The sequence below is a fragment of the Tasmannia lanceolata genome, unplaced genomic scaffold, assembly GCF_043159265.1.
Source record: "Tasmannia lanceolata isolate RefF3 unplaced genomic scaffold, GAP_Taslan_0.1 ptg000023l, whole genome shotgun sequence".
In the NCBI taxonomy this organism is placed as follows: domain Eukaryota; kingdom Viridiplantae; phylum Streptophyta; class Magnoliopsida; order Canellales; family Winteraceae; genus Tasmannia; species Tasmannia lanceolata.
Genome location: NW_027518700.1, coordinates 33981288 through 34053376, shown reverse-complemented (window position 1 = coordinate 34053376; position 72089 = coordinate 33981288). Strand labels below are relative to the sequence as shown.

Genomic DNA, 72089 nt, shown 5'->3' with positions numbered 1-72089 from the left:
AAAATGGTTTTACCTTACCTAAGAGGCTTGTTAGAGAATTTAAATAACCGCAAGTGCACGGATCGTATAAATATGGGTCGAACTCAAGGAAGAGAAATCTAGTTGTCAATCCTATTCTTTTACCGATTAGAATACTAGCTATGATATAATGTTGCCTGGAATGGACTCAAAATTTCCGTGGACTTAGACCTCGGAGCCAACACTATATATAAGCGTATATTCTATTCAATCTAAGAATCAAATTCAACTAAGATCTTGATTTGGAAATCTTAATTTAGGCAAAGTGTACCAAATTTTAATGATCTCTAATAACTACTTATCTAATTTAATTAGAAAACCAAATTTGTAAGGGCTTAAGTAAATTGAAAAATTGCAAAAGTAATTTGGAATAGTGTAAAAACCTTAATTCAATATAAAAGATTACTTAGGGTTAGAATCCACCATGGGTTTGAATAAAATTGATTAATTAAAACAATCCTTTGAATTAGGTTGAAAATCCAACTAAACATTCAATAAATAATAAGATGTAAAAGATGTCATTATTTATGAGTATTTAATCGAATTAACCCTCTAATTTATATTAATTATATAGAATTTAATCTTTGTTAATCAACAATCATTCATACGAAAGGGGAAAGCCAATGGCATGGATGATTGAGATTTATACAAAAATTAAATCCTACATAATTTGTTATATGAACCACTTGTTTTAATTACTTCTCTTTATCCTTCCCCATGGCTTCATCTAAACCCTAAGTATAGTGGGTTTAGCTACTCATGGAAAAGGGGAAAGAAACACAGAAAATGAAATAAAAAGAGAGAGAGCCATTGAGAGAAAGTGAGAGAAGGGAGAAGAAACGATAATAACTTCTTTAATTGATATTTGAACAAAAATACGTTGAATTAGAATAAAAATAAAGAACAAAGAGTAGAAACACTTAGACTCAAAATCCCTCTTAGCTATGCCGAATGTTCCTTGCTTTTGCTCCCTTTCTTGGTTGGTTTGGGTATTGAGAGATATATAGATGCTGATGAGAATACCCAAGAGAAGTCCAAAAACGTCTAATCTTGCCAACCACCCTCAATTCTTCTTCCAAATTGATATATGTAGCTTTCCAACGTGAACATAGTTGCTCGGTTTAGGATGTAAGTGGGTCCCACTTATGCATGTATAGCAATTAGGAAGTTGCTATTTCTTTCAAAAGGAAACGTGGGCTACTTCCTTATAATAAAAAAATCCTTCTTTATTCCTCACCCATGCAAATGTAGCAACTGCATGCCCAACGTCCAAAGAAAAATCTCATTTTCTTTGTTGCCCACAAATTAACCGAATATAGTATTCTTAAAAACAATCTTGGTGGGGGCCTTTGTAAATTGGCAACAATATTTGGTCCAAGTAAATTTCCTTTCTATTCCAACTAAATTTCACTCTAAAAACAGCAGCCATCCGTATTTATTCTAAGGAATTCAAAAAAACCATTAGCATTGTTAGATTCTTTCTAAATTTGCATTCTTATATGCTAGCCATTTTAGAAACACCTTAAAACTATTTGAGTGCCTTCTTAATATGGAGAGTCCACCCGTGGAGTGATTTCCCAAATTCAATAAATATCCCCACTTTAATCATATTACAAAATAGCAGGCCCACTTATTTTGGCCGAAAGCCCATTTAATGTTCTGCAAAAAAACAACTTGTGGGTCCACTTTATTGGGTTGATCAAAACCGTTCACTTGTTAGGCAATATTGTAAATGGGTTATCCCTCTAACTCAATTCCATAAACTGATCTGGGCCGTCCATTTTATAAGCTGCAAAATAGATGGGCCATATCCCCTTAAATAATTCTCGTGGGCTGATCCAAGCCATCCAATTGATTGCACAGGTGTGGCCAAACCTTTTCCATTGGTTAATCTAACCTGTCCATTTGTTAGGCCACATTTTTAATTAGCCACCTCCATCTCCACTAATTGTACACTTCCTGGATAAATTCAAGCTCCCATTTTTTTATTCTTGAAATGATCCAAACCATTTGTTTTAATGGGCTGATCTTATGGTCGGTTGGGCTATTTCTATAAAAAGTGTAACCATAGTCAACTTTTATAAGGAATGTAAATACAAACTCTAAGTGGGATCCACCATTGCCAAAACATGTACTTTCCCAACACAACCGAACCACCTTAGCAGGCCATTATTTTAATTCAATATCAGCCCATCACTTTTGATATCCACAGCCCATCCAAAAATCTATAGGAATTTTGCACCCAAAATCCACTTTATCAAAACCATCAAAATTGTGAACCTAGATGGAATTAGTTGTGGCCCAAACCATTTTTATGCGCTGATCTAAACCTTTCAAAAAGTGGGATGTACTTTAAACAATTTGTACCTGAAACAATCAATTCTATGAAGTGATCCAAACCGTCCAAGTGATGGCCACAACATAAATGGGTTGCCCTCAAAAACATCATTCTCAAGGGCTGATCTTAACCACTCATTTGAATGCCATGATATAAATCAATTGTACTCCTCCATAGGGTGATCCAAAATGTCCACTAGGTGGGCCACACTGTTAATTGATCGAACCTTCATCTTAGAATTCTATCTCTTGGAACTAAATTTCCATTCCTTGAAAAATTATGGAAAGTTCTTCACTTTTTGGTCATCTTAGCTCCATTCTACGTGGAATTCATGAATAACCCTGAAACACCAATGACACACAAAATACCTTAGTAGCACCGCTTTAATTATGAAAAATGCATGATTCCTACTACTACAATTCACACATAAATGTGTTCATCAAATTTCCCTATACTTGAACTTTGCTTGCCCTCAAGCAAACAAGAAGAAAAATAAAGAAAAATAGAAACAAAATAAAATCCTAACTCACTATCGTAGGAATCACGATTGCACTTAGCATGTACAACAAGCCTTTAAACCCCTAGGTTACCCTAGTGGACGAGTTGTGTCTCGTGAGTGTTTGCAGTGAATATACACAAAAAATTCTAAAAATAAACTTTTCTTTCCAAATCTCACTACAGATAAAGCCACAAATTTTCCAATCCTTTTTCTTTGATAAATTACTCAAACTAGAAGAACAAAAATACCCCCATACTTAAACTTTGCATCCTATCCCAAGTTGAAAAAATTAGAACAATATTTTAAGTAAGGAATCTTCTTTTGAATTTTTCCTACTCATCTCCCTTAAATTTGCTTCTAATGTAATCGTACTATAAAAGGAATTTGATTTTGAAACTTAATAGAAAAATTGCAATCTTATATGGTCCACCATCCTTTACACTTTTTCATTACTTTCTAAGAATAGAACTCAGTTTTTGTAATCCTCTACTGCTTTTGGTGTGAATGACATGCAGGGCATGCACCAAACACCCAGGCTACTAAGCAGTGTTCGACTAATCTTTGATTTGCATATATCATAGACATTGATGCATATGAGTTCAAGTTTTACGTGCAATGCTTTGATTTATTAAGCTTTCTAATTGACCCGTGTATGGAGTTTTCAGTCAGTTGCTCTCAAGCCAGTTGGCTTTAAGGAACTAGGCATAAAAACTCTTCAGACTTAATAGCTCAAGTAAAAAAGGCTACAAATCAAAACTATAATAAAAAAGAAAACTTTCTAAAAATAATTCTTTCTTTCTTTTGTTTCAACCTTTCTTTCCTTTTTAACCATACCATATAAAAAGCAAGTTTCTATTTCTATTTCTTATTCAAATCCTTTTAAAAGAAAGATTCCAAAAGAAAATAAAATTAAGAAAGGAAAGTATTCTTTCTAATTTTTAAATTCCAAAATTAAAATATCCACTAACTTTCTTTCTTAAAATAGGAAAACAACTTTCCTTTTAAGAATACCAAGTTCTTTCTAATTTGAGAAAAATACCAAAAACAAAAGGAAAAGAAAATTTCTAACTTTAACTATAGAAAAGATTAGAAAAGAAAGTTTTCAAAAGCTACCCCCCCATACTTGATTTATGCATTGTCCTCAAGGCATTAAAAATAGAAAGAAAAATATGAGGACTAAAAATAGAAAGGAGGGTACGTACCGTATTTGTTTAGGCATGATTCGAATAGGAAGGTTCATGGAGATCCATGACCTCTTCCATATCCGGCTTTGACAACTCAATAAATGGCTTTAATCTTTGACCATTAACTTTAAAAATCTCACAATTGCTTGGATTTATAACCTCGACCGCACCATGGGAGAAAACTTTATTAACCACATATGGTCCATCCCAACGGAATCTTAACTTACCTGGAAAGATATGCAATCTTGAATTATAGAGAAGCACTTTTTCGCCCTCTTGAAACGATTTTCTCAAAATATGTTTGTCATGAAAAGCTTTTGTCTTCTCTTTATAGATCTTTGCATTCTCGTATGCTTCATTACGCAACTCCTCCAATTCGAAAAGTTGTAATCGCCTTTGAACACCTGCAGAAGACAAATCAAAGTTTAGTTTCTTAATAGCCCAAAAAGCTTTATGTTCAAATTCAACCGGGAGGTGACAAGCTTTGCCATACACAAGGCGGTAAGGAGACTGACCAAGATCAGTCTTGAATGCCGTCCTATGAGCCCACAAGGCATCCACTAATCTAATGGACCAATCTTTGCGGTTTGGATTCACTGTCTTCTCCAAAATTTGCTTAATTTGCCTATTTGAAACCTCCACTTGGCCACTCGTTTGAGGATGATAAGAGGTGGCCAACTTATGAGTAACACCATATTTCTTCATAAGAGCTTCAAATGGTCTATTACAAAAGTGCTTACCCCTATCACTAATGATAGCACAAGGTGTACCGAAGCATGAAACAATATTTTCTTTAAGAAACTTGACCACCCCCTTGTGGTCATTGGATTTTCAAGCAATGGCTTCAATCCATTTAGACACGTAATCTACACCTAACAAAATATACAAGTTTTCAAAAGAGTTGGAAAACGGACCCATAAAATCAATACCCCACACATCGAAGATTTCTACCACTAAGATCGGGTTGAGGGGCATCATATTTCGCTTTGTAACTCTACCTAATGACTGACAAGATCTACATGCCTTACAAAAATCAAAAGCATCCCTAAAAAGACTTGGCCAATAAAAACCATATTGTAAAACTTTGTGCGCGGTTTTCTTTGCACTAAAGTGGCCACCACAGGCTTGATCATGGCAAAAAGATAGAATCGATTGGTGCTCATGATCGGGCACACATCGTTGGACAATCTGATCCGAACAAGTTTTGACCAAATAGGGGTCATCCCAAAAGAAATACTTTACCTGTGAGTGAAATCAGTATTTGTCTTGGTTGGACCAATTATCCGGTGTAGCACCTGTAACCAAGTAATTCACAATATCTGCATACCATGACTCACTAGAAATAGCAAACAATTGCTCATCAGGAAAGTTTTCATTAATTGGACCTTCGTCATTCTTTGCATTAGGAAGTCTAGACAAGTGATCGGCAACCAAGTTTTCCGTACCCTTTTTATCTCTAATCTTCAAATCAAACTCTTGAAGAAGTAAAACCCACCTATTGAGGCGAGCTTTAGCATCCTTCTTTCCAACAAGATACTTGATTGCCGAATGGTCGGTATAAATTATCACATGCGATCCAATCAAGTAGGACCGAAACTTCTCTAATGCAAACACAACCGCTAAGAATTCTTTTTCCGTAGTGGTGTAGTTGAGTTGTGCATCATTGAGAGTCCTACTTGCATAATAGATTACATGCGGTAATTTATTGAATCTTTGACCTAATACGGCTCCTATTGCAAAGTCAGAAGCATCACACATAATTTCAAACGGTTCGGTCCAATTGGGTGCTTGAATGATGGGAGCCGTAGTTAGCTCCTTTTTTCAAACACTCAAAAGAATCGAAGCATTCTTTGGAAAACTCAAATTTTTTATCTTTTGCTAACAAGTTGGTTAGAGGCCTAGCATTTTTAGAAAAATCTTTTATAAAACGCCGGTAAAAGCCCGCATGGCCCAAAAATGATCGAATATCCTTCACACTTTTGGGCGGTGGAAGATGGACAATGAGGTCCACCTTGACTTTATCAACCTTAATTCCCTCTTTAGAAATCACATGTCCTAGAACGATGCCCTCTTTTACCATAAAATCACACTTTTTTCCAATTGAGGACAAGGTTCTTTTCTCTACTCCTTTCTAAAACCAATTTTAAGTGATGTAAACATTCGGCATAGGTGGACCCATGAATAGAAAAGTCATCCATAAAAACCTCTAAGAAGGTCTCCACCATGTCAGAAAAGATACTCATCATGCATCTTTGGAAAGTTGCCAGTGCATTGCATAGCCCAAAAGGCATACGTCTATGAGCAAACGTTCCAAAGGGGCATGTGAATGTCGTTTTCTCTTGATCTTCATGAGCTATGGGAATTTGGTTGTAACCGGAATATCCATCAAGAAAGCAATAATACTCATGACCCGCTAACCTTTCTAACATTTGATCAATAAAAGGCAAAGGAAAGTGATCATTCCAAGTAGCGGCATTAAGCTTTCGGTAGTCAATACAAACCCGCCACCCCGTTTGAATGCGAGTTGGAATAAGCTCATTGGTGGCGGAGTGTATAACCGTGACTCCCGACTTCTTAGGCACTACTTGGACGGGACTCACCCATTGGCTATCCGAGATGGGATAAATGATTCCATTATCTAACCATTTTAAAATCTCTTTTTGGATGGCTTCCTTCATCACAGGATTAGCCCTTCTTTGATGTTCCCTTGAAGGTTTGGCACTCTCAACGAGATGGATGTGATGTTGCACAATTGAAGGGCTAATTCCTTTTATGTCGGCCATTGTCCAACCTATGGCTTCCTTGTCATCTTTTAGCAATTTAATGAGTTCCTCCTCTTGAGGGGAGGTTAGGTCCGCAGCAATTATTACAGGCAAAGTACAATTATCACCCAAAAATGCATAACGTAAATGAGAAGGCAAGGGCTTCAACTCCAACTGTGGCGCTTCTTCGATTGATGTCTTTGGGAGAGATGTTGCGAGTGGTCCAACGGGCTCCACATTTTGAATGGCAAAAGCTTTAGAAAAGAAGTCATCTCCTCCATCATCTCCTATTGCATCCAAGCATTCTTGGAATCCTGCATCAATATTAATTTCAAAGTTAGAAACAATATCATCAGGAAAAGAATGCAACATATTGATTTCTTCATGAAAATTTGGTTGCTTACCCAATCTAAAGACATTATAATTAACCGATGTGTTTCCAAAAGACAATTTCATTAATCCATTTCTACAATTAATTAGAGCGTTGCTAGTGGCAAGGAACGGCCTACCAAGGATGATAGGAATTTGATCCTTGATATTAGCAACAGGCTCGGTATCTAACACAACAAAATCTACGGGAAATAAAAAATCACCCACTTTAACTAACACTTCCTCAACCATCCCTTTGGGTGTTTTAATTGATCTATCCGCCAATTGAAGAGTGATGGTGGTTGGTTTGAGGTTTCCTAATCCTAGTTGCTTAAATACAGAAAAAGGCAAGAGTTTACACTTGCACCTAAATCCAAAAGAGCATGTTCAATATTTGTGTTACCAATAGTGCAAGAAATAGTAGGACATCCTGGATCCTTATACTTAGCCACCATTTGTTGAGACAAGATGGAACTTATATTTGCGGCCAAGAAAGCTTTTTTGGGCACATTAGTTGTGCGCTTTTGTGTGCACAAATCTTTCAACACTTTGGCATAAGTAGGAACCTGAGAAATCGCATCTAATAAAGGAATGTTAATTTGCACTTGTTTAAACACATTTAAAATTTTATCCATAGCATCCACCTTCTTATTATTAGCAAGTCTCCTTGGAAAAGGAGCTTTAGGCACATACTCCTTTTCAGGTGGAGAAACAGCCTGCTCTTCACATACCTGTTTGGGTTCCACAATCGAACCTGTTGAAGGAGAGTCTTTTCTTACCTCTTTGGATGTATCTTGTATATCTATAGAAGGTTCAGATCTGACCTCCTCCTTGTGGTACTCCTACCACTCCTTAAAGCATATACGGCATTACATTCGTTGGAGGGCTCTTACGGCGGCAAAATTGGTTGAATGGCATTCAACTGATTTGGCGGTACCTGTTGATTCACATTCATATTCACGTTCCTTGGATTAGGAACGGGTTGAGTTGGCATCTTCCCATTTTCCCTCTCATGCAACGCCATGGCAAGTTGGGAGATTTGCTTCTCCATATTGTGTTGGCTTGTCATGAAAGTGCTAGTGAGAAGTTCTATGCTTTTTTCTAAGGAAGCTATGCGTACCGATTCTCCTTGTTTTTGAAAATCCGGCGGTTGCTGATTTGAAACATTATTAATTATGGGGTTTTGAAAAGTAGGAGGGGAAGGGGATGGACGAACAAAAGTGGGAGGGAAGGTGGGCCTAGGTTGGTCGAATTGGCCTTGGCCTTAGAAATTGGACTGCCTACCTTGACTCCAGGAAAAGTTAGGATGATTTCTCTATCCCGGATTATAAGTGCTAGAATAAGGATTATTAGCATAAAGAGCACTCACATTCTCATTAGAATTACCAAATTTAGCAAGAGTTGGACACTCTTCCATGACATGGTCCGTGACTTGACACCAATTACACATGGGAACATTATGTGCAATTTGATTGACTTGTGAGGGTCCTTTGACAACTATTGCTTCTAGTTTTTTGATTAGGCTATCAAGATGGGCCTCTTTTGCCACGGCACCCTCTATTAGAAATCCCTTGCTTGAAGTGGCTCTCTCACCGTCTTGAGTGGATTCTCACTCTCTTGTTTTTTCTGCCAAATCAAGTAAGAAGTTCCATGCCGCGGCCTCATCGGTAAAAGATGTAAAACCGTTAGGACACATGGATTCAAGAAGTTGCTTTGTTTGGTAATCCATGCCCTCATAAACAATTTGGCATAAGTGCCACAAATCAATTCCATGGTGAGGACACTCTTGGAGTAGGTCTTTGAACCTCTCCATAAACTTAGAAAATGACTCTAATGGCTTTTGTTTGAATTGTAAAATATCATTCCTAAGCTTATTAGTTTTATGTAATGGAAAAAACTTTTTTAGGAAAGCGACAACGAACTCCTCCCAAGTGGTGATGGAGTTCGTTGGTAAGCCATAGAGCCACTTTTTGGCTCCATCCTTGAGTGAAAACGTAATAAACCGCAACTTTACCGCATCATCGGTAAGTTATTGCAACTTAATCAAAGCACATACATCTTTAAACTCACGCAAAAATAAATAAGCATCATCCGAAGGGAAGCCATGAAAATGAGGAAGTAAATAGATAAATTGCGATTTTAGCTCAAAATTATTGCCCTGCACAATTGGCAATCTAATGCAAGAAGGTTGCGCGGTTCGGGCCGGATAGAAGCGATCGCGCAAACTCTTGGGCGGCACTTGTTCTTCCGCCATGACTACTTGATTTGGATTTGGTGCGATGTCTTCCGCCGTCTCTAACCGGTTTGCTCTTTCTAGTCGATTTGCCGAGTTCCGCACCCAACCTGCACTCATAAACAAAAGAAAACCAAGTAAGAGAGATGGATAGGCAAGAAACCAAAATTATAACTAAACTAAAAATAACTACTAATCTAACACTTCGAATAATTAAGATTCTAATGCAACTCTCTTCCCCGGCAACGGCGCCAAAAACTTGTTAGAGAATTTAAATAACCGCAAGTGCACGGATCGTGTAAATACGGGTCGAACTCAAGGAAGAGAAATCTAGTTGTCAATCCTATTCTTTTACCGATTAGAATACTAGCTATGATATAATGTTGCCTGGAATTGACTCAGGATTTCCGTGGACTTAGACCTCGGAGCAACACTATATATAAGCGTATATTCTATTCAATCTAAGAATCAAATTCAACTAAGATCTTGATTTGGAAATTTTAATTTAGGCAAAGTGTACCAAATTTTAATGATTTCTAATAACTACTTATCTAATTTAATTAGAAAACCAAATTTCTAAGGGCTTACGTAAATTGAAAAATTGTAAAAGTAATTTGGAATAATGTAAAAACCTTAATTCAATATAAAAGATTACTTAGGGTTAGAATCCACCATGGGTTTGAATAAAATTGATTAATTAAAACAATCCTTTGAATTAGGTTGAAAATCCAACTAAACATTCAATAAATAATAAGATGTAAAAGATGTCATTATTTATGAGTATTTAATCGAATTAACCCTCTAATTTATATTAATTATATAGAATTTAATCTTTGTTAATCAACGATCATTCATACGAAAGGGGAAAGCCAATGGCATGGATGATTGAGATTTGTACAAAAATAAAATCCTACATAATTTGTTATATGAACCACTTGTTTTAATTACTTCTCTTTATCCTTCCCCATGGCTTCATCTAAAACCTAAGTATAGTGGGTTTAGCTACTCATGGAAAAGGGGAAACAAACACAGAAATGAAATAAAAAGAGAGAGAGCCATTGAGAGAAAGTGAGAGAAGGGAGAAGAAACGATAATAACTTCTTTAATTGATATTTGAACAAAAATACGTTGAATTAGAATAAAAATAAAGAACAAAGAGTAGAAACACTTAGACTCAAAATCCCTCTTAGCTATGCCGAATGTTCCTTGCTTTTGCTCCCTTTCTTGGTTGGTTTGGGTATTGAGAGATATATAGATGCTGATGAGAATACCCAAGAGAAGTCCAAAAACGTCTAATCTTGCCAACCACCCTCAATTCTTCTTCCAAATTGATATATGTAGCTTTCCAACGTGAACATAGTTGCTCGGTTTAGGATGTAAGTGGGTCCCACTTATGCATGTATAGCAATTAGGAAGTTGCTATTTCTTTCAAAAGGAAACGTGGGCTACTTCCTTATAATAAAAAAATCCTTCTTTATTCCTCACCCATGCAAATGTAGCAACTGCATGCCCAACGTCCAAAGAAAAATCCCATTTTCTTTGTTGCCCACAAATTGACCGAATATAGTATTCTTAAAAACAATCTTGGTGGGGACCTTTGTAAATTGGCAACAATATTTGGTCCAAACAAATTTCCTTTCTATTCCAACTAAATTTCACTCTAAAAACAGCAGCCATCCGTATTTATTCTAAGGAATTCAAAAAGACCATTAGCATTGTTAGATTCTTTCTAAATTTGCATTCTTATATGCTAGCCATTTTAGAAACACCTTAAAACTATTTGAGTGCCTTCTTAATATGGAGACTCCACCCGTGGACTGATTTCCCAAATTCAATAAATATCCCCACTTTAATCATATTACAAAATAGCAGGCCCACTTATTTTGGCCGAAAGCCCATTTAATGTTCTGCAAAAAAACAACTTGTGGGTCCACTTTATTGGGTTGATCAAAACCGTTCACTTGTTAGGCAATATTGAAAATGGGTTATCCCTCTAACTCAATTCCATAAACTGATCTGGGCCTTCCATTTTATAAGCTGCAAAATAGATGGGCCATATCCCCTTAAATAATTCTCGTGGGCTGATCCGAGCCATCCAATTGATTGCACAGGTGTGGCCAAACCTTTTCCATTGGTTAATCTAACCTGTCCATTTGTGAGGCCACATTTTTAATTAGCCACCTCCATCTCCACTAATTGTACACTTCCTGGATAAATTCAAGCTCCCATTTTTTTATTCTTGAAATGATCCAAACCATTTGTTTTAATGGGCTGATCTTATGGTCGGTTGGGCTATTTCTATAAAAAGTGTAACCATAGTCAACTTTTATAAGGAATGTAAATACAAACTCTAAGTGGGATCCACCATTGCCAAAACATGTACTTTCCCAACACAACCGAACCACCTTAGCAGGCCATTATTTTAATTCAATATCAACCCATCACTTTTGATATCCACAGCCCATCCAAAAATCTATAGGAATTTTGCACCCAAAATCCACTTTATCAAAACCATCAAAATTGTGAACCTAGATGGAATTAGTTGTGGCCCAAACCATTTTTATGCGCTGATCTAAACCTTTCAAAAAGTGGGATGTACTTTAAACAATTTGTACCTGAAACAATCAATTCTATGAAGTGATCCAAACCGTCCAAGTGATGGCCACAACATAAATGGGTTTCCCTCAAAAACATCATTCTCAAGGGCTGATCTTAACCACTCATTTGAATGCCATGATATAAATCAATTGTACTCCTCCATAGGGTGATCCACAATGTCCACTAGGTGGGCCACACTGTTAATTGATCGAACCTTCATCTTAGAATTCTATCTCTTGGAACTAAATTTCCATTTCTTGAAAAATTATGGAAAGTTCTTCACTTTTTGGTCATCTTAGCTCCATTCTACGTGGAATTCATAAATAACCCTGAAACACCAAAGACACACAAAATACCTTAGTAGCACCGCTTTAATTATGAAAAATGCATGATTCCTACTACTACAATTCACACATAAATGTATTCATCAAGGCTAATTGATTATGACCGAAAAATATTTTTTCAAAATTGCAAAGCTATGATTGCTATATCTTGTTCATTACCTAGTTGTATATCTGAGAACATTGCATCTTGTAAAAATGCTAAAGACATTTGAAATGAAATAGAAAAATCTCATGAAACAAATCCTTATCATTTAGCATCAATTGAAGAAGAGAATCCCCCTAAAAATAAAGTGTCATATGAAGAACTTAGAAAGGGATATGATGACCTCTACAACGAGTTAATGGATAGAGACAAAAAGCATTTATTTATTAGGAAAACCATTGACTCATTAAAAAAGAGAATACAAACCCTCCAAAATGAACTCAAAGAAACTTCAAGCAAAGAAAAGAAGTTGTTCGAAGAAAATAAAAAATTAGAGAATGCAAACATTGAGTTCATTGAAAAGTGTAAATTATTGAAAGAAGATGAAGAGAAATTAAGAGCTAATTCATCTCATAAAGTAGATCGCTCAGAAGATAAATATGAAGAGATGAAATTAGAAAAACAAAAGATTGAGTTGGAATACAAAACCCTATATGAAAAATATGCTAAACATGTTTGTGTACCTAAACATTCTTGTAGTTGTTCATCTTGTCCATCTACCTATTCTTATGATTGTTGTGATTATTGTGGCAGATTAGGTTATCATAAATCTAGATATAGGCTTAGATTTGTGAAATCTTGTAAGTTTGTGTGGATTAGAAAAGACCTATTAATTAAAACAAACTTGCATGGACCCCAGTTTGTTTGGGTTCTTAAACCCCCTACTTGATCTATTTATGACATCTAGTAGATTTAGGGGATGTGCTTAAATGTTAAATCATTTGAAAATTTGTTTGTATAGATACCATGTGCTTATTTGTGTGTTAATTCCCATGTATCCATGCATGTTTATGCTTAAACGAGTATCTTTATGAAATATTAAAAGTCTACATGCTTAAACTTGTATACAATGAGACTTTGACATGTTGTACTTAATTGTAATATCTATTGGAAAAGGTATGACATGTCCGACAAGTCGCACTATACACCCCTCCTCTCCGGGACCAGGCCCATGATCAGGCAGACTTTGCTATCCACTATGTTTCTACCTACTACTTTGTAGTGAAAAAGGTCAACCACTACTCCCTGCAATCATGCTTTATTCCCCTTTCCACCACCAAGTCGGAGAAATCAGTAAGACTAGCGAGATGTAGGTTTGGGTATGGTACTACGCTTCGTCTTGGTTCCCAATCCCGATATGGGAATACCAGTGAGGAAGGCAACACAATCATACGAGCCAGGGCCTCGGGAGGAAACTTCGGAAAGAAAGCCTACTTGGAGGGTCGGGCAAGAACGAGAATCCCCTGGACCCCTTATTTCTCTTCTCTCTCATCCGAGTTAGAGATAGTATTAAGACATTCCTTGATGAATAGCGAAAGGCTAACTGGATCAACGAGGGTCTTGCTTGCAGCACTATTTCTAGCTTTCATTAAGGCTTCTAGCTCCTCTTCCTGTATCGAAGCCTAATATCCCATTTTGATATTTAGTTTATATTTGAGCCTAATGATGACATCATTAGAAAATGAAGTATAGATACAATAGACTTATATTGTTTGATTGGTACGTATCTATATGTATTTTGGCTAAGTGCACACACCATAACTTATACCACCTTGCACTTAGTATTCATCCACATGACAAGCCACAATAGGGAACTTAATATGAAAACCATATCTATGCTTAAATGATTATCATTATATGTAACGTGAAGTCTTTGATGAGTTATATGTGTATGTGTTCCAAAAGCTTATATTGGATATCCTCTCATGACTAATATGAATATATTATGTGCAGTCATGATAGTTTATATTGGAATACATGTGTCCAAGGTGTTTAACACTTAATGATTATATTCTTAGAGTCCTTGGATCATTCCTTAGATTCATATAAGTGTAGGGATAGTTGGAAATAGATCTAAATTCAATGTATAAAACTTATTTGAGTAAAATTTAAAAAAAATTATGTGAATCTAGTATCATATTTGGGCATAGTTTACTATGGTGGTTGGTAAACGATACCTTGTGATGGGAACATGTGTCTCCCACACATCTTGGTTTTCTATGGGCTTATGCACTTGGTGCTTAATGCCTTATCTTTGTACTAGGTGGTTTGTGGATGTAGGAATAGATGTTTGGACCATGTACCTCATGTTTGTCATGCTCTTTATGTCCAAACATAGTATACTATCCATGGATGTTGTGATAGGAATCACCTTTCATCCATGTGATCAACATAGTGTTCACATAGAATGGTTTAAAATTTGAAAAATGCAAATGTATGTGAACTCATCATTAAAGAGAGTAAATTAATAGTAATACTCATTAAATCTCTTTAATAAAAGGTATTTGGATCTAATTGTTATATTCTTTGCCTATTATGTATTTTGATCTATGTTCATATTCTATAATTTTGATTGATTTAACATATCTAAAAGCTCTCAAACTCGTATCTCATGATCTAAATTGAAGAGATAATCTTAATCATATCATGAGAGTGTGTGCATAGTCTAGATTGATATATCGCATAAATGCACATAAATGAGTAATAACCCAACTTGAAACTCAAAGGTTATATACCTTGGGTTAAAAATGAACTTAAGCATTAGTCTTATCACACTTATACAATGTTGATGTAATGTATAAGACTAAATGATTTAAAAAATATGAGGGTAATAAAACTTAAATTTAAAACTTGAAAGTATTTGACAATTCCCTCCATGAATAACTAGTTTGTCCCTCTAGGAAAATCGAAGTAAACTAGTTATCTTAGAGTTGCTTGTCCTGTGATAGGTGTTTTAAATGACTACATTTCCTATCCTTGGTGTGTTGATATTAATTATATTATGTAGCACTCTATATGTACTTATCCCACCTTGATTGGTATTATCTACATGTATGAGATGTAAAACCTTAATGTTAAAAACTATTCAATTTGTGCTCATGCCTTCTTTTGAAGAAACGGTACCATCACCTTAAATTAAAACACTTAATCATTTGGCCTAGTGCCAACATCTCAATCATGGATAGATATATGTATTTGTGTGATCTCCCTGGCTTGCTTGTATGTTACATATTTAGGGAAGTATATTTGAATTGTAGAATATGACTTCACACTTAGAGGGAGCAAGAGCCAAAATTTTCATATCTTTTGTGCTATGCTTGTTTATCATGTGGAGCTAGACTATGGCTACCATTTAATCATGATAAACCGACACTTGAAGTGTAAGTGTCATTGTAGCCCAAGGGTTGAGTCTAATGTGTTATCTTTTGGTAAATATATCCAAAATCCCTTGGAGTCTATTTGTGGACAACCCTTTGGAGTCATACATTGTATAATTTATTTTCAAAGGGGGAGCTTAGAGTTAAATATTGTCCTTAGGGGCTTATCATATGATGTTTAATGTGTATATCATTTATCATATGATAAGTACACTCATTTGGAGCATGATTGCTCCATATATATTAGATTGGGCTTGTCTTGTGCTCTTATTTTGGTATCACCTAATGTTTTTTTTGTATCATTTACCATTTTCTTTTAGTATAGGCAAAAATCCCGTAGCCTAGGACCTTAGCATCATATTCTCTTAGGCTTCATACTTATCTTGGATAATCAATTTGACTAGATCTTAAATTTGGTATCATCTATTCCAAGGATAAGTATTCTCTTCTAGAGAATTATCCAAGATAGAGCTCTAGAATCTCTTTCATAGGACATTCTTATAGTTGTCTATCATATTTCCTATGAAAAGATCTCCTTATCATGTGCTTGTAAAGTGATTTATTCTATATATTAATGATAATTTTTATTGTTAAATTGGATCAATTTATTTTTAACTTGGAATTAAATGGTTAAATTCATATAAAGCCAATTCCCCCCTCTTTGGTTGCCTAGTGGGATTTCAATATTTTTGGCCTATTATGCCTTGTCATGCCTTACCTCATAAGTTTCACCTAAAGCCAATGACAAAGCTTCAGGGGGAGAGCTAATTATTGCTATCTTTATGTTTGTATGGATCATTGTAAGATTCTTACATTGTCGATTTCAATATTTCCCCACCAATTGTGCTTTATGTTGCATATCTTAACAAAAACAAATGGGGGCTTATCATGCTAAACTTTGCATTTACTCTATTTCCTTCATGATAAGTATAACATGAGCTTTATATTGCCATATTATTCTTGTGAAATTCATTACGGGTCATAGGGTTACTCAATTTTTGGTTTTATTCATATACCCGACAAATTTGATCTAAAATGTAATGTCTCTTTGCTTTTTCTCCAACACAGACTTGATTTACATTTGGTATCTTGTTTCTATGTTGTTATGCTCTTATCATGGCATCTATATCTTACTTATTTTGTATTCATGATAAGAAGTTAGGGGGAGCATCTATATTCAATGAATATATGTCATGCTTTGTATTGTGCTTAGCTGTTAATCCTTCCTTTTTGCTTACGCCAAAAGGGGGAGAATTATGAAATTGATTATATGTCCATAATTCATGTGTATTCTATACTATAATTTGGTAAATCTAACTTATGCATATATTGTTTATCTAATCCTCATAAGAGGTTCCTCCCACCTCTCTAATCAATTTGGTTTGTCATCATAAAAAATGGGGAGATTGTTAGCCCAAGGGTTCTCATGGGTTCATTCAATCACCTTGTATTGATGATTTACAAACTCAAATTGATTAGAGATGTGGGAGGAACCTCTTATGAAGATTAGATAAACAATATAAGCATAACTACTCCCCCTCAACATATGCATAAGTTAGATTTACCAAATTATAGCATATAATGCATATGATTATGGACATCTAATCAATTTCATAATTAGACAGGTAATTCACAGGTCAATCCATGCTAGCGCACACCATTGATGGCCTATGCTTGAAGATGGACCAAACACAATGCAAAGGAGCTAAAGCATACTTGGATCAATCATACCTTGGAGAATCAACCAAAGAGAAGCTCAAAATTAGTCATCTCAAAGCATTGAACAAACAAAGGAAGATCAATGAAGGCCAAAGCTTGTGGATCAACAACTTGCAAATGAGCTTAAACCAAATGATGGCATCATCCTTGGAAGGTGTCAAGCAAAGAAGCTGAACCTTGAAGATCCGAAAACAATTCATGCACTCAAAGAGAAGATCAAGCAATGGCTACCTCAAGAGTTCATTCAAGAGAATGGTAAAAATGATAGATTGTATCACCTAATCTCTCTTGTGTTTTCTCTAGTCAAGGCACATCTTAAAACTCCTAAAAATATATTTTTCAAAGAGACCAATAAGCTTAAATAATGACTTAAATGGACAAGTGAATGGCCATGGTGGTGTACCAATATGTTGGGACCCATATGGCATTCCATCACATTTGAACAAAAATCAAGTTCCGAAGGCCAACCTGGACCAGCAACTAAATCCTATCAAAACTTGTTTAAAATATTTTTAAATATTTTTAACAGATATATCTCATTTTTCTCATATCCGTAGAGTACAAGAACGTCGAAATCCGATACGAAATGAAGAAGATATGAATTTTCAAGTTGGAAGCAGATTGCTGGAAAACCAGTCTCGAAATTCTGAGAATTATTCTCAGAACTCCGAGACAATTTCTCGGAGCTCCGAGAAAACAACCTGGACTTAAAAAAATATAGCCGTTGGGGGTCCAACGGCTAGTAGTTTTTTACCCGAAAATGACCGAAATACCCCCAAAACTGTCATATTGAGTTGAAACTCTATATATACATATTGTATGGACCTAAAACTTGATGATGAACACATTCCAACTCTAAAAAACCCTAGATTTCAACTTGATAATGATTTTGGGTTAAACTCTCACCAATCTTCCTTGTGCCTTGATTTTAGGAAAATCATTTGAGATTGGTTTAGGCTTTAATTTGCAAATCATCCTTGAGAAAAAGTGTGTGAGCTACAACTTGTAATCAAGCCTAGTAAGAGACTAATAATTCTTCTTCTTCAAGCTTCTTTCGGTAGCAAGGGCACCCGTTCTTAATTCCCTTAGGTGATTGGTGGCAAGGGCATCCGTTAGTAATTCCCTTCGGTATTTGTAAAGGTGGCAAGGGCATCCGTCCAGTTTTCATCTCAAAGTCAGGATATAGATCTCTATCTAAACCCTATTCAATCTTTCTAGGGGTGTCCTCACAGTTCACCGACAGAAGGGGCATACTTTGCTCTCAATCCCTCGCTTGTCCAGGATCCATCCTGAGTTTGTAAAAATTACAAAAAAAGAGAAAACACAAAAATACAAAAACAAATGTTTTTACCCATCGTTTTATAGTTGTTTTATCATGTTTTTGTTCTCTGTCTTTCATGTAGAAATATCATGGACCTGGAAGATTGGATGATCGGATCCACAATTTCTACTCCATGGAAAGTCTGGACTTTAGCGATGGTTCACCAGTCCATTTCACAGTTCTTTCCTTTACTTTCCTCCATCCAGATCGATTGGAATATCCTCAGAGCAGTTGCTCGATGTTGGGACAAAGGCAATCATGTCTTTCGATTTGGATTAGAAGAAATTTGTCCCACCTATGAGGAGTTTTGTACCTTACTAGGGGTACCAGAAGAAGGACCCTCTGTCAGGCCTATCATCAAGCTGGGTTATCTACAACGAGTCAAACAGCTTTTCTGCCTCCGAGGGCAAGACCCTTCGAACTTCATGACTTCAAAGGGTGTTCTCACCAACCAGCTAATCAAAACCTTTTCTCCTTTTCAAGATGTGGATGATCTTACCTATCAAGCGGCTCGACATAGGGCTCTCTTATTTTGCCTGTACGCCAAATACCTCACCAGGCAAAGTTCCGGCGAAGCTTCCTTTAGCATTCTTAGTATATTGGATCATGTTCCTAATAAAGCCAATCCGGTACCTATTATCCTAGACGAAACTTTAAACGGATTAGACAAAGTCCGAGAAAATCCCGCTTGTCAGTTCACAGGTTTCCCCATCCTCCTTTACATTTGGCTTTGTTTGAAACTTTACATTGCCTCCCTGGGTTCCCAATAAGACATTTCAATCTACAATTATCATACTTGGCACCATTGTCAACATTTGGAGACAGTATCTGGCTGGTATGCATGGATGTCGAGTTAAAAAACTGAAAACATTTATTGGAGGCTTCATGGGTATTGTTCGAATGTCATGTCAACTCCCGGGTCTTCTTATGTTCAACTTCTTGGTTTAGAAGACACTTCTTTCTACATCCCGAAGCGTATCATGCATCAGTACGGAGGCAAGCAAGAGGTCATTGAGCCAATCGGTCATTTCTTCTCTCCACGACAGTTTTCTAATGATATCGCTAAGACTATTGTTTCTAAGTGCAAAAAGAAGAACACTATGCCCACTCGTGATCTGGCTACTCCATGTCCAAATGAAGTAGCAGTCAACTACTACTCCTTACTCGGAATGGATGTTCTTCAGGGGACCACTTCCATCTGCCGTTGACCATTCTGCGTAGAAGACAGAGAACATCATTTTCTTTTCTTTTACTACGTTTTTGTTTTGTACATAGGCTACTAAAGGCCTCCGTGTTACAGAAAAAGGAAATGTGAATAAATAAAAAAGTATGTGCATAGGTATTGTATCTACTCTTTTTATTTGTCTGAAAATGTCCTTGTTATCTTCTGTATGGAACAGACCATGTCTGCAGAAATGATGTCCGAATGGATGCAAAGTTATGGTGAGTTAAGGATCTACTTATGCTTCAGCTATCTCACAGAGCATGAGCAAACTTTTCCCTTGTATGATTCTATCCCAATAGATTGAAACCTCCTTAAAGCAGCGGCCAAATGCTGGGATCTCCAGTACCACGTCTTTCGTATTGGTCTTCAGGAAGTGTGTCCCACTTTCGAGGAATGTTGTACTCTTTTGCAGTACTTGAAAAACAGACTCATCATTCATCCCGAAATTAGGTATGGGATCAACAGACTCATATGTCTTCGTCTAGTTTGTGTGCCAGGACAAGACCCAAATGATTTCATGTCTTTGATACTTGTGCCCTAGAGGGAGACTTAGAAGACCCGATGTTCCAGTAACGTTGTCATGAGGCGTATATACTTTCTGTATATGCCAAATTCCTTTGCGTCAGGAAGACAATGTAGTTTCCCTCACCTTCCTCAGTGTTCTGGATCAGTTGTCACTAGATGCCAACCCCATACCCACCATACGTGCTGAAACATTCAGAGGGTTAGACCGTGTCTTTCAATACCCTCACCTTCCCTTTTCAGGATGTCCAACTCTTCTGTAGATTTGGTTGTGCCTCAAGCTTCGCATAGCAATCCCTCGTTCCTGAACGACCCCTTGCATATCAAACTTTAGGTCATGGAGACCACAAGTTCGGTTCAATAGTGTACCTGAGTGGTATGACTGGTTAGGGACCCGTGCTAGTTATGACATCTCTTGGAGCGCTCCAGGTTCTAACTCTTTCACCACGAATACTGCCAGAACCAAATATGTCTGTATCCTTGGTCTAGAGAACACTTCCTTCTACATTCCTCATCTGATCATGCGCCAATTTGGAGGGAAGCAGCGACTGTGGGAACCTCTCTCTTGCTTCTGTCCACCAAGAAAATTCAGTTCGAACCTTGGCAGAACTCTCTACTCAGCATGGGAAAATCACAGGGTAGTCACCCTGCGCGATATCTACGTTCCCCGTGGAGACAGGGTACATCCGTACTACTACTCCGCGCTCCTTTAGGACATCCCGCCAGATGAAGAGCCTCCAGAAGCCGAATAGCCCCTTCCGCTTTCCGCTCAGCTCAGGACTACCAGCATGTGGACTATTTCTGTACAGAAGATGTCAAGTTTTCTTTCTTGTTTTGAAAAATCTTGTAAAATGGTGTTAGAAGTCAGGCTAGCACAAGCCGTGTTGTATATAAATAAAATATAGGTTCTGTTTGTACTCGTCCAATTGCTTGCATAACTCTTCCACCTTGCATGAATAAAATCTAAATCTAGTGTATGTTTCCATCTACAGGTAGAAAAGTTCTTACACTTGAAACCATTGCACCCAAGAAATCAAAAGCCTGGGCCCGCACCCAAGCTCGTCTAGAAAGAACCTTGGAGCTGCATAGTTCTCCAAATCCTACTCCTTCAGTAGAAATTTCAGGACCATCTAGTCTTTCAACTCCCCTCGCCATCATGGTAGAACTCACGGACCAGTCCCAGGTTATCCAAGAGCTGCAACAGGCAGTAGCTGAACTTACTCAAAATCTCCGCCAGCTCTCAGAAGAGAATTCCGTGTTGAGATCACCTCCTCAGGTTAGTGTGGTACCTACGTCACCGCAACAACCTATCCCTCCTGTCCAGGAAACCATACTTGTCCAACCCACTAACCAGTCTACAGCTCAGCCTCCAGACCCGTTCTTGGGAGAACAATATGCAGATGAGAATCATCCATTTGCCAGATTTTGAAACAGTGGGAAGATAAGTTTGCCAAGGTCAGTCAAGACCTCAAAGTTATCAAAATTCAAAGGTCGACAAGACTCTCCTTCCGAGACGTTTTGTTGTTTCCAAATGTACAACTCCCGGCCAACTTCAAATGGCCTGACATTAGTAAATATGACGGAGCTGGTTCTCCTCATAACCATCTCGCAGTGTTTGAAAGTATGCTCCGATTACAGGGTCTGTCCCCAGATCAGTTAGCCCTCGTCTTCCAAATGTCTTTGAAAGGCGTTGCATAGAAATGGCTTCTAACTTTACCTGAGTTACCCACTATGGGTTGGGAACGCATCATGAATGAATTCATTAAGCAGTTCTCTTACAAAGACGGTACTGAAACCTCCCACCAAGATCTTCAGACTACCAGACAAGAACCCATGGAGTCCTTCTCCTATTTTGTAAAGCGTTAGCGCCATAAGACAGCTCAGATGCTCAAGCGGCCCACCAAGGAAGAGCAGATCGACATGTTGTAGTAGAATCTGACCTTGTCCTTCCAGCAGTCAGAGCCTCTACAGCCATCTCGTTCTCAGATCAAGATCTGACCCCTGAAGAAAAGAACCATTCCAAGCCTCTCCTTGTTACTGTGCTATGTAATCAGAAGAAGGTGCCTGCCGTACTCACGGACAATGGTTCTGCCTTGAACATCTGTCCACTGAGCACGACCACAGCTATCGGTTTCGGTCCCAATGACTTCACCCCGTCTGATAAAGGAATCATGGCCTACGACAATTCCCGACAAGATGTAATCGAAAATCTTTCTACTACCATATTCATGGCAGGTGAAACTTTTGATGTTGATTCCAGGTACTTGACATCAAGTAATCCTTCAACCTGTTGTTAGGACGACCCTGGCTTCACAAAACGGGAGCTGTACCCTCTTCTCTACATCAAAAGGTCAAATTCATGAAAGGTAATAGAGTTATCACCATCCGAGGAAATAAAGACTTAGAAGTAGGCACCATTTTGTCAGATCCTCATGGGAAGTCCGTAGCAGACAGCGCTTATCTCAATGGTTTCCATCTCAATGTCACCCATATCAGCTTGGAACAAGCCAAGAAGGAAGAAGCTCCTTTCGCAGTTTGTATGATCAGGGAATCCGTTCAAATGTTCTCCCCTCAGAGTATGATTACCGATGCTGGCAATTCAGAACTCTCCAACTGGACAGATACATTTGTCCCACTCTTTACCACAGCTATCCCTTCGGATACGAACTTCTCATCTTCTGAGTCATACTCTTTTTCCGATTCTGACTCATCTTCTGAAAGTGCGTCAAATGTAACCGAGCCTGAAGAAGGCACGTCAGTCAGTTCTTCTTCTGATATATCTTACGAATCAATCAAAGGACTTTCTCTGTACTCGCCTTTATCTCTCGATTCTTTTGAAACTAATGCTTTAAATAACATCGAAGAAACTTCCTCAGATGAGGAAGCAGACGAAACTCCCCTCAATATTAAAAACTTAATCAAACGAAGGGAGCAGCGTCGAGCAAAACTATTAGAAGATGAGTTTGAAACTATTAACATAGTCACTGAATCCCTGCTTCAGGAGATAAAGATTGGCAAAACCTTATCCCCTGAAAAGCGTACGGAATTAATCAAATTGTTAAAAGAATTCAAAGAAGTCTTTGCCTGGTCGTACAAAGATATGCTAGGATTAAGTGAGGAAATTGTCCAGCATCATATCCCTCTCTACCCAGAAGCTAAGCCAAAGAAGCAAAAGCTCAGAAAGATGAAGTCTGAGTGGCTCCTCAAAATCAAAGATGAAGTGATGAACCAATTGAAAGTAGATTTTCTAGAGGGTTGTCACATATCCCGAGTGGTTGGCAAACATCGTTCCAGTGACTAAAAAGGATGGAAGAGTACGGTGTTGCGTCAATTTCAGAGATCTGAACAAAGCCAGTCTAAATGATGACTTTCCTTTGCCTCACATCGACATCCTCGTCGATAACACGACAGGTCATGCCTTACTCTCATTCATGGACGGCTTTTCTAAATATAATCAGATAAAGATGGCTCCAGAATACAGGACCGAGACATCGTTTACTACACAGTGGGGAACCTACTGCTACAGAGTGATGCCTTTCGGTCTCAAGAATGTTGGTGCGACTTATCAAAGGGCTGCAACTACCCTCTTACATGACTTAATCCACAAGGAAGTAGAGGTATACGTCGATGACATGATTGTCAAAGCCAAGGATCGAGCATATCATATCCAAACTCTGAGAAGATTCTTCGAAAGAATCGCAAAATACAAGCTCTGGCTTAATCCAAACAAGTGCGTTTTCGGAGTTGTCTCTAGAAAGTTGCTAGGCTTCCTAGTCAGCCACAAAGGAATCGAGGTAGACCCTGCTAAAGTCAAAGCGATTCAGGAGATGCCATCTCCACAAACAGAAAAAGAGATAAGAGGATTCTTGAAAAAAGTTCAGTACCTAAGCCGTTTCATAACTCAGCTTACCAGTATATGCGACCAAATTTTCAAGCGTCTAAAGAAAAATGCTTCCAAGCAGTAGAACCCCGAATGTCAGCAGGCTTTTGAGAGAATCAAAGAATGTTTGTCATCACCGCTAGTTTTATCACCAGCAGTGGCCGGAAAACCATTCCTTCTGTATCTTTCAACCACGGACACGTCTCTCGGATGTATGTTGGCACAAGAAGATCTAGAATCGGGGAAAGAAATGCCAGTTTATTATCTCAGTAAGAAGATGTTGGAATATGAACTGAATTACACTCAGCTGGAGAAAACCTGTCTAACATTAGTGTGGGCCACCCAAAGGCTCAGGCATTATTTGCTATCACAGAGAATCATCCTCATATCTCGTATGGATCAGATGAAGTATCTGTTCGAAAAGCCAGCCTTGATTGGCAGAACCACTCGTTGGTTGTTATTATTATCAGAGTTTGAAATCACATATGTCACCCAGAAGTCTGTCAAAAGCAGAATCATTGCAGAACAGTTAGCTGATGCACATACTGAAGATACAGAGTTGCGCTGTGAATTTTCAGATGAAGGGATCATGACGATCAGAGATGCACCCAGTGACACTACATGGACTATGTACTTTGCGAAGCTTCAAACTCAAGAGGTAGAGGAATTGACATTGTTTTTGTCTCACCTCGGGATGAGCACATACGAATTTCTATTAAATTGGAATTTGACTGCACCAACAATATGGCTGAGTACGAAGCTTGCACAGCCGGTCTGGAAGCAGCCCTATCATTGGAGGTACAAGACCTCGAAGTGTATGAAGACTCTCTATTGATCATTTGTCAAACAAATGAAAAATGGCTCACCAAAGAAGATAGGTTGATCCCGTATCTGTGGACCCCAATCCTGAGGAGGCAGCGAGAGAACGGGTCCCCCGTTGGTCCTTTGGATCACCACATGAAGGAGAGCTCTACCAAGGAACTCTCAAAACAGGTGCCACCCTCATAGCATAGCATGAGTAGCGATAAATGAAAGAGATACCTCTTGATCCGGAGCCAGGGCTTGAAACCAAGACGTACCTAAAATAACTCAGAGTCGCCATCCAGGGAAGTCAGCCTTGGAACCCATAAAAATAAATCCTCTGTGCAATGGATAACCAGAAATATATGTGGGTCCGTGGTTGATTAAGAATGAGGAAGGTCCGAAGAGCACCCCATATGTCCGAGTGCAAGCACTTGGTCTCTTATGCCATTTATTATTAACTTCGAAGAGTTTTGGGTGAAAATCATGTGAAATGGGAACAAATATCCCCGAGAAAAATGTCTACCTAAACATGCATGACCCGGGGATAATAAGAACATAAAAAAATAAATAAAAGAAATGTCACCTAAGCATAGTTAAGTTATGAGTGTCATGCCTAATGGGTGTCTAAATTCTGATGGGTAAACACATGCATGCTACAGCTAAAGGTATAAGGTCTGTACAGGGAAGTAATAAAACATAACAAAACATACAACACGACTCGATACCACACACCACACAACACAACAAACCCTAGACTCTAAATGTTGTTGCCCGATTCTTCGGATGGTCTGATGTTCATCCGAAGCCACCTACGTATCCCCGCCTCCACGAGAATCAAGACAACGAAGTTCTTTGCACCTATTCTAAACTGTGATGCCTAAGACATCTAAACCTCTATCCTAGACTCGACCTAAAAGACCGGACTAGTTATTAAAGTTTCTTGAGTGATATTCAAATCTAAGTGGATTGTGAATATTAGGACCCCCTATATGCCCTAACTAAATGTAAGTTTTTTAACCCTAAGCTAATGTAAGTGGTCCCTATATCCTATGTGTAACTAGGCTGTATGTCATAAGAAAAATAATGGGCAGACTAACACATCATATTCTAGTAATTAGTTGGCGATGTGGATCGCTAACTGACCGGACGTAGGCGTTCCTAGTTAGGACAAACTCCTAACTCTAAAACAAACACACAACAATCAAAACACTCTATCTACGACAAACTCCTAACTCTAGAGGAAGAGCTTTTTGAAAACAATGTTTATCGAGAAAGTTTTGAAATATTTTTGTGTTTTTGAAAGGTTTAAACGGTTTATTTACAAAGTTTGAAATGTTTATTTTGAAAGGTTTGAATAGTTTATTTACAAAGTTTGAATTTTTTTTTTACAAAAGTTTGACTGCACTTGTGATAAAGATCCCAAGCTACCTACGTACCTCATGGAAGAGGATCAAGCCAACGTAGTTCGGAAACGAATTTTCCTAACTACTCCTAAAACTTAACACTTCAAATGTTTGTTATAGTTTTTCAAATTTTCAAATGTTTTTGTTGTTTTGATTTTCAAATATTTTTAAGTTTTTTTTTTTAAAAGTTTTTACCTTTTTGGTCAAAGGCCAAAGGGAACAAACACAACACTAAACTAGGGCAAAGCCCTAAAGCTAAAGGAAAAACCCCGAGCAAGCAAACTAGTGTCAAAGACACAGGAATAAACCACAAACAAGTGAGCTAAAGTCCCAACTATGAAAAACATGGTAAGATCCCAAGCAGGTAAAAGTCCAATAAGACTAAGCTAGTCTTTAACAAAGAAAAGTGCTAACAACCCTAAAGGATAAACTCCTATCTAATAGGGAAACCATAAAGCTATGGGGCAAACTCCTAACCTATAGGATCACCAACTCTAAATGGGGAGCAAATGAGTCAAAACTCTATAATACTCTACAAGTGAGTGTAAATAAGTCAAAGACTCTCTAATAATGCTACCAAAATGAATAAACAAGGGTGCTAGTGAGACCGAGCAAATCTTTTAGACACAAAGGTGGGCTTCAAATATCCCTATCATTGCCCTTGCAATGAATAAGTAGGGCTATGGCAACTAACAGACAAAGTTGGTCTCCAACTAGTAGGGCGTACAACTTAGAGAGGGTTTTATTAATCAGGTAAGGCATGGCTCCTATATGCTAACTCTATACTAAAATCAGGGTATATTCCCTAAGGGGTTAGCTCTAAATGAGGCTCGTCTCCAAAGGAGAACTTCCTAACAAGACAAGGTGTGTCTCCTAATGGGGGCTCTAAATGACTCTTTCATTGCCGTTGTAATGAAATGACAAATTCTAAGGGGGTCTATAAGATTAAACAAGCTTACTAAATAAAGAGGGGAGTGCTACTTGGACTGAGTTAGTCCCCTAAAAATGGGCTTAGGCTAACAGCTTCATCGCCCTTGCATTGAAGACAAGGGTTAAGTATCTACATAGCAATTACACCAATCCAAAAATGATAGCACATAAATCAACAAAAAATGTTGGTAACTAACTATAATAAATAAGCTTTTACAAAACACAATAGTAGTCTAATCATATGCATCACAATCCAATAGCTATTATACCAATCCAAAATTTAAACAAAGCTATTGCTCTTCTAAAATGATTACTACAAATCCTGAAGACATGGCTAGACCTTCTTCCAATAAGACAATGGCCATAAGGTTAATTGTAAATCAAATGGAAAAGCAGAGTATTATCTGTCTTATTACCTAATAGCACTAATATCTGCACCCCAACATCAAAAGAGCATTTCTAAAGAATGATTTTCTTCTGTCCATGCTTATCCTCAATTACCCTATCATTGAACAATTTAAAATTTCCAGGAAACTTTTATACTAATCGGTACTTAGTAAGAAAGACAAGATGATTTGGTGCAATCACAAAACCAAGCCAATGAAATTTACCAGGGCACAATAATGTTGATGTCCTTTAACTAACTTTATCTTCAATATGGTGAAAACAAGATAATCTGTTGCTAGCCTAAATACAATCCAACTGATTTCATATAAGCAGTAAGTTATGACGTCTGAATCCGGGTCTGCGATCGCGCGGTCGGTAGAGGGCCTCCGCGGGGTCTGCAATCACAAACAAAGGGGGTCAGGGGGTCCGGGGTGGGTCCCGGACGACCACTTCGACACCCAAGTCAGATCCTTCGACCAATCAATATAAAGGACAGCGACAAGAGGAGAGGGTTCGATCAGGTTTACCAGGACCAAGGCACGGGTTCTTTTCTGGGTGTACGGGTGAGTGAGTCGGAGGGGACTAACAGGGAGAGTGGGATTGAGTTCCTAGTCTCCTCTGTTGTTGCCTCGCCTCTTTTTCCGGTTGTTATGCGGGAGCTGAGAAAAAGGATGTCCTTCCAAAACCTGGCTCTGGCGCTTCTTCCCTTCCCTCCCTTTTAAAGGGAGGCGCGCGGACCTTTTCATCATTATGGAGAAAAAACCTTCCTTTGCAGGATTGGGTCGTTCTCCTGCTCCGCCGGCGCACGTGGCTTCGCCGGATAATTCCTTCCATAACTTGTGATGATAAGGCCTGGACGGCGAGAGAGCGACACCCGTCATGATCGTATGGTCTTGCCGTTTCCCAACGCCTTTCTTCATGATGGTTAGGCTTTATTGGTGCATGGACGACACGTGACAAGATCTGAGAGTAGCGCCATATTCATGTCCCATCAGTAAGCTCATGGCTTCACATTTTTTATCTAACCACAGCCCTATGAACCCCAAGCTTTGAAACAAAACATAACGAACTAATTTATATATGTGATTTTCTAAATTATACACCAATAGCCTGATACAATATTGAACTAAAAAGGCTTAAACACATAAAAATTTATCGCCCAGCTATCCCCTGTTCTAGACATAATGTAATCGTCCAAAATCTATAGAATGTCAAGCCATGGAAAAAAAAACATATCTACATCTCATTCTATGATCATCAACGAGGAAATTTTGTGAGTTGCTCATAAGTTCTGTTATGTAGCATGCCCGGCACATATTTACACAATACAAGGCACATATTCACACACACACACACTTACACACACATATATACACACACACACGTACAGGCACCTACACTCACTCACACACACACACACATGCACACTAATGATATCATCCTAGAATCGCACAATTCAAAACCCAGAGAATGAATATACTATTTTTTAACACAATGAAATGAACAAAGATAATGCAATTATCATAAGATGTGTGGGGGCTGCCATTATCAAAAGAGTTCGGGCTGCCATTATCAAAAGAGTGCGGGCTGCCATTATAAAAAATGTGTGGGGCTGCCATTATCAAAAGAGTGCGGGCTGCCATTGTAAAAAATGTGTGGGGCTGCCATTATCAGAAATATGTGGAGCTGCCATTATAAACAATTTGCAGGGCTGCCATTATCGAAAATATGTGGGGCTGCCATTATAAAAAATATGTGGGGCTGCCATTATCAAAAGAGTACGGGGCTGCTATTATCGAAAATATGTGGGGCTGCCATTATAAAAAAATGTGCGGGGCTGCCATTATCAAAATATGTGGGGCTGCCATTATCAAAATAGTGCGGGTTGCCATTATCAAAAATATGTGGGGCTGCCATTATCAAAAGAGTGTGGGCCTGCCATTATAAAAAATATGTGGGGTTACCATTATAAAAAATGTGCGGGGTTGCCATTATCAAAATATATGGGGCTGCCATTATCAAAATAGTGCGGGTTGCCATTATCAAGGTGAAGTGAGGGATGCCAAAACAAGGCTATATGGAGGTTGTTGTTATCAAAATGAAGAAATGGCTTCACATGTCAAAGAAAATAGGGGTACACATGTCAAGTGAGTATAAGGGCTGCCATTATCAAGGGGAAGTAACCCAACAGATTTTGGAGGGGAGGTTTATCACAACCGAGTAGCAAAGCATGGCTTACAGATTCAATGTTCCCAATGAATTTTAGAAAGGGCACTTATTACAAACATGCTTATTGCCATATATCAACATTAGATTGCATTGATTTCAAAATAAGAATAATATGATCTGATTTTGGTGGTATCATCAAAACTGGATGGTGCTAATCAAAATGAAAGTTTCTAACATCCCTAAAATTTTTAACAAAACTATTTGATAGCTGCTTGGTATCATCATAAAATATGCCAATGACTCACTTTATCTCTTGTCATATACACATATATACATTCGCATTTACACACACATACTCATACACTCACACATTCACACAGATACTGACAAACACATACACACTTACTCTAACAGATACACATGCATATATACATATAAAACAATATTGCTACTACTCCTAAAGGATTTCACAAGACATAACCTGCATAGCAAAAAACATTCTTGTGGTACATGTCCTGACACTATAAGAAAGAGTATGGGGACCACTCACCATCACAACACCACAAGGATCCTTGGATCAAAACATTACCCCTCCATATACATGAAAAACAAAATAGAAATAATTCATATAAATGAAAAGTCATTCAGTACAATATGTATCTTAAGCACAGGGAAGCAAAAGAAACACTTTATACAGGCACAATTTAGACATAAGAACTCGAGTAGATCATTTAAATACAGGTAACTCTTTTTTTTGAAATGGCAATAATTATATATAGCAAATTTAGGAGGCTGAGATGGACCACCCATATCTACAATAGGAAGCAAGAAAGAAACAGGAACGAAGAAAAAACGAAATACAGAGAAAACTCCTTTTCAGGGAGGAAGGTGGTCGAACCACATAATAGAACCACAGGAGACACCACGCTTAGCTAGCGCATCCGCCTTATCATTTGCCGATCTTCTAACATGTTGAAAGCCGATAGCGGACCCCGCAGTTAAGTCCTCAATCTCATCAAAAATGGAAAGAAATCTCCATGGAGGAGCCACCCCACCTTTCAGCCAACGAATCACATTTAACGAATCTCCCTCAACAATTGTCTGATCCATCAACCTTCTATCAATATTCAAAATGCCAAAATGCGCCGCCCTCACTTCTGCATCTGAGGAATCAGACACACCAATAGAGCCGTAGTATGCCCACATAACATCCCCCTTATCATTGTGACAAACCCCTCCCACTCCTGCCGGACCCGGATTGCCGGAACTCACACCATCAAAATTAACCTTATACATGTTTTGAGCAGGGGGCTTCCACCTATGCAAAATAAGATCTCTGCGCTCAACACTAAAGCACACCTCTCGCCAACCTTCCCAAAGATCAAAAGCCGATACAAACCGGAAGGATGGGAGGCATCTCACCCAAGATATAACCAAGGTGATGATCTTCAAGTAAATCCAATGAGGATTCATGGCTTTCCCCTCAAAGACTCTAGAGTTCCTCTCCTTCCATATAGACCACCACGTAGCAAGTAAACAAAAATTCCACAAGGTTTTTCCTTTTTCCTTCCAAGGAACTCCACCCCATTGGTGCAATAGCGACGGAATAGATTTTGGAAAAACCCAACAAATCCCAAATCTCATGAAGATGAATTGCCATATGATCCTAGTGAACGAACAATGCATAAACAAGTGATCCACAGATTCCCCATCATGCAGACATAGTGGGCAATGATCAATAAGCCACATACCACGGTTTCTCAGAAAATTAATAGTTTGTATTCTATCACGACAAACCGCCCAACCAAAGATACAAACTCTAGGTAGGTAACTAAATCATTTTAAGCCTAAAAATCAAGTTGATCACTCAGAAGCAAGAGATCAGATAAATTTAAAAAAAAATCTGATTGATCGTTCTACTAACAACAATATAAATTATTCAAACAAGAAACAAGATAAAGTATCCAATTGAAAGAAATATAATATATCCTTACCTGAGCTTATTAGGTGAATTTAAAATCTCTTTTCTTCTCCTTTGGCTCTAGATCTTCTTCTTCTTTTTTCTTTGCTTCTTCTGATTTTCTTCTTTGCTCAGTCAAAGTGAATCATGACTCACTTGAAATAACAGAAATGAGAATATAAGATCAAACGATAAAGAAAAATTTGAGACTTGGCAACGATTGGACCTTATTCATGCTTGTGAAGCCTAAACGACAGATTTAGTGTTCTTGAAGAAGAAAAATTGCAAGTCTAAGGTTTCTAATCAAAGGCCTAGTGTAGATCTAAAATTTTTATGCTAGAGATAGGGTTTCAAAAGAAGGAGAAGATGATATATATGAGCTTCATTGGCTGATTTGGGTTTAAAGGAGGTTTTTTTTTTTTTAAGTATAAGATAACTGGAATCAATAGGGTTTGCTGAAATAGCAAGGGTTTTGGGTATTTAGAAGATGGGGATCGGAGATGATATGGATGGTTTAAGGAGCATGAAAATGGAGGTGGATTTAATGGTGGTTGGCAGGAATTGGGTTTAGGCTGATGGTGGTGGGTTCTGAAATGGAGAAGAGATGATATTAGAGATACGGTTTACAGAAGTGGCTTTTAATGGCATAGAAGATGAAGATGGAGGTTGGGTATGAAGGTGGTGGTGAAGATGATGGGGAGATGTGGATGGTGGAGATGGGGTAAGATTGCAGAGATGGGGTGGAAGAACAAGAGTTTAGTGGGTGGTGGAATGGGTCTAAAGGTCGGCAATGGAGGTCTCTTGCCGGAATTCCGGCAAACCCACCGGAGAAGATGGTGGCTGGTGGGTCAATGACCAGCGGCAATGGGAGCTCGCCCCCCCCTCTCTCTCTCTCTCTCTCTCTCTCTCTCTCTCTCTCTCTCTCTCTCTCTCTCTCTCTCTCTCTCTCTCTCTCTCCCTCAGCTCTCTCCTCTAAAAAAATGAAGACTTTGCCCCCTAATTTGATCCCTCTTATTAGGGAAAATGATGAATTGGAACCCCCCATCCTCCATGGACACCTCCCTTGTAGTGTATTATATGACTACTCTCTATGACTACTAAGGGTGGTCCAAGTACAAAGACAGGCCAAAAATTTCCCCTCCCTCTTCATGATCTTAACCCTTTGATTTGATCCAATGACCATTGCACCAAAAGCTTTACCCAAAATTATAAAAAATGCCCTTCCAAAGATAGCAAATTCCTTTTTAATAGACAGAGAAAGCTCTTATTTTTTTATAGCAAAGGGGGGTGATATCCGCACATCCAAGTTTTGATAATTCACACCCCTTGCTTATCTCACTTGGACAACCCCCCTACAAGTGTAATTTGTTTAGCTTTTTCATGGTAAGGGTGCAACTCGGGTAAGAAAAGGGGGGACATTTAACTCTTATTTCTGTTACACATGAAACTGATAATGACACATCTTCTTTGGATATCTCTCCCCTATTCTACACTACACTACACTACATTACGAACTACGCTCATTTATTAGGCGAACCTCAACGGATTTCTCCAAAATTTTAAAGGGCCCTAAATGGGACCTTAACCTACTCTAAGGACAATTTAAGATACCGGATCACTAGTTTAATAGGGTTTTTATTTAAAACAAGATGCAAAAGGGTTTGGTCAAAATAAGGTGTTGTAGACACCCCATTTTGACCGGACCCAAGTTCGCTATGCTTGGGCGAAATCCCGTTCAATCATTTCCGCCATGTTTCGCACTTTTCCGTTAAATGTTGAGAGAGATTATTCCCAAGAATCCGAACAAGAGAGAATTTGGATCCGATTGATGGGCCCGTCTTGAGTATTTGTTTAGATTTGGATCAAACAGGGTGGCCCGCACATTGTTTTAGTGAAAAATGAGTTTTGAACCTACTTCGATCCAACACCTAAAGATGATCATCAAGAGAACGGTCAAGATCTCAGAGAAGTCGTTTTAACAACCAATTTTGTTTCGATCATCAGGTTGAGTTACTCGGATCAGCCCATTGAAATGATTTAGGAGAACACAACCTACTTAGGTAGGGGACCCATCCATTGGATGGTCTGGATCGTCATAGAGGAATGATTTAAGGGGGCACAACCAATTTACATTGCGACCCACCATTTGAACGGTCAAGATCATCAATTGTCGCCCATCAAAATGGACGGTTCGGATCATCAAATGGGAGTGATTTAAAAATGGGGTAACATATTCACATTTTGATCTATTGGATGGCTTGGATCAGCCCATAGGATTGATTAGCGGAGCACAAATTAAATCACATTGTCGCCCATCAAATGAACGGTTCCGATCATACTTTGGAGTGGGGCATATGATTTTATGCACAATTGGGAATTTGGTCACATATGGGACCCATTTGGATTATCTTTTACCTACTCAAAAGGACTTTAAAAAACATGCATGGGGCCACACACATGTCAAAATTCAATGTCCACAATGGTGGCCACCTACCATGGAATATGTCCACAATGGTGGCCACCTACCATGGAATAAGTCCACAATGGTGGCCACCACCCTCCCATTCCTTTGCTATAAATGGTTCAATGAGGGTGAGTAAGAAGGAGGGAGAACTGATTTCTCTTCTATCATGTGTTCTAACAAAGTTGCTATGTGGGGTTGAAAAGAAAAAAAAAGAAGAAAAAGAAACAAGAAAAGAAGAAAAAGAAACAAAAAAAGAACGAAAAAGAGAAAGAAAGCGGAAGCGATAGCACGGAGGCGGGATTTTCGAGTTTTTCGGCTCTCGGATTCGGCGAGGATTTCGATCACAGGTAGGTACACCGTTCTCGGAATTTTTTTAGAATTATTTGGTATATTTTCGGATTTTTGCATGATTTTTAACAAAGAAAACTAAACGATATACTAAACAGATTCCAAAAATAATAAAATTTCGTGGGAAAATAATATGATAATGATACATTCTACCATGAATTTGTGAGAATTTTTGGATTTTGTTTGGTATATAATTTTATGCTTTCTTTGAAAATCAGCAGATTTTGGGAGAATTGTTACTGACGTCAAATCACAGATAAAATTCTCCAAATTTTTACAGTAGTCTTAAATTCTATACTTCTTGCTTCTGTAAACTTTTCAAGTGATTTGGATCTTGTTTCATATGAGCTGTAGTGTTAATTCATAATCTGGTTTGAAATTTGAAAAATTCGAAACTGATAGTAAATAGTTTTCTAAATTCATGAAAATCTCACAGTATGCTATTTTCACTTATCTCTTACTACTGTAGAAATTTCATGGAATTTAGATATCTATTTCTAGTAGTTTATGTGTTATTTTTGCAATCTGGTCAATTAATTTTTAAATCCATATTAAATATGAGTTTAATGTAAAAATCTGTAAAAATCTTCCAGTAAGTTACATCTCATCATATCTTGTTGCTGGAGAAGTTTCAACTCATTTCGAGTTCGTTTGCAACAGCTTCACTTGTAAAATCACTCATATGGTTAAAAATTGGTAAAATCCATTAAAAAATTGAAATTAATTGAAAATCATCTTAAAATCTCTAAAGCACCTTCATCTTTGTGTGTGTTTGGGAGACCCGCCCGGTCTCATTCTCTCGTTAGTCCTCTTTGTGCGCCGTTTGGTTTTGGAAGAACGCCCTACTCGGCTTGGCTCCATACCCCTACCCTTATGGGTATTGGGTTGCACATTTGTTGCACCCTAGGGCTAGGTAGCTGTCCGGCCCGGCTGGGTGTTTTACCTCTGCCAAATGTGCAAATTCGTGTTTCCTTTTCTCTTAGAGAGTCTTTGACTCATCTATCCTTTAGTTGGTGTTATTGGAGTCTTTGACTCATGTTTCCATTTCTTTTAGAGAGTCTTTGACTCATTCGTTCTTTTGTTGTATTACTAGGAAGTCTTTGACTCATTGGTTCTTCTGTTGGCGTTATTTGGGAGTCTTTGACTCATTCCTCCTCTAAGTTGTAGTATTAGAGAGTCTCTGACTCATTTGTTCCCCTCTTTAGTGTTGTTAGTTCGGAGTTTCTCCTTTAGAGTTGTTGATTACTTCGCTTTTGATTAGAGGCTAACTCAGTCTTATTAGAGCTTTGCTTGCTTAGGATCTTGGACCATTTTCTCTCTTCTTGGGACGCTATCTTTCTTGTTGTGGTTTGTCTCTTTGAGACGCTAGTTGCTTATTCGGGGTTTCCCCTTTTGCTTTAGGGCTTTGCCCTAGTTTGTGGTATTACTTGCGTGTTCCCTTTAAGATTAAAAATATTTTAAGGTCCTGAGCATTGGAAAAGCTTTAAAATCCAAAAACATTAGAAATTTAAAACTCAAAAAACATTTGAAAACATCAAAAACCTTAAAAAAAATCTAAAGTGTTGAGTGTTTCTTTTAGAAGCGTATTAGGCGAGTTCGATTTTCGAACTACGTTGGCTTGATCCTCTTCCGAGGTACGTAGTGCAGCTTGGGATTTACATCCCAAGTCCAGCCAAACTTTTTTGTAAATAACTATTTTAAACCTTCTTAAAAAACCTTTAAAATCTTGTTTTCAAAAGATCTTCTTCTAGAGTTAGGAGTTTCTCCTAGATAGAGAGTTTTAGAGTTAGGGTTTTTCTTTTGATAGGTTATTTGATTGTTTGTTTGTTGTGTGCTTGTTTTAGAGTTAGGGGTCTGTCCTAGAGTTATAGGAGCGCCTCCGTCCGGTCAGTCGGCGATCCACATCGCCGAGTGATGACTAGAGTATGATACGCTAGTCCACCCTTGGTTTTCCTTAAGAAATACAGCCTAGTCACACATAGGTTGTAAGAACCACCTGCATTAGCTTAGGGCTAATCTGCATTTAGTTAGGGCATATAGGGTGTCATAAAATCCACAATTCACTGAAATTTAAATAATCGTACAAGAAACTTTAATAACCGGTTCGGTCTTTTAGATCGAGTCTAGGATAGAAGTCTAGGTGTCTTAGGCATCCTAGCTTAGAATAGGCGCGGAGAACTACGTTGCCTTGATTCTCGTGGAGGCGGGGATACGTAGGCTTCTTTGGATGAATACCAGATCATCTGAGGACTCGGGCTAATCACTTTTAAAACTGTTGAAACAATCAAATCACTTAGGATTTTCCATGAAATTAGAATTTTAGGAGAACTTTCACTTAGATTGAATCCAAACCAATTAAGAAATCAAGATACACATTTAGGATTCACATTGAAATTAGATCATAGGATGCATGTCACATAGATAGCACATTAACAGAGAGTTGAATGAGCCATTTAAAATGAATTTAAAAGAGTTAACTTTTGGAATTGAAGACCGATTATCGGGCAGGAATGGTGCATGTGGTGGATAAATCCCCATACCTTCCATTCTTGTAACCAGGTAGCGAGTCTAGATTTCTGGTTAATTATGGGTCCTAGATCCCACATCTAGGTGGCGACTCTGTCAGTCTCTTTTGTGTGGAATTCGGATTGCCTTAGTGATCCCAAGTTCACATAAAAGACGAATTAAAATCAATAATGAAAGGCACACGCCAATCGCGTGGGTACGAGAGACCAAGAGATAGTGCGTGGCGGCTCTCGCGCCACCACCCCTCTCGCGGGATCGGGTCCCACAGACTGGCGACTCTGCTGGGGACCACCTAACTTCATTACAATTCCAAAGGATAACTCATTTGAATCTATTTTAACTGGCTCATGAAAACTCTATCTCTTTTATGCTTGTTAGATTACTTTGTATGCTTTATTTTCTCATCACATTTACTCAAACTTAATCTAACAAAATCTGAAGGCATCATAGATTGCGCGAACTTATTGCACACACTTACATCACTTTCATCTAAACCCCTGCATCTCACATGCACACACGTCCTATTTTAGGAACCCGGAGTGTTATCTAGCATGGTTGACTGGGATTTCATCACCTGGTGCCTCTGTGCTAGAGAAGCATTCCACCCTTAGCCTAGTACTTTTATGGTACGTAAACGGATCTCTTGTTCACGTACTGATACGCCGGACACTGGTACAGTATATCGAACATGGATTCGCGCTAAGGGAACTCTTGGCCTTACCCCTAGATTAACCCACACATGCATGTAGTATACGAACACATGTGCATCACGTGTGTGAGCCTAGTTTAGGATATCTTACCCAATTGTGTGTGTGAGCCTAGTTTAGGATATCCTACCCATTTGTGTCTAGATTAGGCCATAGTCCATCTTTCAATGGCTACGATCGGTCCTAGGTACACAAACAAAGTCATGAGTCGAGATCCTCTCTCCACTCCGCTAGATTAGGGTTAGGATTGATGCCTTCAGGTAACACTGATAAAATGTGCGAAGATTAAAAAAACTTTTCCTTTGGGGTTAGGATGTAAATCCCATTCATTTCCAAAGATCTCATAGGATTAGTCATTCATGATCCATCCGTTGAAAGCAATCTTATGCTATCTCATCTCATCTTGATCTAATCATATTGATCTACAGTTGTTGATATCCATCATTCAGATTTTAGATCTGGCCCTGGACTCTACTTTTGTCATTCTTATGGCCATGGTCTATTATCTGAGCCATTGATTTTTCATTGATCAATGTTTACCTATCATATATCTTTTACCCTTGGATCATATCGAAATCATTGATGGAGAAGTTTGATCTTACCTGTATTCTTTGAGTGCATGATCGTTGCTGAGATCGAAACTTATTTTGATTAGGGATGTTTATCGTTCCTGACTCTTTCATTCCCAAAAAAAGAACGGTTATATCCAAAGAACACCTTAAGGAATAGATTGAGGATTCTTTCCAAATTAACATACCCGTTGATGTATTTCAAGATTACTCTTTTCTCTATTTGTTTAGAATTTTTATCCCATGACTATTGAGATAGTGTGATTGCTTCTAAGTCAAAAGTCTGTGTTCAACAAAAAGCCCCTCTTCCAAAAGACTGACCATTTCTGAATTCATTCGATACATCAGTCTATTGCTTTACCCACATTGTCAGCATAAGCCTTTTGTTGCCCCATTTAACCTAGACCTTGTGGAGTTGCCTTTTCTGGGATTCCTACTTCGGGATCGAACTTTGTAATTATCATTATCATGAAGAAAGGTGTATCACCTATAAACTTTCAGTGCCGGTTCACTACCTTTGAAGAAGTGTCCTGTGTCTTTAGATTTGTCTTTCATTGAGTGTACATCAACTTTCTTCTCTCGAAGTTGGAAAAGTTTAGTTATGTTGATGTTAAAAAAAGAAAAGAAAATGTGTCATGTCAATCAGTCTTTCTCGTTCAGAGTCGGTGTTTAGCTTTTTGATTAAATTCAATGTAGAGCCTACTGAGGCGCGTTCAAAGTCATCTATGTACTTCAAAGTATTTCAATTCAATAAAGCATTTGAGTCTGTATCTTCAATTTTTTATGATTCACTCTTGGATTAAATGTTTAAAACAACTACAAGACCCCCTTCTCGGATGAGAATGCAGACGAAATTCCCCTCGAGATTTGAAAGATGGTCAAACGAGAGGAAGAGCGTCGAGCATAGCCACTTGAAGAAGAAATCGAAGCCATTGATAGTGGTATCGAAATTCGAAACTCGGGAGAAATGGATTGGAAAAACTTTATCTCCTAAGGAACGCAAAGAATTGATAAACCTGTTTAGAGGGGTTTGAGGTAGTCTTGCTTGATCCTATAAGGATAAACCAGGGGAATGCCCTGTCGTTGAGCAAAGCAAGACTTCATCTGCTTTAGACATCCAGTTGAAGAGTAAAATTTTAAAGAGATAAGCATCAGACATCCTGTGGAGCTGATGAAATACTGAGAGAAGATTTTCGGACAAGGAGTGGTGGAATCTTGAGCATAAATCCAAGATCTTTGAGATGAGAGTGGAGCACAGTGGTTGAAGTTTTGCCTGACATGCCGTCAGACTCCTAGAAAATTTTTTAAGCCTTTGAACCTTAAGCAAAAGAGCTTATACATCAAATACATCAGGAGGCCATCCTTGGGCGTTTGAACTTTTATAGCCAAAATCGTAACGTTTTAAAATCCTTTTGAGAACCCTTTGGGCCAACAATTTAAAGCCAATGTTTCTTTTCAAACACATTATAAACCCGGGGCATTTATGCACCCGAACTACGTCGGACCTGATCCCCATTTCTTCAGGGGTACGTAGGCAACTTGATTAATTCAGGTTCGGTCAAACCTTGGGATAAAATCCCTTTTCAAAATTTTGAAGCTAAATGCTAAACCATTCTTTGAAAAATCCTTAAGCGAACTACGCGGACCTGATCCTCCATTTTTGGGGTACGTAGGTAGTCTGGCTAGACCAGATTCGGTCTAAATCCTTAGAACCTTAGGTATTCAACCCTTTCGAACCCAAGCCCACCTAGAAAGTCCTTCTGGTGAAACAAGTAAAGGTTCGAGGCGAATGAAAAGAAAAACAGAAAGAAAAGAATGAGAGTCTGAAGACCCGCTAGGTTGAAAACCCGAAAGGGCGGCCTAGAGAAAGGTGAAAGTCGTTTTTCTTGCTAAGTCAACAAGCAAAATGATTGACTTATCAGAAGGTAAGGGTAGTGGTATGCTGGATTGAAAACTTGAAGAGACAATCTAGTCAGAGGCAAATACTTCCCATGAAAAGTTGAGTTGAATAGAAGCAGAAGGAGTTCCTCAGTTACGTAGAATTCCTAAGTTTGAGTACAAGCAAAAATTGAGATAAGTAGTCTTTTAGACTGAAAGCTTGGAAAGCAAAAGTTGAGATAAGTGGTCTTTTAGACTGAAAAATTGGAAGACATTAATTTTGACTTCTTCCGAAAAGACAAATCAAGGAGACTGAGAAGCAACCTCTATAGGGCAGGATCCTGGAATCCGAATAGTGTCAGCAAGGCTTACTTTGACACCTTTTTAAACTAGGGGCATTAAAACCGAGCAATCCGAAGGGGTATAACCATGACGGATGTCCTGATGGAGGAAACTAGAGCCTTTTGGCATGGTTTTTGAGACTACTCTAAGAGTGGCTGACCTTACCATTTAAAAATAACACATTTGATTTAAGAGTGAATCAAAATTTAGTCAAGTCCCATGAATATTGTAAGTCTTCTTTGAAAGAGTCCTCAGGAGTTTGTTCCTTGTTTCTCATTGTTTTCTTTTAGAATCAAAAGTGTTTGGCACTGGAGAGAATGGGTGTACACCTTCCGAAATGTAAAGAAAAATCTAGAGTAGATCCTGGTTTAAGAATCAAAGAAGGGCAAGAGATTTGTTATTCAGACCTGCCTGAAACATCAAAGCCTCAAGCACTGAGCAAAATGAAGAACTCTTACGTTCAGCCTTTGTGAAGGTGGTCTTACCATTATACCAAAGAAAGAACCCATGCAAACTCAAATTTTTCCTACTTACCTTGGTTCTGCTTTCTTAAAACCTTGTCATGGAAGCACATCATACTAGGGGCATCTTTTATGACTTGCGTCATAAAAGATATTACACAATGATAACTGGGATATCTATTCTTAGCAAATAGAAACCAGAGAAGCTTGAACATACTCTTTGAGTTGAATTCCTTGATCAAGTTGTTTCTTTTGGAGTCAAAGTTTCATAAACTTCAATTTCCAGCGGGGTATATAATCTACTCCTACATCCTTCAAACCTCATTAGAATGCTTTTCATCTGTTAAAGAGAGTCAGCACCTAAAAATCTCATCAATCTACTTGAGTTTTGCTTTCAGCAAAGATCATGCACTCCAATTTATTCTCAGCAGGAGATAGCTATGCTATCAATGAACTCGATATAAGATCGATAAATATTTTCGTGTTGATTTGAGACTCTTTGAGTATAAAGGTTTTTTGTGTGCGTTTGAGACTCTTTGAGTAGTTGAGACCCTTTGAGTGTTACAAACTCTTCGGGTAGTTGAGACTCTTTGAGTATAAATGTTTTGTGTTGATTTGAGACTCTTTGAGTAGTTGAGACCCTTCGAGTGCTGCAGACTCTTCGGGTAGTTGAGGCTCTTTGAGTATAAATGTTTTTTGTGTTGATTTGAGACTCTTTGAGTAGTTGAGACCCTTCGAGTGTTACAGACTCTTCGGGTAGTTGAGACTCTTTGAGTATAAATGTTTTTGCGTTAATTTGAGACTCTTTGAGTAGTTGAGACCCTTCGAGTGTTACAGACTCTTCGGGTAGTTGAGACTCTTTGAGTATAAATGTTTTTGTGATGTATTTGAGACTCTTTGAGTAGTTGAGACCCTTTGAGTGTTACAGACTCTTCGGGTAGTTGAGGCTCTTTGAGTATAAATGTTTCTCTATGTAGTTGAGACTCTTTCGAGTATAAATGGTTTTTGTGTGTTTGAGACTCTTTGAGTAGTTGAGACCCTTCGAGTGTTACAGACTCTTCGGGTAATTGAGACTCTTTGAGTATAAATGTTTTTGTGTGCGTTTGAGACTCTTTGAGTAGTTGAGATCCTTTGAGTGTTACAGAGTCTTCGGGTGGTTGAGACTCTTTCGAGTATAAAGATTTTTGCATGTGTTTGAGACTCTTTGAGTAGTTGAGACCCTTTGAATGTTACAGACTCTTCGGGTAGTTGAGGCTCTTTGAGTATAAATATTTTTTGTGTTGATTTGAGACTCTTTGAGTAGTTGAGACCCTTTGAGTGTTACAGACTCTTCGGGTAGTTGAGACTCTTTGAGTATAAATGTTTCGCCATGATTTGAGACTCTTTGAGTAGTTGAGACCCTTCGAGTGTTACAGACTCTTCGGGTAGTTGAGACTTTTTGAGTATAAATGATCTTTGTTGATTTGAGACTCTTTGAGTAGTTGAGATCCTTTGAGTGTTAGTTGAGACTCTTTGAGTATAAATGTTTTTGTGATGTATTTGAGACTCTTTGAGTAGTTGAGATCCTTTGAGTGTTATAGACTCTTCGGGTAGTTGAGACTTTTTGAGTATAAATGATCTTTGTTGATTTAAGACTCTTTGAGTAGTTGAGATCCTTTGAGTATTACAGACTCTTCGGGTAGTTGAGACCTTTTTTTAGTATAAATGTTTTGCGTTAATTTGAGACTCTTTGAGTAGTTAAGGCCCTTTGAGTGTTACAGACTCTTCGGGTAGTTGAGACTTTTTGAGTATAAATGTTTTGCGTTAATTTGAGACTCTTTGAGTAGTTAAGCCCCTTTGAGTGTTACAGACTCTTCGGGTAGTTGAGGCTCTTTGAGTATAAAGATTTCTATGAAGCTCTCTGAGTGTTTGATTTAAGACTCTATGAGTGTTACATACTCTTTGAGTAATTTGATTTAATATTCTTTGAAGGGTTGATTTACGTCTGCATCGATAGTGGTCTGCTTTCTTTGAGGTAATTTCATTGGGTTCGTTTTCTTAAAAGCTTTATTTTAACAGAGTATGTTTGTGTTTGCTTTAAAAGAGTCTTTGCGTATTGATTTAAATAGTTGAGTTGTGAGTATTAGAGAGAAGCCATCTCATTGAGATGTCGTGATTGCCGAGTTACGGGTCGGTGAGAGGTTATCTCCCATTTGCTTGTTGTTTATGAGTCTCTTAATGTTACTTTGTTGTGTGCCCTTGTGAATACCACCCTTAGAAACCGAGAACCCAAAAATTTGCTTTGCTTTTGGGTCAGTCAAAATGTGTCGTCTGTTCAGCTTTGCCATTCGCGTGTTACACACGCTCTGCCAAAGAGGGGCATCTGTAGACACCCCATTTTGACCGGACCCAAGTTCGCTATGCTTGGGCGAAATCCCGTTCAATCATTTCCGCCATGTTTCGCACTTTTCCGTTAAATGTTGAGAGAGATTATTCCCAAGAATCCGAACAAGAGAGAATTTGGATCCGATTGATGGGCCCGTCTTGAGTATTTGTTTAGATTTGGATCAAACAGGGTGGCCCGCACATTGTTTTAGTGAAAAATGAGTTTTGAACCTACTTCGATCCAACACCTAAAGATGATCATCAAGAGAACGGTCAAGATCTCAGAGAAGTCGTTTTAACAACCAATTTTGTTTCGATCATCAGGTTGAGTTACTCGGATCAGCCCATTGAAATGATTTAGGAGAACACAACCTACTTAGGTAGGGGACCCATCCATTGGATGGTCTGGATCGTCATAGAGGAATGATTTAAGGGGGCACAACCAATTTACATTGCGACCCACCATTTGAACGGTCAAGATCATCAATTGTCGCCCATCAAAATGGACGGTTCGGATCATCAAATGGGAGTGATTTAAAAATGGGGTAACATATTCACATTTTGATCTATTGGATGGCTTGGATCAGCCCATAGGATTGATTAGCGGAGCACAAATTAAATCACATTGTCGCCCATCAAATGAACGGTTCCGATCATACTTTGGAGTGGGGCATATGATTTTATGCACAATTGGGAATTTGGTCACATATGGGACCCATTTGGATTATCTTTTACCTACTCAAAAGGACTTTAAAAAACATGCATGGGGCCACACACATGTCAAAATTCAATGTCCACAATGGTGGCCACCTACCATGGAATATGTCCACAATGGTGGCCACCTACCATGGAATAAGTCCACAATGGTGGCCACCACCCTCCCATTCCTTTGCTATAAATGGTTCAATGAGGGTGAGTAAGAAGGAGGGAGAACTGATTTCTCTTCTATCATGTGTTCTAACAAAGTTGCTATGTGGGGTTGAAAAGAAAAAAAAAGAAGAAAAAGAAACAAGAAAAGAAGAAAAAGAAACAAAAAAAGAACGAAAAAGAGAAAGAAAGCGGAAGCGATAGCACGGAGGCGGGATTTTCGAGTTTTTCGGCTCTCGGATTCGGCGAGGATTTCGATCACAGGTAGGTACACCGTTCTCGGAATTTTTTTAGAATTATTTGGTATATTTTCGGATTTTTGCATGATTTTTAACAAAGAAAACTAAACGATATACTAAACAGATTCCAAAAATAATAAAATTTCGTGGGAAAATAATATGATAATGATACATTCTACCATGAATTTGTGAGAATTTTTGGATTTTGTTTGGTATATAATTTTATGCTTTCTTTGAAAATCAGCAGATTTTGGGAGAATTGTTACTGACGTCAAATCACAGATAAAATTCTCCAAATTTTTACAGTAGTCTTAAATTCTATACTTCTTGCTTCTGTAAACTTTTCAAGTGATTTGGATCTTGTTTCATATGAGCTGTAGTGTTAATTCATAATCTGGTTTGAAATTTGAAAAATTCGAAACTGATAGTAAATAGTTTTCTAAATTCATGAAAATCTCACAGTATGCTATTTTCACTTATCTCTTACTACTGTAGAAATTTCATGGAATTTAGATATCTATTTCTAGTAGTTTATGTGTTATTTTTGCAATCTGGTCAATTAATTTTTAAATCCATATTAAATATGAGTTTAATGTAAAAATCTGTAAAAATCTTCCAGTAAGTTACATCTCATCATATCTTGTTGCTGGAGAAGTTTCAACTCATTTCGAGTTCGTTTGCAACAGCTTCACTTGTAAAATCACTCATATGGTTAAAAATTGGTAAAATCCATTAAAAAATTGAAATTAATTGAAAATCATCTTAAAATCTCTAAAGCACCTTCATCTTTGTGTGTGTTTGGGAGACCCGCCCGGTCTCATTCTCTCGTTAGTCCTCTTTGTGCGCCGTTTGGTTTTGGAAGAACGCCCTACTCGGCTTGGCTCCATACCCCTACCCTTATGGGTATTGGGTTGCACATTTGTTGCACCCTAGGGCTAGGTAGCTGTCCGGCCCGGCTGGGTGTTTTACCTCTGCCAAATGTGCAAATTCGTGTTTCCTTTTCTCTTAGAGAGTCTTTGACTCATCTATCCTTTAGTTGGTGTTATTGGAGTCTTTGACTCATGTTTCCATTTCTTTTAGAGAGTCTTTGACTCATTCGTTCTTTTGTTGTATTACTAGGAAGTCTTTGACTCATTGGTTCTTCTGTTGGCGTTATTTGGGAGTCTTTGACTCATTCCTCCTCTAAGTTGTAGTATTAGAGAGTCTCTGACTCATTTGTTCCCCTCTTTAGTGTTGTTAGTTCGGAGTTTCTCCTTTAGAGTTGTTGATTACTTCGCTTTTGATTAGAGGCTAACTCAGTCTTATTAGAGCTTTGCTTGCTTAGGATCTTGGACCATTTTCTCTCTTCTTGGGACGCTATCTTTCTTGTTGTGGTTTGTCTCTTTGAGACGCTAGTTGCTTATTCGGGGTTTCCCCTTTTGCTTTAGGGCTTTGCCCTAGTTTGTGGTATTACTTGCGTGTTCCCTTTAAGATTAAAAATATTTTAAGGTCCTGAGCATTGGAAAAGCTTTAAAATCTAAAAACATTAGAAATTTAAAACTCAAAAAACATTTGAAAACATCAAAAACCTTAAAAAAAATCTAAAGTGTTGAGTGTTTCTTTTAGAAGCGTATTAGGCGAGTTCGATTTTCGAACTACGTTGGCTTGATCCTCTTCCGAGGTACGTAGTGCAGCTTGGGATTTACATCCCAAGTCCAGCCAAACTTTTTTGTAAATAACTATTTTAAACCTTCTTAAAAAACCTTTAAAATCTTGTTTTCAAAAGATCTTCTTCTAGAGTTAGGAGTTTCTCCTAGATAGAGAGTTTTAGAGTTAGGGTTTTTCTTTTGATAGGTTATTTGATTGTTTGTTTGTTGTGTGCTTGTTTTAGAGTTAGGGGTCTGTCCTAGAGTTATAGGAGCGCCTCCGTCCGGTCAGTCGGCGATCCACATCGCCGAGTGATGACTAGAGTATGATACGCTAGTCCACCCTTGGTTTTCCTTAAGAAATACAGCCTAGTCACACATAGGTTGTAAGAACCACCTGCATTAGCTTAGGGCTAATCTGCATTTAGTTAGGGCATATAGGGTGTCATAAAATCCACAATTCACTGAAATTTAAATAATCGTACAAGAAACTTTAATAACCGGTTCGGTCTTTTAGATCGAGTCTAGGATAGAAGTCTAGGTGTCTTAGGCATCCTAGCTTAGAATAGGCGCGGAGAACTACGTTGCCTTGATTCTCGTGGAGGCGGGGATACGTAGGCTTCTTTGGATGAATACCAGATCATCTGAGGACTCGGGCTAATCACTTTTAAAACTGTTGAAACAATCAAATCACTTAGGATTTTCCATGAAATTAGAATTTTAGGAGAACTTTCACTTAGATTGAATCCAAACCAATTAAGAAATCAAGATACACATTTAGGATTCACATTGAAATTAGATCATAGGATGCATGTCACATAGATAGCACATTAACAGAGAGTTGAATGAGCCATTTAAAATGAATTTAAAAGAGTTAACTTTTGGAATTGAAGACCGATTATCGGGCAGGAATGGTGCATGTGGTGGATAAATCCCCATACCTTCCATTCTTGTAACCAGGTAGCGAGTCTAGATTTCTGGTTAATTATGGGTCCTAGATCCCACATCTAGGTGGCGACTCTGTCAGTCTCTTTTGTGTGGAATTCGGATTGCCTTAGTGATCCCAAGTTCACATAAAAGACGAATTAAAATCAATAATGAAAGGCACACGCCAATCGTGTGGGTACGAGAGACCAAGAGATAGTGCGTGGCGGCTCTCGCGCCACCACCCCTCTCGCGGGATCGGGTCCCACAGGTGTCTACAGTATCCACTTACCTTACGAGTTTAACAAAGAGTTTCTGCAATATCAGTTTCACTTACATCTCCATTGAGAAACAGGTTCGCTGATGCCTTGGGCACTCTTGCATCAATGGTTGATATCCCAGTAGGGGTTAAGGTCCGTCCTTTGGCTATAAAGCGACACGTCATCCCAGCACATGTACACATGGTTCAAATAGCAGCCAGATGTCCAGACGGAAAACCTTAGTATTTCGATATAAAAAATCTTATCTCCTGCAGGAGACGCCCACAGAGGTCTCTTTAAAGGAGAAAAGAGCATTACAGAAACTAACGTCCAGGTATGTCATTTGTGGAGGAGACCTTTACCACAGATCATTTGATGGAGTCCAGCTCCTTTGTGTCGATGAAGACAGAGCCGCAGAAATCTTAGAAGATGTTCACTCAGGTGTCTGTGGTCCTCACATGAATGGAAAGATGTTAGCAAGAAAAATCCTTCGTCTGGTTTATTTCTGGACTACTCTCGAAGCAGACTGCTTCTCTTTTGTCAGGAAATGTCACTTATGTCAGATTCATGCAAATCTGATACATGTGCCACCGTCAGAGCTTCACTCGCTTACATCTCCATGGCCTTTCTCAGTCTGGGGTTTTGACATCATCGGCAAGATCTCCCCTAAGTCCTCCAGTGGGCACGAGTATATACTTATTGCAATCTATTACTTCACAAAGTGGATCGAAGCACAATCGTACGCTTCGATATCATCAGCATCAGTTTTCAAGTTTATCAGGGCCAACCTCATCTGTAGATATGGAGTCCCGCATGAGTTGATATCAGACAATGGTTCCCACTTTAAGAAGGAAATAGCCTCATTGTGTGAAGAATTCAAAATCAAGCATCATAATACCGACCTCAGACTAATGGCGCTGTCGAAGCAGCTAATAAGAATATCAAGACTATTCTTCGAAAAATGACTCTATCCTACTGAGATTGGTCAAGCAAGCTTCCATTTGCACTTTGGGCATACAAAACATCTAGCCGTACATCCACAGGAGCCACTCCGTACTCACTCACATATGGCATGGAAGCTGTCCTACCCATCAAGTTGAAAATTCCATCACTCAGAATCCTGATGGAAAGCAATCTACCAGAATTTGAATGGGCCCGTATCCAGCATCAAGAGTTACGCATGATAGATGAGAAAAGGTTGAAAGCAGCGTACTATGTACAAGGCTATCAACGCACAATAGAAAGAGCTTTCAATAAGAAGGTTCAAATTCGAGAACTCAGGGGATATGGTGCTTAGAGAATGCCGAGCTTCTATCTTCGATCCATGGGGAAGGTTTAAATCTAACTGGTCTGGCCCCTACATCGTTGATGAAATCCTGTACGGAAAAGGCGTCAGTCTTCTTGACCAAAATGGAGATAGAATTTCCGAACCTACCAACCTCGATCAATTAAAAAGATATTACTTTTAAATATCGAAGGTCCCCTTGTATCAACCAGAGCCTAAAATGACTCACCAACAAATAAAAAATCCCTTTGAAGATGCTTTCAGGCCTCGAACTACGCGGACCTGATCCCAACCTCTTTGGAGTACGTAGGCAGCTTGACAAAACTCAGGTTCGGTCACCCTTTGCCGAAGCCAACAAAACCTTTCATATTACCCCCTTCGATCCTTTTCCCCACAGAAAAGCCTCGAACTACGCGGACCTGATCCCAATCCTTCTTTGGGGTACGTAGGCAACCTAATCATTTCAGGTTCGATCCCATTTGGCGAAGCCAAACTACCCAATTAGTTCCCCCACAGAAAGCCTCGAACTAAGCAGACCTGATCCCAACCTTCTTTGGGGTACGTAGGCAGCCTGACAAACTCAGGTTGGGTCACACTTTGCAGAATGAGCAAAATCCATCACCCACTATCCTCAGTAGAAAACTTCGAACTATATGGACTTGATCCCAACCTTTTCTTGGGTAGGGTAGGCAACTTGATCATTCAGGCTCGGTCACCGTTGGCAAAACCGATGAACCCTTTTTCAGAATCCCCACAAGTCTTCCCAATGTTCAAAACAAGAAGATCTGAAGATCAGCTAAGTCGAAAACCTGAAGGGCGACTTAGGCAAAATTTAGGGTCACCGTGCATGTAGAAAAACCTGAAGCATGTTTCTAGCAAAAATTAAGGTACAAGCGGTCCGTTAAGTTGAAAATCTGCAAAGGACAACTTAATTGCTGACAAGGCATACATTTGAAAACATCGAACGAAGACCTCTTTGATCTGAAACATAATGTATTAATACTTCAAACAATCTAAAGGGTATTTGGACCATGATTGAAAAACCAAGGGCAGGGAACACTGCCCATGAACAAATACATTCAAACTCATCTATCTAGGTTTGACTTACCTAAATCAAATCAGAAGCATTTGTTTCAGTAAAATCGAGTCTCCTTCCATCCTTTCTTCCCTACACGGGAAGTCAGAAAAGAAAAGCTCATTTCCTCAGTCAAGTCATTTGCCCAGCAAAGGTAATCGTATGTTGAAGGAAAACACAGCGAATTTCTCTCCTGTCTCAGAAGATCAAGATCCAGCTCAGTACTCCGTGTATAGAACTAGAATGTTCACAAGAATGCAGTCAATGATGCTTATAATGTGCCCTTCCTTCACCTTGCAATGGAATTTCTACTCTCATCTCTTACCTTGTATTGATTTTCTTTTGTCTATGGGGATAAATACACTAGGGACATTTTGTATTATAAGTCATAGAAGTATAACTCATAATACAAATTGCATGATCAAATCATTCAAGAAACTATGCAAGGGGCCTTCAATAATAATGTAAAATGCTCAAAATCAAGTTAGCCTTCGCTAATTAATGCAAAATGCTCAAAATCAAGTTAGCCTTCGCTAATTAATGCAAAATGCTCGAAATCAAGTTGTTCAAAGAACTAAACTAGGGGTATTTTGTATAAATATCCACCTAGAACGGGTGTCTATTTATACAAAAATATGCTTTATTTTAATGCAACAACACAAACGAATGTAGATAAAAGCTAACAAGTCAAACTGATCCATATATGAAATGTATGTCTGATCAATCCAAAAATAAAAATACATCTCATCCCCAACTGGGGGAACCAAAAAGGAAAACAAATAAATCACTGCTCAGGAGGAGGATTTGTCAGGCCATGCTCCGAAGGATCCTTGACTACCCCTGGGGTGAACAAAGCATCTACTCTGGGCTGGGAGACTGAGGACTCCCCTGGCTCTCGAAACCAGGGGACAGGGACAGGAATGTCACCCAATAAGCACTCTAGCAAGCCGGACCCCATCCCAATATCGAGCAGCTCTCGGACTGAGCCTGGCTCCACCCTAGTAGTCACAGCAACCCTGTCAGTGGAACCGGCATATGGTTTTGAAGGATGAGGAGCGAACATGCCTCCGGAAACTGTCCTTATCCTCACTCTCTTCGCCGGGGGGGCGCTCTCTCTCATCGGCCTCTTACCCCGTCGGACAAGCGAGGTAGTCTCGTCAACGTCTAAGTCCACAGCCGCTACCACGTAGTCCTCGTCGGACGTGTCGTCTCTTTCATCAGTGCTTCCTAGGCCCTCTGGTACCGGCATCGTCAGCCTGTACACCTCCTCCTCCTACACCCAAAAGTATGTTAGAATATCAAAGATATATCAAAAGATATGTGCAGAATTTCAATTCAATTCAAAAGACAGAAATAAACTCTTATACTTGTATGGCTGACGGACTCTCATATGTCCCCCGCCCCTACCTCAAGGCCTCAATTTCCTCCTGAAGCCCAAGAATGGTCTGGCTGTCCTCATATCGAGCCTCCTCCAGCACTCTGATAAAATCTATCTGCCGCGAGACCAAAAGCTTCAGGCTCCCCACCAGAAGTAACATATCATTCGCCTGGTGGTGAGGAATCTACACCAAGAGAAATCAAATCATTTGTGTAGACAGTTTCAAAATACTGAAATAAATGCATAAATAAACTCACTTACCTCAAGGAAAGACTCCGGAATCGGATACCCGCATGCCCCTGGTGGTCGGGTCAGATCAATCTCTTCCCCCTCCCATGTCGAAAGTATGGACGGTCCAGCCTGGTATTGGATAGTACCTAGAAAAGAAGAAGGGCTAGCCTCTGAGTCAGAGGAGGAGCTCGTCTACTGGCTCCTCAAGTTGGGGCTTGCGGTGCGATCGGTGGGCGACGAATCGGCATGACCGGAGAGGTAGAAGACCTCGAAGAATACGCCTCCAACGGTGCCTTTCCCCGGCTGCGCGTAAAGGGCCTCTCCCTCTCTGCTCTGCTCACTGGGGCAGGCTCCCTAATCACTGGACCCCCCCCCCTCACCTCAGCGGCCGTGGCCGTGATGGCCTCATCAAAGGCCCCGCGCAGATTGTAAGGGTCCCCTATGAAAGCAGGAGCCTCAGGGGCGGCATCATCTGCCTCCGAATCCTCCTGTAAAATATAGGATGATTCATATCAATTGTATTTCAGTAGCGAGCAAATTAAAACTGAAAGGAAAAGGGAAGGGTAAAGAAGAATACCTCTCCTGCGGTCAATGGACCCATCAGCTCTATGGTGACCCATGCGATGAAATCTCCAGGCCGGAGGTGGCCCTCGTGGATGTCGAATCCCCATGTTCGCAGGGTCTCAAGCTGATCCGAAGCTACCCAATCTAGGATCCTCAAGCTGGCAAGGGGAGGAGGAGGAATCCCTTGGATCTTGTGCCCAAAAGACTGGCGGGTAATCTTGTCGGGAAGGTAAACTGCCGGCCCCAAGTGGCTGAAAAACGCCACCATCATCCGAGCAACGCGCCCGGCATGCACATACTTTGCTCTCACGACCTCCTGGTGATCATCCAGAGGTCTCCACCGGACATGTCAAGGCACAGGCCATGTGTCAAAGGCATGAATATAATTCAAAGAAAAAAGAGTGCAGTACTGGAAATGAAAGCAATTTAAAGTACTCACAGCGTCTAGGTAAATCCGGTCTATGGTATGGCGAACATGGTCCGCAATGTACATAGGGTGTGACCCTACCCTACTATCCAGCGTCTCTGTGCTAGAAAGTAAACTCTCTCTGGCTCCCTCGGCACAGGGGCAAGAAGGCCAAAGCACTCATAGGACGATGCTTGTACAAGAGTCATCATTCAAAGCAAAATTGCTTAAACAATTCATATCCTAAGCAATGAATTAAAAGAGCAACCAGAACAAATTTAGAATTGAAAAAGAGAAGGGTAAGAAGTGTACCACCCAGATGAACCAGAGTTCGCACAAGGACTTTGTCCCGTCTTGCGACAGCACGTCCATCTCTCTGATGAGGTAGGCATAAGCTGCCCCTCCTCAATCATAGTCCGCCAGTCTGTCGATCTTGCGGACTATGCTAAGAAAATCCATGTGGATAGTGTCCTTGGACTGCTGAATAGGGTACATCCCAGAAGGGACACCACAAAACTCATCGCCAACTGGCGATAGTATCTCTCATTTGGCTCCGTTGGCCTCACTGGCCAATGATCTAATCGAGTCATCCGTAGCCTCGGCAAAGAAGCGTGTGGAGGCTCCCTGGGCCGGTCTCGAGGATCAAGCTCTGGCACTCCCAGAGTCTCTCTGAACTCCTCCTCTAAAACCGGAGTCGGCTCGATGGGAATCCCTCCCATCCGAAGTCCTGTCAGCGCTGAGAAAGCTACACGATTCATCCCAACCTCCCAGATCGGGAAGTGAAAAGTGTGGGTCGTGTCCCACCATCGCTCTGCAAGAGCCAACACAAAGCCTGTCCCTTCCCTCTGAGTCTAGGTGGACAACTCTGTCTAGTCTTGTCCCCTACATGTACATCTGAGCTCTGACGTGCAGGTTCTCCCATCTTGCCTCGGCATCTCTGACCGACCCTCTCGAGGTCATAAAGGGAAGAGCCTGTGCAAAGGACAAGAGGCAAATAAAGAGCTTTACTACCTAAATGGGAGTAAACATCAAAGCTAAATACAATCCTACAATCTAGGAATCATAAAAGCAGAGTCCAAAGGACATACCTTTCCATCGCGAAAGAGCCTCGAAAGATGTCCGGTCGTATGCGACAGAAGCGTACCCCGGTACCACGGAACGCGATCCCGCTCCTTGTCCCCCGAGGACTCTCTCCCTACATCCCTCCTCCCTCGTAGATGGGGCCGTCGTGCCATAGCAACTGGGAAACGAAGAAATCTTAGAAACACACAAAAGGCGCGAAAAAGAACCAAAATCTCAAAGCAAAAAACGAACTCAAACGAGTTGAAAATGATCGTTGTACAAATATTTATATCTGTATGACGGAATGGTTGGAAAATCCAAATTCGCCCCCCCCCCCCCAAAATTGAATTTGCTGGGGGCGAAATTTGGGGGAATATTCCCCCAGTTTCGTCTCTTTTGGCCCCATTTCGGCCTTTTTAACTGTTGTTCTATCCGCGGATTCCAGAAATATTTCAACGGTGGATCAATCAACCATTTTGAGCATCCCTCAAAGCTTCCAAGTGCGTCTATTCGATGTCCTCCCGGCAAAGTTAAGCTGTCTGTACTCCCGAATAGCTGAAAATGCATATATCCTTCCCCGCAGAGTCTGTATAAAGCATTCTCAAGGCAGCCAATGCCTTTCAAAAATCTTTTCAACCTAGATTCTTGGAGACAATCTAATATCTCTTACATCATCCTTGCTAGAGTCCAATCACTCCAACGGAGTGTCATATCGTGTCAAATCTAATAAAGGGCACAAAATCGTCCTAATCTCTCCTCGGCTGAATGTATCAACATTCACTCACCATTGGAATTATTCCAAGGCAATTGTCTGCCATCTAAAGCCTGTCCAACAGAGCAGTCCTTCTCCCCAGTATAGTCAGGGCATATCTTCCAAGTGTTCCTAGAATGAGGGCCCTTGTTCAGACAATTCGGCTGTCAATGGATTCGTCAAAACTCGGTCGAACACAACTAATTCCGACACTATCGGCGGCTGTTTTACATCCCCCTCAAGGTCAATTCTTCACTTCATCGGTATAACATTGACTCTCCGACATAGTCAGATCCCTTCATTAGAATCAATTCTGATTGGCTCTCAGCCGATTTAAGGCAGTCAAAGGGCCTTACTAACTTCGTTAGCTCTTGTGGTCCTCCCCACCGAGGTCAAGACGACACATTGTCACAACACTTCATATCCCCAGAGATTTGTGCACCCCATATCCCCAGAGAGTCGTTCGTACCCAGTCCCTAACAAAGGAGTATGTTCCCAGATTCTCCAACATGATCTCACCAAATCCCCAACGGAGTTTATATCCAAACCCCCAACGGAGTTTATAACCAGTCCCCAGTAGATCCATTCAAAGAAATGTTTGAATCATCTCCAGTCTGAGTCCCTTGAGGCATCCAAACCAACGTGAGGCCCCTGAGGCAACCCAAACCAATGTGAGTCCCCTGAGGCAACCCAAACCAATGTAAGACCCCTGAGGCAACCCAAACCATCGTGAGTCCCCTTAGGCAACCCAAACCAGCGTGAGTCTCCTGAGGCAACCCAAACCAATGTAAGTCCCCCGAGGCAACCCAAACCAGCGTTGAGTCCCCTGAGGCAACCCAAACCAGTATAAGTCCCCTGAGGCACCCAAACCAATGTGAGTCCCTTGAGGCATTTCAACCAATATAAGTCCCCCGAGGCAACCCAAACTAGTATACGTCCCCCGAGGCACCCCAACCAGTGCAAGACCCCTGAGGCTCAAAATGACATCTCTCGAGATCCCTCCCCAAGCTAGGCCTTAAACCTGACTTCCGGTGACCCTCCCGACTGTTAGTAACGACGTTCACCTAAGACTCGTTATAGTCGTATTTTCAAAACCCGAAAACCGTCGACGAGAGGTTTCCACTCGATAACCTGATATCAAGATTCCTCGGTGAGGGCTGCACGCCTTAGGATCCGATGTGAGTCTTGCAAACCTTTCATTAGTCTCCAGTGATAAAATTTTGTTGTCTCCTTACTTTGGCATTCAGGTGCCTTGCACCCTCTACCAAAGAGGGGCATTTGTAGACACCCAATTTTGTCAAGGCAGTACTAATGATAGGTGTCGCAAGGAAGAACCTTATGACGAGTCCCAGAGCACCAGTTCGGTTTCTCTCAATCTCTCTTTAGGGTATTTTCAAAAAGAAACGATTTCCGAAAGCTGTTTTTACAATCGAAAAGCCGGTTTTTACACAGCACCTGCCTTTTCGGCAACCAAAAGCCTGTTTCTACACAGCACCCGCCTTTTTCGGCTTAAATTGGTGAGCCTGTTTTCACATGGCATTTCAATCAGTAAGTTAACTTTGAGTCAAAAAGTTCCGTTTTTACCCAAAGGACACTTAGTTTCCCGAAAGCAAGCGATACTAGATTCATTGGAAAATCCCGAGAACGAGGAATCCAATGGATCTGACCACATGTGATTCAAAATTCAATCGGAGAAGTTACGAACATTCGAAACTTACCGATAAGGATGAAAAATCACATTTTTTGAGACGAGTAAAAGATGAAGTTGTGCGCTAGTCGAAAAATGATGTCACCCGGGTGACACCAAATTTCGATGGGGGCGAAATTCAATTTCCCCCCCATCGAAATTTGGTCGAAATGACCAGCAATAACCCCCCAAACCTATAAATAGGGGGGTTAAGTGTAAAACGATCTTTTACTCTCCTCTCTCTCCCCCTTTTTATGGTAAAAAACCCCTCTGTCCTCTTTTATTTTAAAAGAAAACCCCTAGTTTTCTGTCCCTTGTGGCCATTCCAGTCCGAAAACCCTCTGAAAAATCCAAAAAACCCCAGTTTTCTTGCTTTTAGAAGAGAGAAAGTAGAGAAACTCTAGGTAGCTCACACCGGGTGTCGGCATTCTGCCGAAATTCTGAAGGTTTGGAGCAATATCTTCCAAATAGCGCCATTGATCTGTCGAATTTCGCAGAACCACGAGCTATTTTTCAATAATAGCGCCATTGTTATGCTGAAATCTCGGCAAACCCGAAGACCCTTTGTCAGAATAGCGCCGTTACACTGTCGATTCTCCGACAAACCCTAAACCTCTTCGTCAACAAAGCGCCGTTGTGCTACCGAATTTCAGAGAACTCAAGGCCATATTATCTAAATAGCACCGTTGTTCTGCCAAAATCTCGGCAAAACCCGAAGCACCTTCACCAACACAACGCCGTTACGCTGCCGAAATCTCCGCAATTTCAGATTCTGCTTTTCGGAATAGTGCAGTTACTTTGCCTATTTCTCTTATGACTTTGGTAAATTTACATTTATTGATCAGCTTTATGTAATTTCCTTTACAAAGTAAGGTACGAGGTGGTGACATCATAAGATCTCCGCCTCACATTGCCCTCAAAACTTATGATATAAATCCCTCTACCTTCTTTTACTTTCTGCACTGTCTTTTCCTTTAGATTTAAGTTAACCTGATTGTGATCAGTTGCGAGATCTTTCAGGACTCATATAACAACATACGATCTCAATCAAGATAATTACCGCTTATTTTTTGTCTTTGTGTAAATACACTTTATTTACATCCTGGAATTAAGCGTAACCTGAATAAAGGATAAAAAGATAAGTTATCTTGGTCAAAATTCTTCAAAAAATGCCAATCTAAATTAAGAGACCGGATTTGTCCAGGCAAGAGGGGTGCCTAACACCTTCCCCGATTGTAACCATAACCCTTACCTAGATATCTGTGAGGGCTATGCCTTCAACAAACAGAGCAAAATATAAGGTTATAGGCCCACACCAAAAGAACCCTTTCGTTACTGTTCTTCCAATGAAAGTCGAGTATCACTATTCTTTTCATTGGAAGAATAGGCACGGGTCCTAGGCCCTAACCTAGGTGGCGACTCTGAGTTTCTCTTTCTTGCAAAGTTAAGACCCCAGTCCTGAGTCCGCAAGAAACGCAGATAAAATAAATACTCCCAGAAAACCCGATGTGGTGATCCCCTGCAGTCCTACGCGCGAGGGAAAAAACTGGCTCCCACAGATACTGTCAGCTTCCCCCCATTCGATCCCCTTTTCCCCACAGCAAAGCCTCGAACTACACTGACCTGATCCCAATCATTCTTTGGGGTATGTAAGCAATCAGAAAACTTTTGGTTCCGTCCCATTTGGCGAAGCATTACTATCCAATTTGTTTCCCCGCAGAAAGCCTCGAACTATGTGGACCTGATCCCAACCTTTTCTTGGGGTACGTAGGCGACCTGATCATCTCAGGCTCAGTCACCGTTGGCAAAACCGACAAACCTTTTTCTCGGAATCTCCAAAAATTCTTCTCAATGTCCAGACCAAGAAGATCTTGAGATTCGCTAGGTTGAAAACCTGAAAGGGCGACTTTGGCAAAAATTAGGGTCATCGTGCCTATAGAAACAAAAACCTGAAACATGTTTCTAGCAAAACTCAAGGTACAAACGATCCGTTAAGTTGAAAATCCGCAAAGGACAACTTAATTGTTGGCAAGGCATACCTTTGAAAATATCGAGCAAAGCACTCTTTGACCTGAAACAAAGTGCATTAATACTTCAAACAATCTGAAGGGTATTTGGACCATGATTGAAAAACCAGGGGTAGGAAAGACTGTCCATGGACAAAAATGTTCAAACTCATCTATCTAGGTTCGACTTACCTAAAATAAAACAAAAAAAATTATTTTAATAAAATTGAGTCTCCTTCCTTTTCTCCCTACATGGGAATCCAGAAAAGAAAAAGCTCCTTTTCCCAGCTAAATCGTTACCCAGCAAAAGTAATCATACGTTGAAGGAAAACACAGCGGGTTTCTCTTCTGTTTCGAAGAATCAAGATCTAGCTCAGTACTCCGTGTACAGGACAAGAATGTTCAGAAAATATAACTTCACAATCAAGGACGCTCAGAATGTGCCTTTCTTTCATTCCAATGAAATTGTTGTTCTTGTTTCTTACCTTGTATTAACTTTCTCTTGTCTATGGGAATAAAGACACTAGGGGCATTTTGTATTATTAGTCATAGAAATATGACAAATAACACAAAATGCTTGATCAAATCATTAAGGAAACCATGCAAGGGGCATTTTGCATTATTAGCCTTCACTAATAATGCAAAATGCTAAAAAATAAGTTGTTCAAAGAACTAAACCAAGGGCATTTTGTATAAATATCTGCCTAGAATAAGCGTCTATTTACACAAAATATACTTTATTTCAAATACAACAACACAAAACAACTGTAGATAAAAGCAAACAAACAAAAATTGATCCATATATCAAATATATGTCTGATCAATCCAAAAAGATAAATACATCTCATTCCCCAACAGGGGGAATCAGAAAGAGAAATAAAAGATCACTACTCAGCCGGAGGGTCTGTCGGACCCTGCTCCTGAGGATCCTGGACAGCGTCTGGGGTGGATGATGGGTCTGCTTTGGGCTAGGAGATGGAAGACTCCCATGGCTCTCGAGATCCCTCAACATGAATCTCATCTAAAAGGCGCTCCAGCGAGCCGATTGTCATCACCATCCCAATGTCAAGAAGATCACGGACCGAGTCTAGGTCCACTCCAGTAGCAGCAGCTGCCCTGTCGGCAGAAGCAACATTTGGCCCTGAAGGATGAGGGGCGAACATGCCTTTGGGACCTGTCCCGATCCTCACTCTATTCGCCGGAGGGGCGTTCTTCTCATCGGCCTCTTACCTCGACAACGGTCAGGCGAGGTAGTGTCCTCAGCCTCTAGGTCCTCAGCTGCTGCCATGTAGTCCTCGTCGGATGTGTCATCTCTGTCGTCGGTGCTGCCTCTGCCCTCTAGTACTGGCATCGTCGGCCTATACACTTCCTCCTGCACCTAAAAGTATGTTAGAATATCAAAGATATATCAAAGCATATATGCAGAATTTCAATTCAATTCAAAGACAGAAATAAACTTTCATACATGTCTGGCTGAAGGACCCTCCTCTGTCCCTCACCCCTGCTTCAAGGCCTCGTTCTCCTGCTGAAGTGTCAGGATAATCTGGCTGTCATCCTGTCAAGCGCGCTTCAGTGCAGAGATCCTTGACTCTCGCTCCCTGAGAGCCTCAGCCTGCTGGGCGACTAGGAGCTTCAGGCTCCCCACCAGAAGTAGCATATCGTTCGCCTGACGGTGAGGAAGATACAATACCAAGAGAAATCAAATCAGATATGTAGAAAATTTTAAAATATTGAATTAAATGCATAAATAAATTCACTTACCTAAAGGAAACTCCCTGGAATCGGATATCCGCATGCCTCTAATGGTCAGGTCAGAAAGATCTCCCTCGTCCCCCTCCTGTCGGAGATCGGGACAGTCTAGCCTGGCACTGGATAATACTCTGGAAGAGAGGATGGGCCAGCCTCTAGTGAAGACGGAGGAGGAGCTCGTCTGCTCGATCCTCGAACTGTGGATCGCGGCGGAATCGGAGGGTGATGCGCCGGCCTAACTGGGGAAGAAGACCTAGAAGAAGACGCCTCCATCGGCGCCTTTCCCCTACTGCGAGTATGAGGTCTCTCCCTCTTTGCTTTGCTTGCTGGGGCAGGAGCAGGCTCTCTGATCCATGGACCGCCTCTCACACTGGAGGCCGTGGCCCTAATGGCCTCATCAAAAGAAGCGCCCTCATCATAAGGTTCCCTTGCGAAAGCAAGAGCCTCAGGGGAAACCTCTGCCTCATGATCCTCCTGTAGAAGACAGGATGATTCGGATCAACATTTGAAATTCAGTAACGATCAAATCAAAACTGAAAGAAAACGGAAAGGTAAAGAAGAATACCTGTCATGAGGTCAATGGACCCATCAGCTCTACGGAGGCCCAAGCTCTGTAATCCCTAGGCTGGAGGTGGCAATCAGGGATATCAAATCCTCGTGTCTGCAGGATCTCTAGCTGAGCTGGATTTACCCAATCCAGAATCCTCAAACTTCCGAGGGGAGGAGGAGGTATCCCCTGTCTCTCATGCCCAAGCGCCTGTTGTGCTATCCTGTCCGGCAGATAAACGGCAACACCCAAGTGACAGTGGAATGATGTTGTCCCCCGAGAGAGGTATCTAGTAAGCTCATACTCTCTCCTCATAACCTCCTGGTGATCATCTAGAGGTCTCCACCGGACCTGTCAAGACACAGGCCATGTGTCAAAGACATGAATATAATTCAAAGCAAAAGAGTGCAATATTGAAAATGAAACCAATTTGAAGTACTCACAACGTCAAGCTGAGTCCGATCAATGGCTCAGCGAACCTGGTCCCCCGAGTAGATAGGGCGTGACCCTGACTGCCCTACTATCCAATGTCTCTATGCTAGAAAATAAACCCTGTCTGGCTCCCTAGGCACAGGGGCAAGAAGACCAAAGCACTCATAGGCCCATGCCTCTACAAGAGTCATCAAAATCAAAGCAAAATTGCTTAAACAATTCATATCATAAACAATGAATTAAAAACCAAAGCAGAACAAATTCAGAATTGAAAAGATAAGGGTAAGAAGCGTACCGCCCAGATGTACTAATGCCCAAACATGGACTTTGTCGCTCCTCGCGACAGTACGTCCATCTCTCTGATCAGGAAGGCGTATGCTACTCCTCCCCAATCGTAGTCCGTCAGTCGGTTGATATGGCGAACTATGCTCAAAAAGTCCCTGCGGACTTGTAGACACCCTCATTTTGCTCCGCTTTAATCAACAAAGAAGTCAGTGTTTTTCTATCGGTTTTCTAGTGTCTCTCCTTTCCGCGTCCGTCTCTTACATTTTTAAATCTTTTCGGTCATTTCCTTCATGTTTTGCGTTTTCCTGCTAAGTGTTGAGAGGGATTATTCACAAGAATCTAAACTAGAAAGAATTTGGGACCCATTTGGTGGGCCCGCATTGAACCTTTTGATTTGATTTGGATCAAGCAAATGTGCCCACATTATTTTTAATGAAAAGAATGAGTTTTGAATTTATTTGGATTTAATAAGCAAAACCGACTTCCATGGCGGGGATAATGTCTTTCGGCCAATTTAGCATGGGCCCATAATTTTCATAATTCAAGCTTAAGGTGGCGCCCCATCAATTAGACGGTTCGGATCGCCCTATTGAAATGATTTAGGTGAGCAACTAATTTACGCTACGAACCATCAATTGAACGGTGTGGATTATCCCATGATACACGTCCAGCATTTTTTTGGGGTGTTGCTATTAATGCAAACAAATCACAACGTGTGTTGCTCTATGCATGGATCAAGACATTGCACATGCATGGTAAGAAAGAGAGAATGAAATATATTATTTAATAATAAGGTTTGTGTTGTTGCTTTATCTGGAAGGTATGGTGAAAAGGGAATGTACCCATGAGTGTATACATGCGTGCATGGAAGAATGAGAGAGGTATACATTAATAAATTAGAAAGTGGTGTTTTTTTGTGGGAACTTCTCATATTCCTTTTTATTAGAAAACAGCCCATGTTAGAAATATACTCATTCTTACATTTTAGAAAGGATCCAACGTTTGGAAAAGCCTCCCTCTCCTGATATTATTGAAAAAGGTAAGCCAACACTCTCTTTCTTTTTGTTAAAGAAAAAAAATAATGCAAGTAGCTCTTTATTCTTGGCAAGGAAGAGGGCAAGCAGCTCTAGGGATGATTGGACAACACCTTAGATCTTTGGGGCTAGGGGGCTTTACAATTTGGGAGCTCAACTCTTTCCCAAGCCGAAAAAAAAAGGAACCGACGCTCATTTTTTTTTTAAGAAGGAAAAAGATTCATGTGTATAAAAAAAAGGCTACTCATGGGAGACTGCAGGGGACTGAGGGATTAAACAGAAGCATCTCACGTTAAGGAGGGGAGATTCCTAAAAATATATTCTTGAAGCAGCCTCTCTCTCACTCCTTGTCGAATTATCCTTGCTGCAAAATTCCTTGGCCTGATCTCTTTATACTTTCAATCCTTGAAGCGAATCTTGGGCCTAAAAACCCTTAGTAGCCTAATCCCTTTTCCTCCTTCAATTCTTGGGGCTTTTATGTTGTTTGGAGTTGGGATCCTCTTGTGGTCGAATCTCCAATTCTTGTGATTGAACCCCTTTGAAACCCAGAATCTTTGAGAACGAATTATAGTATGGTCAAATTCATTTTCTTTTATCATTGGTTGAATCCTCTATAAGTCCAGGTATGTCTTTTTTTTTTTAATTAATTTCTATTTGTACGTTTAAATTTTGCAGGATAGTGCCTCTTTGAAATTCTTAATCATATGTTCTTGTTTCTTTTTCTTATTTAATTAAAATCTAATTACGATTACATAATTAGGAATTAGGAGGAAGTTTTGGATCCTTGAACTCTAAGAATTTTGGGTTCTTTTAGGACAAAACCATGAAACCTACTTTAAAATTAATTCTCAAGATAAAAAAAAAAGAATAAAATGTAAAACCTAATGTTATTCACAATCCAATTCGAAAACACATAAAATCCACCAACAAATCCTCTTTGGAAATTAAAATCCACCAACAAACAACAACTTGAATTACAAATTCCATTCCCAAAACAGCCCCTAGAGTATATTTTCCACTCCCAAACAGCTGTTAGCATATAAAATCCAATTTTAACAATATCCCATTCGAGCCTCTTTTGATATCAACACCCCTTCCCTTTCCAAATTTATAAACAAAATAACCCCTCTCAACTTGATAGTCACAACCCCTTCTCAGTTGAAAAAGATAAGAAATGATAATCACCACTTTCTATTTTGATAGTCAAACTTGATAGTCACAACCCTTCTCAACTTGGTAGTCACCTATGTTCCCAAGTGGTAATCACAGCCCATTAATAACAAAAAATCAAGAAATAAAAGACAAAACGTGGTGGTATCAATATCATTCCCGCTATAGTGCTGGTTGCTCGTCTTGTGACAAGATTTTGAGCATTTAAACCACAGATTTACAAAAAATGGTAAACTACAAAGTTGCAGCCCTTTGAAATATATTTCCAACGCATATTCGTACGTTAATTTGGCAAAGTGGTTAAAGAGTTATGACAGTTTTAGTGGGCTGGATTTGCTAAATCTTTAAATGGTTAAGGTTTTGTCGAATTTGTGCAGTTGTCAAAACATTTTTGTGTTAATATCATTCTCTAAACCAAAATTAAAGGACATTAATTTAAAATATACCCAACCTAAAAGTCACAAATCTAAAATTTCCCCATGTAAAAAACCATCGCTCTAAATCCGTTAAAAGCCATTAACCAAAAGACCACTAAAAATCTCAAGTGAAACTAAAACCTTCTAAATAAACAACTTTAAAAGCTACCAAACAATCTTCAGATAATAAAAAGCTTCAAGAAAACTCATAAAAGTCTCAACAAGCCCAGAAGAATTCAAAATTCCTAAGAGCTTTTGGATTCAAAATTCCTTAGGAACCTTTAGGGCCCCTTAGGAACACTTACGTCATGTCGTGTCCTATGTTTTAGAGAGTCCTAGAGTTAGGAGTCCAGCCTCATCACGGCCGTTTGCTATGGATAGCAACCGTGCCATAGATCTAGTTACACTAGTTACCCCACTTTTCCCATAGGACTGGCCTAGTTACCTAGGATGGTTAACCTGCATTAGTCTAAGGGACGTCTTGCACTTAGCTAGGACCATATAGCATCTTAGATGAAGTCTTAGGATAATAAAATCTTCAACTTGAACTAAATAATTTCTCTTAAGCTGTTAAAACAGTCAATCCAGTCTAGATCGGTGTCCTAGATGAGTTAGGCATAAGTAGCTTAGTTCAGGTACACCAAACTACGTCGACTCTGATCCCAGTGAGGCTTGGGTACGTAGGCATCTTGGATGCTTGATGGCATATCAATCACGAGTCGGCCCCACACACAAATGGTGGGGTTTTGTATATTAGTTTTTTTTTATAAATTCTTAATTAAAATATGTAGGATTTCCCTCAAATTAGCATTTTAGGAGAACTTTCACTTAGATTGAATTCAAACAAATTAAGAAAATCAAGATACACATTTAGGAATTGCATTGAAATTAGATCTTAGGATGCATGTCATATAGTTCGCACATTAATATAGAGTTAAATAAGCCATTTAAAAGAAATTCAAAAGAGTTAACTTTTGGAATTAAAGACCGATTATCGGGCAGGAATGGTGCATGTGGTGGTAACTCCCCATACCTTCCATTCTCGTAACCAGGTAACGAGTCTAGATTTCTGGTCAATTATGAGTCCTAGATCCATTATCTAGGTGGCGACTCTGTCACTCTCTTTTGCGTGGAATTCGGATTGCCTTAGTGATCCAAAGTTCACGGAAAAGACGAATTAAATAACATCTTGCTAGGCTTGGAGGCTTACCCCTGCCCTTATGGGTACTGGGTTGCACGTTTGTTTGCACCATATGGCTTGGTTGCTGCCTGCTTGGTTGGGTAATTAAAATAATTAATAAAAAACACACGCCAACCGAGGTACGAGAGACCAAGAGAGAGTGTAGCGCATCGCGCGCTCGCGACCCTCTCGCGGTATCGGGTCCCACATGACTGTATTCCCTGTCCCACTAAACAGGGTATGTCCCAAAAGGGACATCACAATGCTCATTGCCAGCTGGCGATAGTATCTCTCATCTGGCTCAGTTGGCCTCTCTGGCCAATGATCTAATCGAGCCATCCGTAGCCTCGGTGAGGACGCATGTGGAGGCTCCCCGGGCCGGTCCGGTGGATCATGCTCTGGCACTCCCATAGCCTCTATGAAGTCCTCCTCCGTAACGGGAGTCAGCTCAATGGGAATCCCTCAATCCGAAGCCCTGTCAGTGCTGAAAAAGCCACAGGAGTCATCCCGACCTCCCCGATCAAAAAAATGGAAAGTGTGGGTCGTATCCCACTAGCGCTCAGCTAGAGCCATGACAAATCTTGTCCCCACGCCCTCTGAATCCAGGTCAATAACTATGTGAAGCCCTGACCTCTCATAAATCCGGGCTCAGACGTGCAAATTCTCCCATCTCGCACGGATATCTCTTAATGACTCTCTCGTGGTCATATCAGGAAGAGCCTGTGCAAAATGATAAGAGGACAATAAAGAACAATACTACGTAAATGGGAGTAAATTTCAAAGCTAAAAGCTATCCTAAAATTCTAGGAATCATAAAAAGAAGTCCAAAGGACATACCTCTCTGGCACGGAAATGCCTTGAAAGGTGTACTGTGGTACGGATAAGAAGCGTACCTTGATATCAAGGAGCGTGATCCTTCTCCTCATCCCCAGAGGACTCTCTCACCGCATCCATCCTCCCTCGTAAGTGGGGTCGTCTCGCCATAGTGGCTGAGAACAACAGAAATCTCAAAAACACAGAAAAGGCGTGAAAAAGAACCAAAATCTCAGAGCAAAAATGAACTAGAACGAGTTGAAAATGACGAAAATTAACGTCGTACGGATATTTATATCCGTATGAAGGAATGGCCAAAAGTGCCATTTTCGCCCCCTGCGTAATTGGGGGAATATTCCCCCAGTTTCGTCATTTTTATCCCCCGTTTCGGCCTGTTTCGTTGTTGTTTCGTCCACTGATTCTCGAAATCTTTCAACGATGAATTAGTCAACTCTTTTGAGCGTTTCTCGAAGCTTCCGAGTATATTTGTTTAGTCTCACATCCCCACAATATCAGATTATCCAAAGCCTTCGAATACCAAAGATTGGTAAATCTATTCTCGTCGAATCTGTAGGCAGTCAATGCCATTCGAAATAATTTCTTTAGCGGAACGTTGGAGGTAATCCAATACCTCCTACATCATCCCCGGCAGAGGACAATCACTCCAAAGGAGTCTCCCATCATGTCAAAGTTGATCCAAGGCACGAGGTTGCCTTAACTTCTCTCCAGCTGAGTGTATCAACATTCACTCACCAATGGAACTATTCCAAGGCAATTTATTGTCATCCGAAGCCTTTCCAGTAGAGTCCAGTGTACTCTCCATTAAGTAGAAGGTCACTCAGAGACTCAATAGCATGCTCACCATTGTGACATGCACCCAAAAGATTGGTAAACCCTGGTTTATCTCTCGCAAAATCAAATACCAAAGTCCTTCTCCCCAGTAGAGTCAAGGCATACAAATGTCTTTAGGTGTTCCCTGAATGAGGACCCTTGCCTGTACAATCCTCCTGTCAACGGATTTGTCAAAACTCGGTCGAACACGACCAATTCCGACATTGTTGGCAGATATTTTTTAACGTGGTTTTTTTTTGTAAATTTAGTTGTGTGGTTGTCTTTTGAAGATTCCCCATGAACTTCATAAGAAGTTCACTTCTGGTTTGTAATTGGGTCTATAAGGAGTCATAGATCTCAAATGTAAGCATCGATTGCCCAGTCCAGCAATCAAGTGTGAAGACAAGTCATGTGTGAGTAGTAATATAGTGAGTTTGAAGGTGTGGGCTCTGGTTTGTAGATCTACGATGTGCTGTCACTGAGCCTCCAACCCATGTGAATCAACCGTGATTTGAGTAATATCAATGTGGTATGATTCCTAGACTATTCCCTATTCATGTTCCTATTTTGTTATTGTTAAATTATTATTCTGTTTAATTTTATTTGTAAGCACAATCTTTGTTTTAGGTCTTTAAACAAATTGCTATCATGATAGTAGTCTAGCAGAGACCTAGAAAAGGAGCACGCGTAGTAGGACGATGAATATAGCCTCAAGAAGGTTCACGCAATAGCCTCAAAAGGATGATTTCTTATGTCTATAGTCTATTTCAGATGATCGATTAATTGGTAAATGGATATCAATATTTCGAATAGTGCCAGCGGATAAAGAGTCAACTACCATAACAGGAATCAAATTTATTTTTTTTGAGAATTGGCAATTTGATTCATTAAAAAAATACAATAATTACAAATAGAGTATAGAGTGAGCCAACAAAAATATGATACAAAGTATCATATTTATATAAGAAAGTGAATTTATAGTAAATCTATAATATATACTAATCATTGTCTACAATAGGAACCTTCAGTTTATAATATTCTTATGTCACCATTTCCATCACCTTTTCTACAAGAGAATTATACTTTTAGCATATTTAAATTTGAAGAAAATGAAAGAAGTTGGGAATGAAGAAGAGAGGATATCTGGGCTGATTTTCAGTGGTTTCTCAACAAAACAACATCAAGAAAATGAGGGTCGAATTCTTCTACAGTACATTTTCATTTTTTGTTAACTATTTCTCGGTTGTCCCCACGCCGATTTCCTCTTCATTGCTTCCTTCCATTTAGGAATGCCTTGGGCTTCTTCAAGAAATGCTGGTTAGGTAATACTGACCTTTTCAACTGATATCTCTACATAAACCACATCTGTAGACTCTGAACTTTTTGAGCTTTTCTCTTTGGGATCACCTCCTTTTGAGGTTCTTCGATGGCTCACCATTTGCAACTCATTTTTTATGAGGTGGGCCCCCACAATTTTAATGCCATGCATAGTGTGGGCCAAAAATACTATTGTGTACACATACATGGGATTCTCTAGGGACCATCAGAGAAGGCATTTCGTGGAAGGACAACAAGTAGCTTAGATAAACAACCAACCAACGACGGTGGACAATAAGTCGCCTAGATAAAAAACCAACCAACGATTGTGACCAGCACATCGCCTGGAGAAACAACCAACCAACGACTGCGGACAGCACGTTGGTTGGAGAAACAATCAACCAGTGATGACAGACGCCACATCACTTGGAGAAACAACCAACCAACGACGATGGACAACATGTCGCATGGAGAAACAACCAACCAACGACAATGGATAGCACGTCGTCTGGAGAAACAAGGCCAAAAGCAATGCTACCGACGAGCATATAGCTTCAGAAAATGACAAGGTGGACTGCAACACAATCCACAACAAGCACGAGGAATGTGTAAAACTACGCAAAGCAACTACACACGTGTAGAAGCACCAACAAGGTGGATTGCAACATAAACCACTACCACCACAATGAATGTATAAAACTACACAAAGTAACTACACACACATGTGAAGCACCAACGAACAAGACTCGTAAAGCGAGTCCACCAACAACACCAAGCATCGAAGGAACAAACCAACAATGCAAAGAAGCAACTAACCAGCCAATGAACCACCAACTAGAAGGCTATACTACATCAGCTAGGAGTCGCCTCCATATTGCTGAATGCCTTCAACTTGCATCGAAAAGAATAACTTCAAGGCACAGAGAGAGTAGGGTTAGGGCCACACTAAGGACAGAGAGAGTTAGGATACGGGGTAGGGTTTGGGCTACACAAAGGACAGATAGAGAGAGAGCGAGTTAGGGTACGAAGTTAGGGTTACAGGGTGGTGCGAGGGGAGGAGACAAGGGAGGGTGGCCAGAAAAGATGGAGAGATGGTGGCTGGATAATATGGAGATGTCAGGATGCAATGAAGATGAGATGGTGAGAGAGAGTTTCCTCTTCCTTTCTGAAATCCCAATAGGCAACCCAAGAGGGGGGTGAATTAGTTGTCTTATAAAGATTTTGTCATTTTTAAAAAATTTTCAAGATTATTTAGTTTTCAAAAGCTTAAGTGAATATTCTCTCTTAGACCTTTTGACAAACACTTGTTAGGTGACTTTTGAAAACCCTAGTTGATTATTTCCTTTTTAATCTTTTTATCAAAATACTTGGTGGATGATTAAAGATTACAAATATAATGCAAATCCCACAACAAGATAGAGGAATAAGATGAATGGTTTCTTTTAGGCCTTTTTACCAAACACTTGGTGGAACCCTAATTGATCTACTCTCTTTAGTTCTTTTGACAAACACTTTGTGGATGGTTCATGCATGTAAAACAAAATAAAGAACAAACACCACAACAAGATAATGTAAAATGAGAGAAAGAGAGAGAGAGAACATACACACTAGAATTTTAGAGATTGCACGCAAGATTTATAGTGGTTCGGCCTTCAAACCTAAGACCTACGTCCACTATTCTTGAGGTCGCACTTAAGGATATCCACTATTCGAAGACCACACAATGCCCGGCTTCAAGAGGTGCATGTTACAGGTATTGCCTTCATACCAGACTGAGGAAATGCCCACTTGGGGCTTTCGCATGTCGGCGTCAGAGAGTCCGACGCCGGCAAGGATTGCCTGAGAACCGCCCTGGGATTTGGGTTCTGTGACTTGGGAACTGTATTTGTTGAGTTTTTTTAGAAGGTGAGAAGGAGAGTTTTGTGATTCGGGTTATGTGATTTGAGTTTGTTGGGTTTGGGATTTGGGTTGTGTGGATACATCGGAGAGAGAAGCGCGGAGGGAGAATGGCCGTGGGGGAAGGAGAGATTTGGGTGTGGATGGGCTATGAAGAGGGAGGCCTGCATGTGGCTGAAAATAGGGAAAATGGTGGGGGGGGGGGGGGGGGGGGTGGGGGGGGGTGGGGGGGGGATTTCAAGTTTTTTATTTTCTTTCTAGCTAGATGGTTGTTTTTATATGCTTGAAGGCCCTGGTTGGATTTCCTCTTGCGGATTTTAAGAGGATCTTAACTGATCGAATATCAGGTTGAAGAGGAGTTGGGCTTGTTTAGGGTTTTGCTAACAGAAGCTAAGCCCTGCTGGGGTTTTTTATACACAAAAATAAAGAGTCTTCGACTTCGCCTTATTCGCAAAACCAGTAGCTTGAGACAGGTGACAAAAGGTCTTGAGGTCAATTTCTGATATATTCGCACCCCGATAGGATTATTCGCACCTGTTACCGTGAATTGACGTTAAAAATCATAAAAGTCAGCCTCAATTCACATTAACAGGGTGTGAATCATCCTACAGTGGGTGCGAATTTATAATTACCAAAACATTTTACTCCCCAAAACATCATTAGAAAATACTAGTATTCACTCACTTATTTGAGAAATGATAAAAACAGTTGTACAGTCGAGTATTTTTCTGTAAGATGATCCAAGCCGTCCATCTGATACACTGTGCCCCAAAAATCAGTTTGGATCATCTATGGTGTAAGGCGTATAGTAGTTTTTCGAAAAAAGCTGGACTATACAGGCTTACACCGTATAAGATCTCAACGCTAACCCAACCCTACCGAAACCCTACTCCCTCCATATTTTATCATGATTTTATTGCAAATTTCTGGGTTTTTTTTTTTGGCCCCCGGTTAATGAAATTACCCACTACTCCATTCCTCCTAGTTTGAAACATACATGTTAGTGACTCACTGGAGCCTTAATAATGAAAAATAACATACATGAAATAATAATATCCATGTAATATACATGATGGGACAGGTGGCTCTGAACCAACGGAACTGATCATCTCCCACCTGGCTTGGACATGACCATCCAAACTAATCTGGAAGGGTGCTTGGTCCAAAATATTTTATTCATAAGGATTACAGCAAAAGGAAGAATACAGCACTCTTACAATGGATTTAATTAAATAACAACAAATAACTAATCAAGCACTTTATTTTAAATTAATAAAGTGGATATTCTTTAATAAAGTAGCCATTTTGAGAGCATTCCTTTATTATCTACATGGTTTCTGTTAAGCCTATCTAGTCCACCCTGACCATATCAATACATATAAACACGAAATATATAGTTGAGATTTTCTGACAACAAGAAATATGAAGTTACAAAATCTTGCTCATAAATAAGTGAAAGACAAAATCTGCAATACCACATTATTGTTCTGACCTATCTATTCAAGCCTTAGATTGCTGAGGTTTGGGTGGTTACAGCAAGAAATCTCTTGGGTCAGTGACAAAACCAGTCAAGGCCGACGCTGCCGCAGTGTAGGGGGAAGCTAGATAAATTTGTCCTTCTTTGTTCCCCATTCGACCAGGGAAGTTTCGGTTTGTTGTAGACACACACACCTACACAGTACAGTTGTTAAGAGGCTTAAATCGAACAAACGGAGTGGTAAATTACTTCAAGTGGAAACAATATCTGAAAATGCAGCAATAAATAGCGATAATTTAGGCGGGTTAATGGAGTTGATAGAGTAAGGCCAATTCGATATTTAAATTATCTTTCGGCCAATCAATCTTTGCATAGACTGCATCAGTCTGAAACATGGGATTCTAAAAGGGTTTTCAAGATGGGCAAAGACTATGAAATTGTCACGTAAACAGATTAAAAGATGAGAAAGAAGTATGTGCATTTGAGTAGAATGACCTGCCTGTGGTTCATTCATACGTGCATAGGTGTCTCGCGGCCCACCTGAACAGGCTCCACAACTAGGGCTTGTTGGAACATCACAGCCGGCTTCTTCGAATATCTGAGAGCAAGTCTTACCACCAGAACCTGGAACTGGAAGGGCATATAAGTCCATCCAAACCTGTGGATAAGAATGCCTGCTATTAAATTGTCATCCAAAATCCAAACTGTTACTCAAATAATAAAGTGAATAGTAGAAAAGAGAACTTACTAACCTTTTGGGTAGCAGGGACAAGAAAGTTGGCACTTTGACGTTTTTGCCCTGCTAAAAAACAAAGCAGCCTTAAACCTAATGAATCAATGATAGCAGAACTATAATGCATCTCAGTTCAGAAGAGTTGACCAGGACAGTATGCCACAG

At 39.8% G+C, this 72089-nt stretch overlaps 1 protein-coding gene, 1 long non-coding RNA gene and 1 other non-coding gene across 5 annotated transcripts; 2 read left to right on the top strand and 1 right to left on the bottom strand.

Annotated features, from left to right (window-relative positions):
* Positions 1 to 8936: 8936 nt before the first annotated feature.
* LOC143856847 (small nucleolar RNA R71) lies at positions 8937 to 9043 on the top strand. Its single transcript, XR_013238390.1, has one exon. It is a non-coding gene; the product is annotated as a small nucleolar RNA R71 (small nucleolar RNA).
* A 15579-nt stretch (positions 9044 to 24622) lies between these two features.
* Positions 24623 to 48564, top strand: LOC143856039 (uncharacterized). The gene is made up of 3 exons (XM_077366080.1): positions 24623 to 25170; positions 47695 to 47752; positions 47875 to 48564. The coding sequence occupies exons 1-3, from the start codon at positions 24623 to 24625 to the stop codon at positions 48562 to 48564; spliced, it is 1296 nt and encodes a 431-aa protein (XP_077222195.1).
* A 10252-nt stretch (positions 48565 to 58816) lies between these two features.
* Positions 58817 to 69894, bottom strand: LOC143856392 (uncharacterized). Of its 3 annotated transcripts, none has more exons than XR_013238184.1 (7): positions 69423 to 69894; positions 61068 to 61365; positions 60784 to 60950; positions 60359 to 60691; positions 59806 to 60267; positions 59510 to 59710; positions 58817 to 59416 (listed from the first exon to the last, which is right to left on the bottom strand). It is a non-coding gene; the product is annotated as an uncharacterized LOC143856392 (long non-coding RNA). The 3 variants fall into 3 exon arrangements; XR_013238183.1 differs by having other exon boundaries at positions 61068 to 61362; positions 69423 to 69893; XR_013238182.1 differs by lacking the exon at positions 69423 to 69894 and having other exon boundaries at positions 61068 to 64621.
* Positions 69895 to 72089: the final 2195 nt, after the last annotated feature.

What these genes read in the sequence shown, in the direction of transcription:
- LOC143856039 (XM_077366080.1), top strand. Translation starts at nt 24,623, where the DNA reads ATGCCAGTTTATTATCTCAGTAAGAAGATGTTGGAATATGAACTGAAT. An exon ending in AAGCAGCCCTATCATTGGAG is followed by an intron (nt 25,171 to 47,694) that starts GTACAAGACCTC and finishes ATTGAGAAACAG; the next exon opens with GTTCGCTGATGCCTTGGGCA. An exon ending in ATATCCCAGTAGGGGTTAAG is followed by an intron (nt 47,753 to 47,874) that starts GTCCGTCCTTTG and finishes TATCTCCTGCAG; the next exon opens with GAGACGCCCACAGAGGTCTC.